Here is a 72089-nt window from a genome sequence, read left to right on the forward strand (position 1 = left end):
CCTGTACTTTCCTGGTAAATTGGGTAAAAAGGGTTTTATTAGGAGCATGTGAGTTATGCTCATATACATTACAAATGATGAAAATAGCATTGTCAGGTTGAAGTTACTATGACCCATCTCCCGTCTTGTGAAGATGTGGATTCTAGAACGTCACCTTTAAACTTGTGAATAAGTATCAAAACACCAGCAGAATGATTTGATCCATGACTGAAGAGGAGGATAGAGGGTAGAGGGCAATCTAATCACAAGACTGCTTGAAGTCCCCAGGCGTCAGCAGTGACGTCAATTGATGTGTCGATTTCTCGCGAGCTCTCCCGAAGATAGACTCGGGGGAAACAAGGATGGAGGAACTGGCTACCAAGCTACTCGCAGAAGGCATTCAGAAGAAAGTGGTCAGTCCAGGCAAAGGAGAGCTGTCAACGTTTCCTGATGGGACCAAGGTGAGTTATAAAATAGTGAATTTAATCCCACGTTCAAAGGGTAGTTTTGAATGTGTAGTGCTGGCTAAACGGATTAGCATTATTAGCTAGCTGCTAACGTTAGCATGGAGTGAAATTATCGAGGTTTGACATGTTCTGAGGTGATATATACGTTACCTTATTTTAGTTCAACTATAACTCGGTCTACCAGAATTGTTATTTACAGAAATGATCAGCCAACAAGTAATTATTGGAGTAAAAACTATAGGTTTTTTGTGATTATTGTAAGAGGGCGGTGCTTTTACAGGATGGGCAAGTCTTCATTGATTTTCATCTCTCTTATTGGTCGGTGGGGATGTCTGTCAGGTTGTAAACATTACTACTACGTTTTAATTGGAGAAGTCGGCATGATCGACAGTACGTTGGATAATCAGTGTGAATTTGTGCCTCTGCCTGTTGATAAAAATATCGAATTTCGTTTGTTATGGGGTCTTTTTAAAATGTGAAAGACATGCATTTTAAACCTTTTACAAGCTCACTCTATCAGCATTTATTGTCCAACTTTTGTATATAATAATGTTCAGCCTGCTGGGAAGTTATTATGTAGAAACTACACATTTTACTGTTACTAAACAGAAAAAAACTGTTTCATCAATACAATGTATACTGAACAAAAATATAAACGCAATGTGCAAAAATGTTAAAGATTTGACTGAGTTTCAGTTCATATAAGGAAATCCAGTCAATTTAAATAAATAAATTTGGTCCAAATGTATGAATCACAAATTATTGGGAATACAGATATCCATATGTTGGTCACAGATACCTTTAAAAAAAAAAAAAAGTAGGGTTGTCGATCAGAAAAGCATTCAGTATCTGGTGTGACCACCATTTGCCTCATGCAGTGCGACACGTCTCCTTCGCATAGAGTTGATCAGGCGGTTGATTGTGGCCTGTGGAATGTTGTCCCACTCCTCTTCAATGGCTGTGCGAAATTGCTGGATATTGGCGGGAACTGGAACACGCTGTCATACACGTCGACCCAGAGCATCCCAAACTTGCTCAATGAGTGAAATGTCTGAGTATGCAGGCCATGGAAGAACTGGGACATTTTCAGCTTCTAGGAATAGTGTTCCTTGCGACATGGGGCTGTGCATTATCATGCTGAAACGTGAGGTGCTGAAACGTGAGGTGATGGCGGTGGATGAATGGGCATCAGGATCTTGTCACGGTATCTCTGTGTTTTCAAATTGCCATCGATAAAATGCAATTGTATTTGATGTCCGTAGCTTATGCCTGCCCCATACCATAACCCCACCGCTACCATGGCCCACTCTGTTCACAACGTTGACATCAGCAAACCGCTCGCCCACACAACGTAAGACACGCTTTCTGCCATCTGCCCAGTTCTGTTGAAACCGGGATTCATCCGTGAAGAACACACTTCTCAAGTGTGCCAGTGGCCATCTAAGGTGAGCATTTTCCCACTGAAGTCTGTTACTAACTGCAGCCCGGTCAAGACCGTGGGGAGGACCACGAGCACGCAGATCAGCTTCCCTGATACGGTTTCTGATGTAGGTGCAAAAATTCTTCGGTTGTGCAAACCCACAGTTTCATCAGCTGTCCGAGTGGCTGGTCTCAGACGATCCCGCCGGTGAAGAAGCCAGATGTGGAGGTCCTTGGCTGGCATGTTTACATGTGGTCTGCAGTTGAGGCTGGTTGGACGTACTGCCTAATTCTCTAAAATTACATTGGAGGCGGCTTATGGTAGAGAAATTAACATTCAATTCTCTGGCAACAGCACCGGTGGACATTCCTGCAGTCAGCATGCCAATTTCATGCTGACTCAAAACTGGAAACATCTGTGGCATTGTGTTGTGTGACACAACTGCACATTTTAGTGGTCTTTTATTGTCCCCAGCACCAGGCACACCTATGTAATGATCATGCTGTTTAATCAGCTTCTTGATATGCCACACCTGTCAGGTGGATGGATTATCTTGGCAAAGGAGAAATGCTCACTGACAGGGATGTAAACAAATTTGTGCTAAACATTTGAGGAATACGTTTTTTTGTGCGTATGGAACATTTCTGGGATCATTTTATTTCAGCTCATGAAACATGGGACCAACACTTTACATGTTGCGTTTTATATTTTTGTTCAGTGTATTACATGAGTTATCCACTTGTGTAATACCAGTTCTCATTCTATCCCCCCAATTTTCAAACAGGTGATATTCCACTACCGCTCCAGCCTGTGTGATGGGACGGTGCTGGATGACTCCAGGACCATGGGGGGCCGGAACAAGCCCATGGAACTCATCTTGGGAAAGAAGTTCAAGCTGGCCGTGTGGGAGCGAGTCATTGCCACCATGAGGGAGGGAGAAGTGGCAGATTTCACATGTGATGTCAAGGTGGGTCCCCCAACTTAACATGGTTGACGTGGATGGATTAGAAACCGTTACATCTGTGCAGACACCCACAGACATACAATTGGTGGCAAAAACATTGATCGTTATGGAATTTGGCAGGGTTTGTCAATACGTTTTGTTAATTGTTTCCCTTCAGAGAACTGCCTTAATTGTACTTAAAATCCACCAGTCCCTCAATTTGTCCTAGTGAATAATGTAACCATCCTCTTTCCTTCTCCCTCTCTCCCTACAGCACACAGCCCTGTACCCGCTGGTGTCCCAGTCCTTGAGGAACATCAGTGCAGGGAAGGACCCCCTGGAGGGCCAGAGACACTGCTGTGGCATCGCTCAAATCCACTCACACCACTCCCTGGGCCACTTTGACCTGGACCAGCTCCAGGCCAACCCTCAGCCCCTGGTCTTCACCCTGGAGCTCATAGAGGTGAGGTGGGGGGGGCTTATTTATTCTCCATTAGGGGTCCAAGCACCCTGTGCGGAATCTGGCTCCTCAAGTTTTTCCATCCAGGAAATTTTCCTTGCCACTGTGCTACTGCTTCTTTCTTAGCGCCCCAAGCACTCATGGTGCTTTGCTCTAAATAAAATGGACATCTGTCTCGCCTAGATGGTTATATGAACTCTGGACTTCTACCACGACATCAAGAGGAGGATGGCACCCTTCCTTTCAAAGTGTATGTCCTCAAGAGTTTTTCCCTTTGCCACTGCTTGCTCTTTGGGGGTCTAGGCCTGGTTACAGTAAAAGCACTTTGTGACAACTGGTTCTGTTAAAAGCACTACATCAAAATGTTTTCTAACCCTTTTATCACCCAAGCAGCACTCATGCCTCTGTCATTTCACTGCGTAAATTAATTTTGATTGAATAATATGATTGACGCCTCTCCCAGGTTTTGACGCCCGGCTCGTTCAGACTGGACATCTGGGCGATGACGGACGAGGAGAAGCTGGAGGTGGTGCCTCAGATCCACGTGGAGGGTAACGCCCTGTACAAGAAGGGCGATGTGAAGGAGGCGGCCGAGAAGTACCACAATGCCATCGCCTGTCTAAAGAATCTGCAGATGAAGGTAAAGATTTCTGACTTCAAACCTAGTCCTGGGGACTTGCTTTTTTTTGGCATTTAATAGGGTAACATTTAGAGCACTGCAGACAAATACTTTTCATTTAGTTGAGATAACTAGCCATGCTGCATGTCAAATGAGATCAATGCATTGCCTGTCTAAACAATGTCTTAACCCCACTAAATAAGTGGCTAGTCTTCTAACTCCTCCCCATCCTTGGCCCCTCCTCCAATCAGGAGCGTCCGGGCGACGAGGGCTGGATCAAGCTGGACCTCATGATCACGCCCCTGATGCTGAACTACTGCCAGTGTCAGCTGGTCCAGGGTCAGTACTACGAGGTGCTGGACCACTGCTCTTCCATCATCTCCAAATACGAGGGTGAGTCAAACTTCTGAATACATTCAGGTGTAGCCCTGCCCTAGGATCAAGTGAATATGCTGAATTCACATAACAATAGGCTATGCTCTGAAGGTGAATGTGTAATTACTTAAGACAATCCCTTTAAAAAATAAACATTTGTTACTTTTGCTGTTCTGTTTTGTCTACAGCAGGCCTGTTGCTAGTGAATGACAAGTCCTTTTGAAGTTTTATTGCTTACTACCAGCTACTTAAGTGTGTAAACTTACCATTTGAACACACTAGCCTCTTTCCCATTGACACTCTTACCTCTCATCCCCACAGACAACATGAAGGCCTACTTCAAGCGGGCCAAGGCCCACGCGGCAGTGTGGAACGAGATAGAGGCGCGGGCGGATTTTGCCAAGGTGGTGGAGCTGGACCCGTCGCTGGGGCCCTCAGTGGCTAAGGAGCTGAGGGCCATGGAGGAGAGGATCCGCTCCAAGGAGAAGGAGGAGAAGGGCCGCTACAAGAGTCTGTTCAGCTACGACAGCAACGCCACCGCTACCACGGTGAGTAGCCAAGTACCTTCTAGAAGTTTCTTAGAATCAGGGCCCATATTAAAACATCTTAGAGTAGCAGTGCTTTTCTAGGATCAGGTTTCCCCCCCCCCCCCCATCTCTAAAATGCCAAATTAATCTATATCAACACTCGTACACAAATGCTATTTGAGTGTTTTTCCCAAATCTAGGATCAGATTACCTGGTGTGAAGAAAATGTCTACACTTTATTTTACTAGTGAAATGAATGATCCATGTGTCTTTACACTAATTGATGTATTTTTAAATTGGCAGTATTATCCCTTCGTGTTAAATTACTAATTAGGTAATGTTCTTTTTTTGAATGTCTAAAACTGTTATGCACTCTTTTAGGGCTGAATTAAGAAGACCATTATTCTTGTTATAAAGAAGAGGAGGACCAGTTGTGGACACATTGACACGTTTAGTTATATCCACACACCAAAGCCATATTCACTTTCCCCATGAAACATCACTTTTGCGGTGCACACACTTTTCCCTCACAAAACCCATACGCCACTTGCATGGCACATTCTCTTTCTAGATTCACTTTTATCTTTTATACAACGATATTACACACCCACACAAATCTACCCTCAACACCAACAGACTTTCAAAGTTCAGCTTTCCCCTACCGCAAACGCTACGCAAACAGCCAGTTACATCACACACACATGCTGCAAAACTACAGGAATACGCAGGAGATCCTCCACTTCTGGCAGTATGACTGGGACATCAACTTCGGAGACAATCATAAGATATATATTTATGGACACTAGAGTAGTCTCCACCATTTCCCTCTTGTTCAGCCCTTTCTTATTTACCCCTATTAATGTACTATATATATGACTATTCAAGTTATTTACTCTTATCTTCACTACTGTATTACATTTCATTTGCTAATTTGTCTTTGTAGTCCTGTATATTTTGCGCTAGGACATTTGTAATGGACTCTTTTGCCCTCAACTCAAACACCACCCCAACCCCACTTTCCTTTTGGTCAGTCGAACAGAGCTAATGATTTGCCAAGTCATTGGCTTCAGTGAGTGTAGTTTAGGATAGGGGCCATCATTTTGGCCCCTAGCTCCTTCCCGGTCTGTGTTCAACAAACTGAAAGGACTGGATAGGGGAAGGCAATATGGTGAAGGCTCCACTTAGTCTATTGGAGGCCTGGAGGGAGTAGTCACTGAAGGGCTAGAGATGGTAATGGAACTGGGGCGATGACTCACTGGCAAGCATAAAGTAAAAGGTCAAGTTAGCCTTTTTTTGTAGGGTGCATTTTCATAGGTTTGCACATCAAACGACTGACATCTCATCATACCAGCATTTAACTCATTTGTCCCTTGTATTTGTGAATGTTATCCAAAGGGTCACCATGACTTGACTCAAGTGTCAGTTTTATGAAATGGGTGTTATCTAGCCTGGGTAAAAAGCAGAGTAAACACTACACTCAACATTGTTTTCATTGGTAAGCAGTGTTCAACCTGGTTTAACTAGGCTACTTATCATGCTTTCTATGTCTGACGGGACAGCGAGTGCTTTTTGCAGCCATGTTATGACTGAAGCCAAATAAAGAGGTGCAACTCTTACTAGTGTGTTCGTAATGATACCCAATGCTTGCGAGCACACTCACCCACACTTACTTAGGCCTCATTGTGCAAAGCGTTCACCAAATCTCCGTAAGTGCTTACAGAAAATCCACACACCCTTTTAAAATGTTCACCTTTTGTTGCCTTACAGCCTGGAATGTAAATGTATTGGTCTTCGCATCCTACCCCACAACTTCCAAGTGAATATAATTTTATTTTTTTCTAAACTGAAATAGCTTGGTTGGATAGCAATCCTAAATTAGCTCCAGTGTAACCACACACCAAGTTAATTGGCCCCCACCTGTTAAATTAATGATTCAAATGATTTCAGGATACATTTAGCAGTTCCTGTAGGGTCCCTCTGCTGGGTAGTGAATTGCAAAGCAAACACAAACATGAGCTTTCATAAGAACCGCGGGACAGATCAGAGGATGAATATAAAAAGATTTCAAAGGCCTTGAATATCCCTTGGAGCACAGTCAAGACGAAGTGAAAGGTGTATAGCACCACCTAGACTGCCCTCCAATCTGGATGACTGAGCAAGTAGGAGACTGATAAGAGGCTACTTTGAAAGAACAGCAGACTTATGGCCCAGACTGGTCAGTGTGCATGTGACTTGCTCAAGCCTTCCACAAATATGTAATGTATGGTGGCAAGAAGGAAGCCATTACTCAAGGAAGCCCACCTTAAACTGATTCAAGTATGCAAAAAAAACACTCATTCTGTAGCTGTGTGGAAAAAGGTTTTGTGGTCTGATTAAACAACTTATTGGCCGAAATGCCAAGTGTTACATTTGGCGCAGCATCACGTTATGGGATATTTCTCATCGCCAGGGATTTATCAGGATAAAATACAAAATGAAGGGAAACTATGTACAGAAAAGTCCTTGAGGAAAACCAGCTAAAACTGGGACTGAAGTTAACCTTTCAGCATGACAACAACCTGAAGCCCATAGCCAAAGCTACTGTGGAGTGGCTAAGGAATAACAAGGTAAAGTCCTCAAGTGGCCCAGTCAGAGCCCCGACCTAAATCCAATCTAAATTTGTGGCATGACTTGAAGATTTCTGTCCATCACCTTGAGCTTGAACAGTTTTGTAAAGAATGGTCAAACATTGGTGTGCAAAGTTGGTAGACACCTATACTAACAGACTGACAGCTGTAACTGCTGCCAAATATCCTTCCACCAAGTATTAACTCAGGGGTGGAGACTAATCCAATGAAAGTATATTTTTCTTCACACAAAAATTTGCAGAGTATGTTGTGTAGATAAGTGGAAGAAAATCCTTATTTAAATAAAAAACAGGCACTGACAACCAAATGTAAAAAGTTCAAGGGCGTGTAGACTTTATAGGCACTACATCACAGAAGGCTGCTGAGGGGAGGACAACTCATAGCTGAGAGGAGGAAAGCTCATAAATGGCTGGAACAGAGCAAGCGAAATGGAATCAAAAACATGGAAATCATGTTTGATACCATCCCAGACATTACCTCCCCAATTAAGGTGCCACCAACCTCCTGTGCACTACATACAAATGAAAAACACTCGCTTTTTTTAATTGGAAAACTTTTCTAACTTTTAATTTCATTCACTTCAAGTACAGAACTGCAAAAATTGGGTTTATAAAATTGCCATACTAACAAAACTGATTTCAGTTGTGTAGGGAGGAGGTAATAGTTAATTGGATGGAGGATGAAGGGCAAGGAACGCTTGACTGTATGTGGCAAAGAGAGGGTGCCATGACAGAAAATGTGTGTAGGGTGGAAGCATGTGGAACAGAGAACGGGGTATTTTCAAGATACTGTAAAGCCTTGTTCACATCAAATACATTTTTTTTTTGCATTTCTGATTCAAAATGTTATTTTTCCTGCAGTCTGAACAGCCAAAAAACCCCACATGGAATAGGATATTTCAAGCCACCTTAGGTGGTTTGAGGTCAGATACAAATCTGATTCCTGGCCATGCGACTTGTGCCTGAATGGTCAAATCTGATTTGCCCTTATGTTTTAAATAAAAACTTATTTGGCATATCTTGTTGCGTCCTAGCTACTCTGACAGTTTGGCAAGAATGTGGTAACTAACTAGCTTGTTTACAAATTAATGAATGTGCTAGAAAGATAAAGGGCTACCTCGTTAGTTGACTGCTGTGGCTAGCCAAACAATACATGTTTTCAAAGTTGGATTGCCTTATCCTTTCGAGGCTTTAAACGTGTTCTTACACTATGATTTTGAACATTCAAAGCAACTGGAGAACATCCATTGCAGGCATTGTCACCATAGCTTGCTACATAACTTCTGAGTGATAGGAAGAAGGAACGCGCACAGTCGTCATTACTATGACAACTAGCACAGCCATGTCAGCACATGACTGCTGTCTGAACACACAAAAATCCAAATTTGGTCACTTAACTTGCCGTTTGGACAGTGAAGTATTCCAAAACGGATTTGAAAAACAAAGCTGATCTGAGCATTAAGGCCTGCAGTGCGAACAAGGCTTAAGCGTTTCTTACTGTAAAACAATGTGGAATTAAACCTTTGGATGTAGAGTGGTGTCAGTATAGCAGCTAAGAGAGAAAGTCAGAGTATCAACCTCATTTCATTGTGGCATAGTTTTCAAAAATATTTGACAGCACTATCACCTCGCCGCCACTGAACAGGACTACCAAAATGAGAAAATATTTACCAGCCCCTCGTGATGCCTATGAAACTGAAATAAGCTACAGAATGTTCTGAGAGCGAACTGTCCTACAACTGTAAAATGTGTTACACATTCTGAACACACCCCGTAGGCGGTGTGAGAGACTATATGGGGAAAAAAGGTTACAAGTTCAGTGGAGCAATACAGACAAAAAGTCAGGATAACAAAGACGGGACACAGATGAGGCCTATACAAAGACAAGGGAGGGGGATGGAGGGATTCTGCAAAGGGTTATGTGCGAGCGCTCCTCTCTGTCTCCGCCAGACACTCCCTGACCAGCGCCCTCGCGTGAATGATACCTAGAAGACAGATGAACATCATCACAAATTGGGATTTAGAACTTTTAATTCATGTGTGGAGAAAAATACTGTCTCCTCATTGAACCTTAATGTGAATTGAAATCCATGTATTTCCAAGTAAACTCATATGGAGTAAGTAGGCCTATGGGATGGGATCCTTGGGACTCGAACTCTGTCACCCCATTGAAGTTGAAATGTGTTAAGGTTAGGGGTTAGGGTAGGGACATCCCATGGATCCCAGATAACCATGTGAGTCGAGAGCCAAATGGCCGTGGTGTGAGAAGCATGGGTAAAATGTTTGTTTGGTTCATTGAAAAGTATTTACTGCAGTAATTATTCATGAGAGAAACATTTTCCTTGGGATTACTAGCCTTGGAATAGGGATTTCGGGACTGACCGTCTCACACACTGAAGAACTAGGACTACATTTAATCACCAAGTACTAGTTTTATGTGTCCTGCATTTGGGCAATTCCACAGTAATGTAATTATGACGAGACTCCGATTTTTCACTTTAAAAATGTATGCCAAACAAAAACCACTGATTTCAAAGTTTAACAAACCATACAAAAACAATGGTTTTTGTTTGGTATTCTTTTTAAAGTGACATCTGAGTCACAGCGTAATTCCGTTACCATCAAATTGCCCATTTTGTGCATAGCATAATATTATTTCAACTGAGCCTAATTTAGGCATCTTTGGATTTAAAAGGACAATGTCTGATTGGACTGGCTATTTTGCTAATTGAACTTGGTGGATTTAAACTTCTTGATTGATTGATTGACTGGATGACTGAGCTCGTTGATGGTTTTATTGAATGCCGAAAGCCTTAACATATACTGTTTGGCTTTTATTATGATTTACTATTGCTGCTGCTCTGCTGCTGCCATGCAATGTTGATCATTGCTTTCATCCCCTGCCTTATGTTCATTTCTTGTTTCTGTGTTTATGCATATAATATTCAAGTGCTTACTGTCTGCTTGCTGGGTGTGTGCAGCGTGGTTAGGGAAAAGGAAAGTAAGCTCTACGGAGTACTGATAAACACCCTATATCAATACAACCACAACCTTTGCTCCAAGCTTTGTGGATATTTGTGGCCTAGGCGTTTAGCCGGTCAGGCTGCAGTACCTCTCTTTAGCCTCTCCATGGCGCTCTTGCTCCCGGCGTAGGTGGGGCGGATCTCGCGACTCATCTCCTCGATAACTGACAGCAGCTCGCTGTAGGTTGAGCCCTGAGACACTTTCACTGGCTGTGTGTGTGTGTGAGAGAGAGAGAGAGAGGGGGGGATACGAGACAAAGGTCATATGCTGGAAGAGAGCAAAAACAATTAGAACTCCCAATTGATCCTGAGCAAGATATAGTCCCTTTATATCGTACAGAAGAGTAGAGAAACAGAGGGAAAATTGCCATGACGAAGTGACAGTTAGGCAAATAAACACTCGCCAACAAATCTATTTTAATTAAATTGACCAGTAATGATCTGCTTTGTATTTGTTGTTAGTGATACCTGGACCCTATTGATTATAGTCACAGCCGTGTATATCCCGCCCCCAAGCAGATACCTCGTCGGCCCTGAAAGAACTTCACTGGACTCTATGTAAACTGGAAACCATACATCCTGGGGCTGCATTTATTGTAGCCGGGATTTTAATAAAGCTAACCTGAGAACGAGACTTCCTAAATTCTATCAGCATATCGAATGCGCGACACGGGCTGCTAGCATTCTGGATCATTGCAACTAACTTTACGCGATGCATACAAAGCCCTGCCTTCGGCAAATCTGACCATGACTCCATTTTGTTGTTCCCAGCCTATAGACAGAAACTTAAACAGGAAACGCCTGTGCTCAGGTCAATACAATGCTGGTCTGACCAATTGGACTCCATGCTTCAGGATTGCTTCGATCACGTGGACTGGGATATGTTCCGGATAGCCTCAGACAACAACACTGATGTATACGCTGACTCGGTGAGCAAGTTTATTAGCAAGTGCATCGGAGACGTCGTACCCACTGTGACTATTAAAACATTTCCTAACCAGAAACCGCGGATTGATGGCAACATTCACGCAAAACTGAAAGCGTGAACCACCGCTTTTAATCATGGCAAGGCGACTGGAAACATGACCAAATACAAACAGTGCAGCTATTCCCTCCGCAAGACAAGCAAACAGAAAAAGTGTCAGTATAGAAACAAAGTAGCCATAATTCAACGGCTCAAACACGAGACGCATGTGGCAGGGTCTACAGTCAATCACGGATTACAAAAAGAAAACCATCCCCGTTGGGGACATCAACGTCTTGCTCCCAGACAAATTAAACAACTTCTTTGCTCGCTTTGCGGACAATACAGTGCCTCTGACACGGCCCGCTACCAAAGCCTGTGGGCTCTCCTTCTCCGTGGCCAACATGAGTAAAACATTTAAACGTGTTAACCCTCGCAAGGCTGCCGGCCCAGACGGTATCTCTAGCCGCATCCTCAGAGCATGCGCAGACCAGCTGGCTGGCTGGTGTTTACGGACATATTCAATCAATCCTTATCCCAGTCTGCTGTGCCCACATGCTTCAAGATGGCCACCATTGTTCCTGTTCCCAAGAAAGCTAAGGTAACTGAGCTAAACGACTAGCGCTCCATAGCACTCACTTCCGTCATCATGAAGTGCTTTGAGAGACTAGTCAAGGATCATATCACCTCCACCCTACCTGACACCCTAGACCCACTCCAATTTGCTTACCGCCCCAATAGGTCCACTGATGATGCAAATCGCCATCACACTGCACACTGCCCTATCCCATCTGGACAAGAGGAATACCTATGGAAGAATGCTGTTCATTGACTACAGCTCAGCATTTAATACCATAGAACACTCCAAACTCGTCATTAAGCTCGAGACCCTGGGTCTCGACCCCGCCCTGTGCAACTGGGTCCTGGACTTTCTGACGGGCCGCCCCCAGGTGGTGAAGGTAGGAAACAACATCCCCACCGCGCTGATCCTCCACACTGGGGCCGCACAAGGGTGCGTTCTCAGCCCTCTCCTGTACTCCCTGTTCACCCATGATTGCGTGTCCATGCACGCTTCCAACTCAATCATCAAGTTTGCGGACGACACTACAGTGGTAAGCTTGATTACCAACAACGACAAGATGGCCCACAGGGAGGAGGTGAGGGCCCTCGGAGTGTGGTGTCAGGAAAATAACCTCTCACTCAACGTCAACAAAACAAAGGAGATAATTGTGGACTTCAGGAAACAGCAGAGGGAGCACCCCCCCATCCACATTGACGCAACAGTAGTGGAGAAGGTGGAAAGTTCCTCGGTGTACACATCACGGACAAACTGAAATGGTCCACCCACACAGACAGCGTGGTAAAGAAGGCGCATCAGCGCCTCTTCAACCTCAGGAGGCTGAAGAAATTTGGCTTGTCACCTAAAAACACTCACAAACTTTTACAGATGCACAATCGAGAGCATCCTGTCGGGCTGTATTACCGCCTGGTACGGCAATTGCACCGCCCTCAACCGCAAGGCTCTCCAGAGGGTAGTGAGGTCTGCACAACGCATCACCGGGGGCATACTACCTGCTCTCCAGGACACCTACAGCACCCGATGTCACAGGAAGGCCAAAAAGATCATCAAGGACAACAACCACCTGAGCCACTGCCTGTTCACCCCACTATCATCCAGAAGGCAAGGTCAGTACAGGTGCATCAAAGCTGGGACCAAGAGACTGAAAAACAGCTTCTATCTCAAGGACATCAGACTGTTAAACAGCCATCACTAACATAGAAAGGCTGCTGACAACATAGACTCATCTCTGGCCACTTTAGTAAAATAACTCAATAAAAAGGTATCACTAGTCACCTTAAATAACACCACTTTAATGTTTACATATCCTACATTACTCATCTCATATACTGCTCCATACCATCTTCTGCATCTTGCCTATGCCGCACAGCCATCGCTCAGCCATATATTTATATGTACATATCCTTATTCATCCCTTACATTTGTGTGTATAAGGTTGTTGTGAATTTGTTAGATTACTTGTTCGATATTACTGCATTGTCGGAACTAGAAGCACAAGCATTTCGCTACACTCGCATTAACATCTGCTAACCATGTGTGTGTGACCAATCAAATTTGATACAATACCCTGAACAACATAACATATTTAACATGACTTTCTAAAGTATCACAGGCATTAGTTAAAGCAGTTAGAGATGAGTGTCAGGCTGTTCGGTCCTACCTGAACGAAGCCCATCGACGGCGGGCCGAAATCACTGAACGCTGGTCTGAAGCTGGAGGAGGAGGGGAGCGAGGGGGAGGGCACACTGGAGCCTAGGCAGAGGAAAGACAGAATTCAGACGCACTGAAGCGCCCTATGACTAGTTATCGTCTTGAAAATGGAAGGCAGGGGCAGAAACGCTGCGTGGCATCGGTGGCGCATTCATTCTCAGGTGAGAGGGATCGTCACATTATGGTCGGTAGTATATGACACCCAGGTTGGCTGCTGACGTGTAGTGTGTTCCCTGGGCTAGTCTCTGGGTAGGTTGTAGGGATAGGACCGCTAGTCTTATCTATTGAACGGAACCCACTGCACTGTGGTAGGGTAAAGTAGAGTTCAGTAAGATGGGTGAAGACCAAACCAACAATGGGTAGTGTAGAGGGTGCATCCATATTAATAGAGATTCCATTTCTATGGGTGCACCCTTGATTGGAATAATAGTGATACAAAAGAACCGATTGACAGTTGGCAGAAACCTGGCGGGGTGTGGTTGGAGCCGGACGGGGCAGGGGCGATGGGCTTGTAGCTCATCGTGATGTCACTGCGGACCTCCCCGTACGACGGCGCGCCGCTTCCGTCCGTCCCGTCGACCCTGTGCTTATACAGCTTTACTGGTGGGCTGGGCCCCTGAGAGCTAGGAAGAGAAAGTCATGGTCTTATGTTCAGCATGTATGACATTCATCAACTACACGGTCAGTCTAGCCTGGTCCAGAATAGATTGGGTGCTATGCAAGTCTTGTTGAATGTTCTGTATGGCCAATTGGGTTTGGCATGACAATGATTGAGGTATGTTGTTTAACGTCAATACAGATTTGGACCAGGCTGTCATTATGTCGTCAGTGGATCACTGACGTTTGCAAACATATGACTTAACGACCCAGACCTTGGATTACTAGCTAGTTAAGTAACCTAACAACCCCAGCTGGTTTCAAACATTTTGTCACAACAGTGCCTGTTCTCTACATCAGCTTAGCGGGCAACTTTGCACAATACGTCAATACCTCATCTGGTCGTAGCCTATCTTTAAATGACTGTACTAACTAACGTTGGCTAGGTAGCTAAGCTAACGTTAGCTAACTGTAGCTCGCTAACTAGTTACCGAACCAAAGGTCGACGAGATGACATCTCGCTTCAGACAAAGTCAAATTAACGGAAACAAAGCTAGTTAGCGGGTGACCTAACTTGTAATTGCAATGACTTCGTTGATCACTGCGCATTTCATAGCTAGTTAATCTCTACTTAGCAAGGACGCTAGCTGTGTGCTGACTGGTTTGCGTTCAGTGTGAAACAGGCTTGCTAGCTAACGTTATCTAGCTAGGTGCATGGCTATAACGTTCGATTGCAGCAAGTAGTTACATAATGCATTTGCGTTCCATAGGTTTAAGTATCTCCGTAGCCATTAAAAACATGTAATAGAAAACAAAAGTCAAGGGGAACGCTTTCGAAATGTACCTTTCTAGGGGAAGATTTTCAGCCAGGTCGAAAAAGCAGCTTCCTTTCTCCTGCTGAAAAGGGGAGTGGTTATTGATGCAAAGTGGACTGAATATTCATAAAGTGATGCGTTGTCATTGGCTGAAGAAAATCAATGGCAGGTGAGCGGAACTGTCTATTTATCAGAGCCTTCCCTTCTATTTATTTGAGGGTTCTGCACAGGTGTGTATTAATTTAATAACCTCTTTGGTATTCAGAGTTTGAATGTAATGAAAATAATCAGGTATAGGCATGATTTGATCCGGCACACCCCACTGATTTATTTTCCCTGTGGTGACATGATGTGTCAACATGTAGATCATCTAAGGTTACTGCCTGAACCGAAACGTCAATCACGCAATAAACCAAAGGTTTTTTCAAGGCCCTTCTTCCCCAGGTTTGCCAAATAAATGTAATCTAACTACGTGTTCGCGTGCGTGTGAGAGTGATCTGAGAGAGTGATACGAGGTCTGTCAGTTTAGTAAAAAAACAAAACAATGTATAGTGTTTTCAGGCTGTCACTGTCCAAGACCACATAAGCTGATTTGCTACATGGTAGACTTGCAAGTGGACACACTGCATCATTAACCTTGGTCAAGAGATAGAAGAGAACAATGAACAGTGGCAAAGTTGTATTTTTGGTTGGAACCAGTGGCGGATTCAGGTATGGGCGACATGGGCAGCCGCCCAGGGCGGCATCTTGACAGGGGCGGCACGGGGCGCCCGCACAACATTTTTTGGAATGGTGACATTTGCGCGATTGGTTTTCTATCGATCATTTGCACATTACATCACGTCACGGATATCATGTCACCGTGTGGGACTGTGGGTCAATTAACCTTGTTGGAGTGGGCGCCCTGATTCTATCTTGTGAGCTAGGCAGGCTACTGCCTGGGAAGGTCTCCCACTCATAAGTACGAGATGGAGAGGTGGGCGTGGGTAAGTTGACCATACACCCACTGGAAGCCCGAGGTAGGGGGAGCGGGTGAATCTATCAAATTGCAAACCTCTAACTTTGTACAGTACTAATGCAATTAGAAAAATCAGTCACACAAAGAAATGCTACCAAATAAAACACAATTCATTCATAATACTGTGAATATGTAGTTTCACAGACATATTGTTGCATTTTTTTCTGGTTTGTGTGAAATCATTAAGAATAAAATAAAACCAGTCTGCACACCACCAAGGTGAATTGGTTTAGTCTTGACTCTTGGTTGACAGTGTTGGGGGATGGGTAATGTAGTGATGCTCGAGTGCCAAATCAACACAAATGGATAAGAAAAGGTCTAAACCATCAGGTTCCCAGTTTAGGAAAAAGAGGGAAGAAGAAGAGGAGAAATGTGCAAAAGATAAAAGGTTTGCAGCTATGTCATCTCTTTATGAGTACAATAATATGCATGTAATGAAATAGGCTAGTATAACACTTATGTTTGTTAGCCTATGTTGCTTGCTATGCTATTACACACAGGGTGACAATATTCCGTTTTCTGTCCAACTAGCTTCCATAACATTGGATATAATTTCACACAGTTTTATCATGATAATGTGTGTAGCCTGCAGCAAAACGATTACAACCTAACTAGCACATTATTGATTTGGTTAACTTTCATTGAGGTGACATCATAAAGGATTTCTGTGATTGTATTGACTAGGTCCTGAGCTCAATAAGGGGAATTTCCAATGCTGTAGGCTAACTTAAAAGATGTCTACATTATGCCGATATTTTGTATCTTTTGTGATATATTGAGTCTTTTGAGGTGTCTTATGCCTAGAATAAGCCAATGAGGTTGTATGGTTCATTTGGTTCCTATTCTGAAAGTTTGATAAATTGTGCATAATGACGTGCATTTAATTGTGCAACAAATGTATTTAGGGTGTCAGACTGTATTTCACTGCAAATTCAGGGGCACTTCTGAAATATTTTGGAGCACCCTCTGGCACTGGCCAGGATGAGGAGCCATCCACCTCCTCGGCCACACAGGCCTCTTCAGAAATGATCTCGGAGCCTCAGGATGAGGAGCCATCCACCTCCTCTGCCACACAGGCCTCTTCAGAAATGATCTCGGAGCCTCAGGATGAGGAGCCATCCACCTCCTCAGCCACACTGGTGTCTTCACAAATGTTGTCTGAGCCTGAGGATGAGGATGAAGACCCATTTTCTTCCACTTCTCCCCAGCAGGATTCTTCACGTGTGTGTGTGTGCATCCCTGCATAACATAAACAAAATAAATAATTTCCCTTTTGCAAAGTTTAAGTTTCCATACTGTTGATAACAATGATGATTGTATTATTACTGGGAATGTATGTGGGATGTTCTACTGCTATAAATGCTGTGAATAACGTCAACTAATGCCCATGTGCTCTCCATTAGAAATACCTGTAGCAGCATCCCCACCAAATCCTGCTGCTGAGCATGAACCACTGTCTGCAGACCCTGCTGACTGGCCTTTAGTTCTGACTGATGTAATCTAACTACATGAACTCGGACACAACTCAGGACTGACAGACTGGAAACATGCAAGTTCTTTGCTGACTTCACACGACAGTAAACTGCATGAAATTATGGAAAGAACTGGCAATGAGGATCAAAAAATGGGAAACAATTGATAAGCATGAGATGGCACTTATAGAGGCTGAGAGGATAAGATGGAGAGAGGTGTTTACATGTCTGACTGCTATTGTACAGTCTCTGGCAATTAGAAATCTGTCACTAAGGGGACTCACAGAAACACTGTACTCTCTGTCAAATGGAAATGTTCTCAGAGGTTGAACTGATGGCTCGATTTGATCCAGTCATGAAAGAGCACTTTAACCGGGTCCAAAAAGGGACCTCGAGTCACACCACCAGCTACCTCGGCTACCAAATACAGAGTGAACTCATTGATTTGTTGAGCAGCGAGGTCATTGCGATTAGAATTGTGTCACTGAAGGAGGAGCCCCACATGAAGGAACATTTTATGGGGTTATTGGAGGCAGAGGAGTCCACGGGACAACATTTGGCATCCCTGATTCTCAAAAGATTAGAGGAGCTAAAAATTCCTTTTGAGGACTGCAGAGGACAGTCTTATGATAATGCGGCCAACAAGAGAGGCAAAAACAAAGGTGTCCAAGCCAGACTCCTGGAAATGAATCCAAGAGCTCTATTTATGCCATGTGGGGCTCACACATTGAACCTGGTTGTGGCTGATGCTGGTAAAAGTTATGTCGATGCCACAGGCTACTTTGGCATCGAACACAAACTGTACACCTTGTTCTTAGCCTCCACACAGCGATGGGCCATCCTGAAAAAACATGTGGACATCACTTTGAAGATGTGGATGGGGGGGGGTTCGCCCAGGGAGCCATACAAGCTAGAACCACCACTGGTTGGAGCATTACAGATTTGATGGCTTTCCAGGTCGTCTTTTTCATGGTCACACTACACGGATTATCAGATCTCACAAAGCATGGATACGTGTTTAAAATCTTCGGAATCACATCAATGTGATATAGCAATCTTCTGAGATGCGTAGTGTCGACCTGGAAAGTCACCTTTTGTCAACCAGTAACCCATGTAGCTGCAAGAAACCGGAAAGTGAAAGCACAATGAAATATATAGGGAGGGTTTGGCCAAGAAAAATTACTTTCGTACTTACTAACTATTCTATTTGCATTCTCACCTTACGGTAGAATTGAAATGCACGTGACGTATGTTAGAGGGTCATGAATCTATTCTATAGGATCATTGAAGGATCCCTAAAGTGAGGATACATTTGATGTTTACGACAGTTGGAAATTGAATGAGAGACACCATGCACTCAGGTACAAATGCATTTTCTATCACTTCTCCAGTAAAAGATTAGTTAAAATTGAAATTGAAGGTTACCAGTTACCTCTTAATTTAAAAAAAAGTAATGCTTCTTCTATTCCGGTTCTCGACCTAGGTAAAGACACAATCAGGTTAGATATTCGACGGATATTTGCCTGTAGTTTTCCTTACGTCCACCAACAGCATTTAGGGACCGTCAACATAGGGACAAATCAATTTTTTGAATTTCAATAGCTCTTTAACCATTACTCCTAAAACTTTCAAAACTGGTTCTAGCTAACCTGATGGCATAGACACACATTGCACACACTTTTATTTGTCGGTTTACGTCTCACACTATTTTAATTATTTATTTAAATTTTGGAAATTCAATAGCGCCTTGGTCATGTGACCCACACACCCCAAACAAGGTTCATAATGTATACACTCAGTGGGCCTACACATTGCACACCCTTTTGTTTGTCCATTTGCATCTCATGAGATTTTACGCTAATTTTTTAATGATTCAAATTTCATTAGCTCCTTAGTCTTATGACCTACAACCAACCCTCAAACTACTTTCAGAATATCCACTGAGTAGCCTTATATGTAGCACAAACTTTAGTTTGTCCATTTTCATCTCACACGTTTTTACATACATTTTCAATGTTTCTAATTTCAATAGCTCCTTGGTCATGTGACCTACAACCCTCAAACTACTTTCATAACATCCAGTCACTAGCCTTATATATTGCACACCCTATAGTACATCCATTTTCATCTCGGGTGATTTTAGATGAATTTTTCTCTGTTTTTAATTGTTTCAAATTTCAATAGCTCTCTGGTCATGTGATCTACAGCCCTCAAACTGCTGTCAGAATATCCACTGAGTAGTATTATATATTGCACACCCTTTTGTTTGCCCATTTACATCTCAAACGATTTTACATTAATTTTTCAAACATTCACATTTCAATAGCTCCTTGGTCATGTGACCAACAACCCTCAGACTGCTGTCAGAATATCCACTGAGTAGTCTTATATGTAGCACAACCTTTTGTTTGTCCATTTTAATCTCATGTGATTTTACTTACATTTTCAATGTGTTTCAATGATTCTAATTTCAATAGCTCCTTGGTCATGTGACCTACTGGAGTCAAACAAGGTTCAGAATGTCCACTGACTACCCTTCTATATTGCACACCCTTTAGTTTGTCCATTTTCATCATGCAGTTTTACATGATTTTTTTTAACGTTTTTTAATTTCAATAGTTCCCTGGTCATGTGATCTACAACCCTCAAACTACTTTCAGAATGTCCACTGACTAGCCTTATATATTGCACGCCCCTTTGTTTGTCCATTTACATCTCACACGGTCACCCTGTGCACGGCTAGACTTAGTCTCTGGAGGGAAAGTTGGGACAATTTTTCTGAAAAAAAAAGATTAAAAGTACCCACATTTGGGCTGGTACCCTCCCTGGTGATGGGCTTCAGTTACCCGTGGTCAAACCGGATCTAGCCCAGCCGGAAGCCCCTCCCCCCCACCACAAGTAATTTTCTTCATCACCTTCTAACACGATTATCCTATATTACATTTTATCCAAAAACGGTTTTGATTGCACGGAAATGCACGTCTTGGCATGCCAAAGTGCGCCAAAAAAATAAAATCCTGATTGGACTTTTAGTTTTCAAGTTGTTAACGTTTAAAGATGTACTGGGGGTTGGGGGATTTATAAAAGTAAAAGTTGTAACAAGGTTTCCATAGGTGAATCTGCGGAAGGATCATTAATGGGTTGCCAGCCACCGGCGCGGGGCTATGCTCCAAAAACAAAACTCTGCTGTGGGCTGGGCTCATACCCCTCGCCTCTCCCTTCCCTCGGCGCAGGGTTCTTGGCCGGGAGGGTGGTTTCGGCTGCCGCCGAGCTCGGGGTCCCCGCATCTCCATGTCACCTGGGTTGCGCTCGACCTGCTACACCCCCGTTAGGCACGGCCGCACGGCAACCTCCGAAGGAGATCGGGTCTTCCCGCCTCGGTATCCAACATCAAGCGCTTGGGTCTCACCCAGGACCCTTGCGCGGCTCCGGGTACCTAGTCCACCACTCTGCACTCTGGCGCAGGCGGGAGTTTAATGTCTCCCCTCCGGTCGCTACGGCGGCGGCGGAGCGCCCCCAACGCTTTCATTTCAACCTCAAACCTTTTTGCTCTGTGAACTGTGGCCTCTCGCTCTGGCGAGGGTGCAGGTGGGGGAAAGGACAAACTAAAGTGTGTGCAATGTGTCGGCCCACTAAGTGTACATTCTGAACCTTGTTTGAGTCCAGTAGGTCATATGACCAAGGAGCTATTGAAATTATAAAGTTTGAAAAATGTATGTAAAATCGAGTGAGATGAAAATGGACAAACTAAAGGGTGTGCAATGTGTAGGCCCACTGAGTGTACATTCTGAAACATTTTTGAGTCAAGTAGGTCACATGACCAAGGAGCTATTGAAATTTAACATTTCCAACATCATGGCACTTACTTGGAGTCTGTGGCTCAAGTGGTTTGAAAGCTCAAATATCCGTCAAATATCCAACCTGAAACTGGCTTTACTTCGGTCCCTTCTTGCAACTCTTTACTTGCTTTTGTCTATTGCATCTATCAAAAATTTTGTTAAATTTGTTGTTTTCCATTCCTAGTAATAGGACATTTGTTTGATTTATTCTCAATGTATTATTTCTAGTACATTTGTATTATGCCTATTACTGTATTCTCTATTCTTCCATTCAACTCTGTTGCAATGACAACTGTTCGTGTACTTTTCTAAAATGGCTGCTAGTGTGGCTATTTAGTCAATATACTGTAGCAGGAGTAAAAAGATAAATCCAATGTCTGAATGTCCAAAGTTCAGCCTCACAGGCTCCATCCGTTCATTCATCTTCATCTGCTTGCCAATTAACCCTAATAGCCACACTTCTGAGACAAAAGGCGAGATCTGATTTGAGTGTACAAAACACTTTCCATGACATAGACTATCCAGGTGAATGCTATGATCCCTGGTTTATGGCACTTGTTAATCCACTTGAATCAGTGTAGATGAAGCGGAGGAGATGGGTTAAATAAGGATTTTTGTACACCTTGACAATTGGATTGTGTATGTGTGCCATTCAGAGGGTGAATGGGAAAGACAAAAGATTTAAGTGCTTTTGAACGGGGTATGGTCGTAGGTGCCAGACGCACCGGTTTAAGTGTGTCAAGAACTGCAACGCTGCTGGGTTTTTCACACTCAACAGTATCCTGTGTGTATCGAGAGTGGTCCACCACCCAAAGGACATACAGCCAACTTGACATAACTGGGAAGCATTGGAGTCAATATGGGCATAATCATTATGCCAATTTTTGTAATTGTATGTACCGATAATGTTTCTCTCTCACATAGGCTACCTAACACCTAAATCGTGATAATTTCATTGTGATGTCCTTTATCTTCAATGCAGGGTTGAAAAGGCCAGTGTCTTTCTCACAGTGAATGGTAAGGGTTATCTCTCATATTGGTGGTGAAACTGTGTATTGTGGTGTCACCCCAAAGCACCTTATCCTAGATTAGCTCTCCTACTCTTAGACACTTTATGAATATAGGCCTAGGAGTCTTTGGTACCACAGAGAGAAAAAGGCAGTTAAATTTGCCTCCTCTCAGTTTACAATTGCATTAGGGGTTCAACCACGACAAACTACAGCTGACCTAATATAAACCCCCCCAAAAAAAAAATCTATGTAGCGATAGGGTATGTAATGTAAAAAAAGTAAAAAAATGGGCAAACCATATTTAAGTAACTTCAAACAAAAATAATTGAAAGTTGATTTGAGTTGTTTTGGCCATGATATTTAGAAAATGTCAAGGATGCCCGTATCACTCCTATTGAATGTTAGCTAGCATGTAACGGCTGTCTTCATAAATGGACCAAGGCGCAGCAGGTATGTGAATACTCATCTTTAATTAAAATTAAGGAGTAAAGCATCCACTTAATAACACAAAAAGGTGACACCAGTGACAGTTCTGCAGGCTATAAATGCAGTGCAAAAACAACCACCCACAAACCCCAGTGACAAACATACTCCTACATATATGACTCCCAATCAGGAACAACGATCCCCAGCTGTTCCTGATCAGGAGTCACAAGACGCACAGAACATTCAAACACACACACAAGACTGCCACGTCCTGACCCCCAAACTATTACAACAGCTCCATCTGCTGGTCAGGACGTGACATAGCAGTGGCTAAAGTTAGCTAAAGTTTGTTGTGGTCGTTTAAAAGAAAACCAAAAAAACAACTGGAATACAGATTCTCCTGGCCCATAGACTACTTTCAGAGTGAGTAACCATCTAACATTAAATTGTAAAATACGTACGCTACCGTTCGAAAGTTTGGGGTCAATTAGAAATGTCCTTGTTTTTGAAAGAAAAGCTCATTTTCTGTCCATTTAAATAACATCAAATTGATCAGAAATACAGTGTAGACATTGTTAATGTTGTAAATGACTATTGTAGCTGGAAACGGCATATCTACGTAGGCGTACAGAGGCCCATTATCAGCAACCATCACTCCTGTGTTCCAATTGCACGTTGTGTTAGCTAATCCAAGTTTATCATTTTAAAAGGCTAATTGATCATTAGAAAACCCTTTTGCAATTATGTTAGCACAGCTGAAAACTTCTAATTAAAGAAGCAATAAAACTGGCCTTCTTTAGACTAGTTGAGTATCTGGAGCGTCTGCATTTGTGGGTTCGATTACAGGCTCAAAATGGCCAGAAACAAAGAACTTTCTTCTGAAACTCATCAGTCTATTCTTGTTCTGAGAAATGAAGGCTATTCCATGCAAGAAATTGCCAAGAAACTGAAGATCTCGTACAACGCTGTGTACTACTCCCTTCACAGAACAGCGCAAACTGGCTATAACCAGAATAGAAAGAGGAGTGGGAGACCCCGTTGCACAACTGAGCAAGAGGACAAGTACATTAAAGTGTCTAATTTGAGAAAGAGATGCCTCACAAGTCCTCAACTGGCAGCTTCATTAAATAGTACACGCAAAACACCAAGAGGCAACTCTGTGATGCTGGCCTTCTAGGCAGATTTGCAATGAAAAAGCCATATCTCAGACTGGCCAATAAAAGATTAAGATGGGCAAAAGAACACAGACACTGGACAGAGGAACTCTGCCTAGAAGGCCAGCATCCCGGAGTTGCCTCTTCACTGTCGACGTTGAGACGTGTTTTGTGGGTACTATTTAATGAAGCTGCCATTTGAGGACTTGTGAGGCGTCTGTATGCCTATGTAGATATTCCCAAAAAATCTGCCGTTTCCAGCTAGTCATTTACAGCATTAACAATGTCTACGCCGTATTTCTGATCAATTTGATGTTATTTTAATGGACAAAAAATGTGCTTTTCTTTCAAAAACAAGGACTGCTTCTAAGTGACCCCAAACTTTTGAACGGTAGTGTATCTTGCATTCTTCCAATTTATCCTCTCATTCTATCTGTGTCCTAATAGTTGTGGCTTGTCCCCCCTTATCTACCAAATTAGTGACAGTTGGTGAACCAGGTCTCTCTGTAGAAGGAGGAGCTCAGGTGAACGTTATCTGTTCATCAGCGGGCTGGTCACCACAACCTAAACTCACCTGGAGAAACAAAGATGGGACAGAGATCAGAAATGGGCAAGAAGTACTCAACACCTCTGGTAATTACATTATGGTACTTCCTCAAACTGCCTTTGCTCTGCTGACCCAAATGTTCTGGACCTGGGTTGTGGTTTACTTTCAATTGCACTCCTTTGTGTAAGTCAATGTGAGTATTTGGACTTCCCATCAGCAGAGACCAACAACTCCATAGAAGGTAATGTTCACTATCATGATATACAGTATATTATAACTTTGATAATAACGTAGTAGCCTAGTTTTGTATCAGTAAAATATGTCTGATAATGCATTGCAAAATAATGACCAAAATGTGCTCTGTTAGGGGCAGAAAACACAGTGAAGACTCCTACCAAACACATAACATCTGGTATAGAAGTTCATCTGAAAAGTAAAGTTACGCAGGGGGAAAAAATGCATTACCCTCTAAATTGTATAATTTACAGTGTTTGCATTGTTCATAAAACTAAGTCTGCCGACATGTTGGAGTGCATTAAACCATTTATAATTTATACATTTACACAACTTTTGGAACAATTGAAATACAAGACACTCACAATTTACTTTTTTAAATGCAGATTGGCAACAGGTGCAAGGATTCAAAGGTAAAACAAAATCACAGTAGGAAAGGAAAATGTTATATTCTTTAGATTATTACGATATACAGGTAACTGCCAAAATAAAGGAAACCAACAAAGTGTCTTTATAGGGCATTGGGCCACCACGACCTGCCAGGACCGCTTCAATGTGCATTGGGATAGATTCTACAAGTGTCTGGAGCTCTTTCGTTGATGGTGGTGGAAAACGCTGTCTCAGGCGCTGCTCCAGAATCACCCATAAGTGTTCAGTTTAGATTTGGTGACAGAGAAGGCCATGGCATATGGTTTACATTGTTTTCATGCTCATCAAACCATTGTGACCACTCGTGCCCTATGGGGGCATTGTCATTCTGTAATAGACCACTGCCAACAGGATAGAAATGGGTCACCATAGGTTGAAGGTGATCACTCAGAATGGCTGTGTAGTTATTGGTGTTTACCTTGCCCTCTAAGGGGTAGAGTAGACCTAAACCATGCCAGGAAAAGCACTCCACACTATAAGAGTCCCCAGATCCCTAATTTACTCAAGTGTTTCCTTGATTTTTTTGCCAGTTACCTGTAGGTCCACATTATCTGAAATCCTTACCAAGCCATCTCAACATATTGTGTGAATGAAGGAAATCTTGTCTTACCAGTTCCCTCAGAGAACATCATTGCGGATAAAAAGACTGTGCACCCTGCTATTAGAGTCAATCACAGAAAGCGTGAATTAAATGAAATTACATTAAATAAAAAGATACAGAAAAACCCTCTATGAGAATTTATCTCCGTGTATATTGAAAAGAGTTTCAATTCAGGACAACACTATTGGGAAGTGAAGGTAAAGGACCGAACATCAGAGAAACTGTCATGGTATGTTGGTGTGGCCAGAGAAAATGTTGAGAGAAGACCTATTAACTACATAGAATGGATTTTGGATTATTTCTTATAAAGAAAAAGGTTTCCATGTCAATACTGACCCTCAAACACCAATAACTGTGACAGAGATCACTAGAGTGGGAGTGTTTGTAGACTGTGACAGACACTCTGTATTTTTACAATGTTGATACAGTTACTTCTCAACACTCTTACTGATGTGAAGACATCAAACTACTTTTCTGTGTTCAGCCCGGGACAACCTGACAAGTACACAATAAGAATAATTTGAATGCATACCAAAACCCTTTTCACACCACTGAGCCAAGTCGAGCTGTACTGTGCTGGCTTGGTTAAACTTCCACTGTAGTTGCTGGAAAGGACAATGTGAAAAGAAAATATTAGAGTCAGCACGGTATAGGTTGGGTCAGCACGATAGTGTGAAAAGGGTCTGAGATGCAGGTGAAATTCAAGTCAAATGAGACATGAAGTATAAACATTTGGTGTTATTCAGTGTTGTAAATGTGTTTTATCTTTTTCACAAAGTTTTCAGACGCCACAAGAAAATGAGACCAATAGTAATGGTGTCTTTTTGTAGGCAGTAACTCCTCCATGGTTCGTTGAACAAACCCTATGGGAAAATGAATGGAGTTTTGGTAGGGTTTTTGGATAAACGTTGAAAAGAAGTTCTGTGGTAAACGCAGGTTTAGGAGATAATCTTGATCAGCTAATGTCACTTGTTTAAATAATTTTTTAAAAGCATTTATGTAATCAGAAAAGCACATGGTGTCACGACTTCCGCTGAAGTCGGTACCTCTCCTTGTTCGGGCGGCGCTCGGCGGTCGACGTCGCCGGTCTTCTAGCCATCGCCGATCCACTTTTCATTTTCCATTTGTTTTGTCTTGTTCCCTGCACACCTGGTTTTCATTTCCCAATTACTGGTCATGTATTTAACCCTCTGTTTCCCCCATGTCTTTGTGTGTGATTGTTTATTGTTCAGGTCGGTACGTTTCCGGGTGCTGTTTTTTTCCGGGTGCTGTTTTTTTCCGGGTGGATAGAAAACACTCTGACGTTTCTAAAACTGTTTGAATGGTGTCTGTGAGTATAACAGAACTCATATGGCAGTCAAAACCCTGAGACAAATCCTAACAGGAAGTGGAAATCTGATGTGTGGAATCACTTTCAAGTCTTTGCCATTGAAACACACAGGGACTTATTAATCATTTAGCACTTCCTAAGGCTTCCACTAGATGTCAACAGTCTTTACAAAGTGGTTTGAGTCTTCTCCGGTAAAAACTGACCGAACGAGAGGCCTGGAAAGTTTGTCATAGAGGGAGGGCCATTACTACTATGATGCACGTGCCCGTGGGTACTCTCTCGTTCCGAAACGTTTAGTAAGACAATGCAATCGTCCGCCTTGAATATTATTGAAGTTCTGATTGAAAAAGGCCCTAAAGATTTATGTTATACAACGTTTGACATGTTTGAACGAACGTAAATTAAAAAAAATTGCACATTCGTGACGACAAGTCCCGAGCGCCTCGTACATTATGAGTAGCCTTTGGAACGCGCTAAAAAGAAGGAGCTATTGGGACATAAATTATAAACTTTTTCGAACAAAACTACATTTGTTGTGGACCTGGGATTCCTGGAAGTGCCTTCTGATGAAGATAATCAAAGGTAAGTGAATATTTACAATAGTATATTTGATTTTAGATGAGTCCAAGTTGGCGCTAACCTGTATCGCCTAGCCTATTTTTCTGAGCATAGCACCTCGTTTATTGCAAAGTGTGATTTCCCAGTAAAGTTATTTTTAAATCTGGCTGTTGACTAGGGTGGGACGCAAACGTCCCACGTTTTCCAGACAGGTTTCTTAAGTAAAGTGTGTAGTTCACTCATCTCTGCTCTCCTGCGCCTGACTTCATGCACCAGCTACACCCACCGCCTGACACACAGGCTTAATTCATAACGTTCCTATTAACTGAAGGATATTATTTCAGATCAAAATGTATAACATCTCCTAAGCCTGTGTTAACCTCAGACGTTATTTTCTACCTTTATCCCAAAACCCTATTATTTCCCCATAAGAATGGCTGTTAACGAACCAGAACTAACTACAAGTTGGCAAGTTCTACAAAACCAACAGAAAATCTTTCACTTTTTTTCTACCTGTAGCTAGATTATGAATGATTACTGTGAAGCTACTGTAGTACAAGTTAGCAATATCCTTTGCATTCTTGAAATCTGTGAAAATGTCCCAATTAACAAATGACTGTAATCTGATTAAGTTTTACTGTTGTGTTGTTGCATGTTTCACTGTACTGAACAAAAATAGAATTGTTGCCATGGCAATGGGGGGGGGCACAGTTATTGACAGCTCAGATACTTAAAAGTCCTATTGGTACATTTGAATGACCTCTGATCAATCGCACACAGGAACCTCTTGTTCCTCTGGACCTGTTACCTCTTGTCCCATTACACAATGGATTACACCATTTTGTACACAATATAGTGTACATTTGATGTCCAGGATTGGAATTGCAATGAATCTGGCAACCGTGTCAGCGTGCACTGCTCCCAGCCCGCCACAGGAGTCGCTAGTGCACAATGGGACAAGGACATCCCTGCCGGCCAAACCCTCCCCTAACCCGGATGACTTTGGGCCAATTGTGCACCGCCCCATGAGTCTCGCGGTCGCGGCTGGCTGCGACAGAGCCTGGACTCGAACCCAGAATCTCTAGTGGGACAGCGCCACTCGGTAGGCGGTGGACCATTATTGACACACATAAGAAACTGTTGAGTGTGAAAAACTCAGCAGTGTTGTAATTCTTGACACAAACCGGTGTGCCTGGCACCTACTAGTACCATACACCGTTCAAAGGCACTGACAGTATATCTTTTGTCTTGCCCGTTCACCCTCTGAATGGCACACATACACAATCCATGTCTCAATTGTCTCAAGGCTTAAAATTCCTTTGTTAACCAGTCTTCTCCCTTCACCTACACTAATTGAAGTGGATTTAACAATAAGGGACCATAGCTTTCTGGATTCACCTGATCAGTCTATGCCATGGAATTTGCAGGTGTTCCTAATGTTTTGTACCGTGTGGATTAGCCAAATTGTTTTACCTGGGCATAACCCAAAAACAAAGGAATAATTATAAATGAAACTCGTTTTTAATAGTATGAAGCACAAAACCACGGGGGAGTTTAGAAGAGAGGAACTCAGACTTGTATTCCAGGCTGGGTTTCGTACTATGCAGCTGTTGCAAAACCGCATTTTTCACTGGCTGGCCACTCCGATTCTGTTGCAAAATGTTTCTTAAACGGAAACAAACTGAACGAAACGGGGACCTACCTGAATTTGTCCAATAGAAACTTTCGTTTTCTTCTGTTTGGTTCTTAAATGGTAAACGGAGTCCATTATAAACGCACCCCTGGTCGCAAGAAAACAATGATTGATAGGCAATTGAAACTTCTTCAATTCAACCATTATTGAGTTAAAATACACATGTACATTTGTGAACAGCCATCCACAACAACCACAATCGTAAGGCAAAAATAAATTAGAGCAGCAGTGTGATTCAGGCCTACCAATAATAAGTGATATAAGTGTCGCCTCCAGGCTACGTAGCCTACCACTGCTGTGATCCTTACCTCCAAGCATTTATTCAAATTGGTTAATCTTTGGAATGCCGACAGCAGTCGCACCATTGGAAAACATAGGTTGGACTGTAGCCTACATAAGCCTATTCCTATTCCTGCTCGATTGATCTAACGCATTTGGGTTGTCATCATATTGGTCTCTGATTTGTGTTCAGATTCACTCAGGCAGAACTAACTTAAGTCCAGTAAATAAGGTACATGATCTCACGCTGGAATTGCAGTACAGCCGAAGTCATAAACAGAGGAGAGGAATATTTTTGTCTCGATTATCAATAGATTATGAACGCGGAAAATAAATAATATTCTCTCTCTGAGAAGTTGAGGAATTGTAGTTTTGTAGTTATTTTGTCCGGTTTTGAAATATCTGTGCATTCTTAAGGACTGATCCAGAATCACTTTTAAACAGAAACTGAAAATTGGGTGAAACCAAAATTGGAATGCATTGCAGCCTAGCAGGCATTTTACACCTTTAAAGGAAGCACACTTGATCGCCACCACAGGACTGAAATCAGGTAATTTCTTGTAATTTAAATGATTTTAGATTTGCAGAATCTTCTCCTCCCTCTCATGAAAGTGTACTTTGATTAAGAAGGGGCCTTTTCAGTGAATAATGGAACACATAGCTTCAGGAAGGTGTTTAGGAGTGGGGGTCTGCTTTTTTTGTTGTTGTGGGGGGCAACATTTGTTTTTGTTGCCCGCACTACAGATAGCTTTATTAGTCCGCTAATACAGGACTAGTAAAGGCCCAGGGCCCTTTTTTTTATTATGATTTTTCAAGGAGGGCTGCAGCACCCACACCCCCGTGGCTATGATGGGACAAGTTAATTGGTGGTCTCGCTCTCTCCGTGGCAGTAGATCTCCGTGGCAGCAGCACAACAAAAGTCCCCCAAATCACTATGTTTGTAAATCTTTGTCGCCACATTTCCATTGACATCTTTCAGTGCTGTACATTAAATTACCTGTGCTCAATCATGTATAACTGACCTTGGACCTCTTGTTCACTGGACACAATTACTCCCACTCACATGAATAGTAGCAGAGTGGGAGTTTAGAAAAATAGACTGACACACACAGAGACTTAATGGAGGAAGTGCAGAAAACCATATCATTATCTATGAATCACACCAGCCCATCCTTGTCACATGGCTTTTGAAAAGAGAAATAGTTCAAACCATCAATGGGTTGGATAATGAACATTTTGACCAATTACTCGGTTAACAATCAGCCAGTCGTAAGCCAATACCAACCCACACATACAAGCATGTGCACACACTTGCACACACACATACACAAGCACACACACTCTCTGGCTAGTGCAGGGCTGACCATATGAAGTTAAAAACATGACAAAAACATGTACACTATGAGGCAATGGATTTTAAAGAGAGAGAGAGAGATCCCACATCAAATTAACATCACAAAACTGTAATATTACAGACGGTCATGCCTGATGTTACCATCAACTCACAGTAAACCAAAGCGTCAACATTTAAAACATTCATCAGGTATAAACCCCCATTATTATCATCTTTACAAATGTGGCCATCATGTTACAGGTGCTCACATTCTTCATCCAATCTGCTCAACAATCAAATCAATAAAGAACTCAACATTAACACCAACATGTAAAAATCAGTTGTTAAAATTACACTCTTAGATTAAAGGGTTCCAAAAGAGTCCTTCGGCAGTAGGAGAACCCTTTTTGGTTCCATGCAGTTAAAACTCTTTTTGGTTCCAGGTAGAACCATTTTGGGTTGCACGTAGAACCCTCTGAGGAAAGGGTTCTACATGGAACACAAAACGGTTCTACTTGGAACCAAAAGGGTTCTACCTGGAACCAAGAGTTATTCAAATGGTTCACCTATGGGGACAGCTGAAGAATCATTTTAGGTTCTAGATAGCACATTTTTTCTAAGAGTGTACCATCAGATCTGGGTCAAAGCAGTACTTGTTTTTTTTTCAAATAGTATAGGTGCACTTGATTTCAATTTCCTGACTTAATAGAACCAATGGAACCGCCCCAAATTTACAAACCCCTCCCACCTGGCACGCCGCGTCAGCTAAATCAAACGGATAAAGTATTTTAAAGAAAACAAATACAATTATATCCAGGTCTGGTTAACAGTACCATCAACAGTATCACAGAACCCTTTGACTCTTGAGTGCCTCATCTCGACCACCAGCCGGCTCTCTCTGTAATTTAGTCTGCGGACGAGGTTACTGAGTGTCTAATTTCCAACAAGCTAATGAATAATGTAGCATGTAACCAGTAGCCTCCTCATAGAAAGTTCCCTAAACAGCTCCCTATTCCCCTTTAGTGGACTATTTTTGACCAGGTCTATAGGGTACCTTCCATCCAGTATAGTTTACCACTTTCTTTTTTCCCATGGACCTGAACTCAATCAGTTCTTAAAGGTCCGGTCTGTTACTTTTGTTTACGTTCAATGGTTAAAAATGCTGCCCCTGCACTCAAATGCCATCTTTCACAATAACAAATGCCCAAATGGACAAAGCAAAGTAACAAATCAGGGGGTAAGAAGAAGTGGTTTGAACCTTGACCAGTCAGATACACCACAGCACAGTACAGCAACCAAATGAATGTTTGAGATTGAATTTGGAGAAGCAGATGAACATGTGCGTGTGTGATCTCTACAAATTTAAGATCTCTACAAATTTAATGTAGACACTGCATGGTGTTAATATGCCGGGATCATGATATTCTTCTACTAGACAACATTAAGTCCAACCTGAGGTACATAAACCTCACACTTGAATTGCAATTAAACTGCAGAATAAATAGAGGTGAGAAGTCTGTCAAGAAAAAAAAATCTATACATTGATGTAAGGGAGAAAAAAAATTATATTCTCTGGCTGAGAAGTTTAGGAAAGGCCGAAAAGGTGCTGTAATTCTTTTGACCTGTTTTGAAATACAGTTGCTTGCAAAAGTCTATACACCACTTTCACAGTCTTCACAAAAAGGGATTGAATTAGAATTGTTTTCCAAGCGATCTACATAACCTACTCCACATTTTGAAAGTGATGTCATTTTTTGGGAACATTTTCCAATTTACAAAAAAATACAAAATGAAGATGCATTGATTGAGAATGTCTTCACACCCCAGAGTTAATACTTGCTGAAAGCACCTTTGGCTGCGATTGCAGCTGTCAATCATTTTGAATATGATACTACCAACCGTACACAAATTTTAGAGCAACATATATCCATAGTTTTTGTCAAAATTGCTCAAGCTCAGTAAATTTGGTTGGGAATCATTGATGTACACTACAGCAATATTCACATCTTTTAAATTTTTGCATATTATGTCAGGATGGAGACTAGACCATTCAGGAACACTCAACACCTCCTGGAAAGCCATTCTGGTGTGTCTTTGGAATTAACGTTTATGTAATTGTCCCACAGAAAAAATATTATATCCCAGGGTAAGATTTTCAGAAGACTGATGCGGGTTTTCCTCTAAAGTTTAACCAGGCTCTGCTGTCCATCAATGATTCCCAAGCAAATTTACTGAGCTTGAACAATTTCGTCCAAAAAAAATGGACATATGTTGCCCTAAGAATTGTGCAATGTTGGTAGAATATTATTCAAAATGATTCAAAGCTGCAATGGCAACCAAATGTGCTTCCACACTCTGGGGTGTGAAGACATGCAATCAACACATCTTAGTTATTTCTTTCACTTTAAATATGTGGAGTAGGTTGTGTAAAAAAAAAAAAAACAATGTAATCCCTTTTAGATTTTATTTTATTTTAAGGCAACAAAATGTGAACACTGTGCAAGGTGTGTGTAGACTTTCACTACCCAGCTAGTACATTTGGTTCCTTGGACGTTGTGGGAACGTATGTTTTTGGTTTCCCATGCATTACCTGACCGTTAAAACTGAATGTTTTCTAAACGTTCTGAGAACGATAGTGAAAATTTCACATGTTCTGGTAATGTACATTTTTAGGTTGCATGGAAGTTCTGAGAATGTTTCTCTATGGTTCCCTGAAAGTTTTCCTGGGAGGTTTTATTAACGTTCTGAGAACGGAAATTCTAGGTTATTTTAAGGTAATTAAATAACATTCAATAATACTTTTAGCTTAGTTTGGGTACACTGTTTTGAACTCCAAGCACACATAGGACACATGTACATTAATCATGAAAAAACATGTATTTTTATTGTGGCATGTTGTCAGTGAGATTCAAACCAATGACCGTGTGGTCTCTATCCATTGAATTAGTCCACTGCGCCACCAGGATGGAGCTACCATCCAATTTTTTTTGTAACTCATACAAGCTGTTAATTTTAGTCTATTCAAACTGACCCTATCTAAAAGGAAACAAGCACTCATTAAGATCACATCACTTGTTTTCAATTGGCCTACCTGGTTAAATAAAGGTGAAATATTATTATAATATTTTTTATTAAATAAATGTGGGCAGTTAGTGGGCATGGCCATCACACCTCAACACACTTAACAAGATAGAGGCCAGAGAGAGTTTTGTTTATTCTAAGAACGGAATATACATGTTTTTAAATAATATTCTTAGAATGTTCTTTGAACGTTACTAATGTTTTCTTGTGGTTTTAATGGAAAGTTTTCTTAACGTTATGAGAACATGACTTTAAATAGAACCATGAGGAAACTGGAAAAAACATTATGCTGAAGTACCAAAATTCCCCCAGAAGAACATTGTTTCTTAACGTTCTCTGAACAATTTGAGAACAATACTTTTTTAAAAAACATAAGGAAACCTGTACGAAAGGTTATGGGAAGGTTGTATCCAAAATAACCATAGGACAACCACGCTCTTACCAAGCTCTAAGAAACATATAGTGCTCAGAACGTTATGCGTTCACTGGGTTGGCACTGTTTTTTTTTTGTTTTTTTATCCAGGCAAGTCAGCTAAGAACAAATTCTTATTTACAATGACGGCCTACTCCGGTCAAACCCTAAGAGACAATTGTGCGCCACCCTTTGGGACTCCCAATCACAGCCATATGTGATACAGCCTGGAATCTAACCAGGGTCTGTAGTGATGCCTTGAGCCCTGAGATGCAGTGCCTTAAACCGCTGCTCCACTCAGGAGCACTGTAACTGCATTTTTATGAGGACTTGTTCAGAATACAAGTCAAACAGAAACTGAAATTGACTCCCACAACCACGTGTGAATCCAAAATTGGAATAGATTGTGTATAGCAGCCCAGCAGGCATTGTAAATGTCAACACACTTGTTCGTCACGGCAGGACTGAAATTGAATTTTTCGTAAATATCTCTGTATCTTGAAAGTGTACTTTGATTACAAAGGGGCAGAGAAGGTTAATCAACATTCATTTGGGACTTGCTTGAGGTCATCAGACAGATGTCACCCAATTTGTGCTTCTTTGACGCCACATTTCCATCTTTCAGGCGTTTCATGTGCCGTACATGAAATGCCTTGCACTCATTTATGTAACTGACCTTGGACCTCATGTTCCCTCGACACAATGACTCCCACTCTCATGAATAGTAGCAGAGTGGGAGATCAGAAAGATTGACTACACACACACACACACACACACACACACACACTCCTAAAGGAAGAAGAAAGGGAGATCAGAAATGATAGTGCACAAAACCATACCGTTATCTATGAATCACACCAACCCATCGTTGTCACATGGCATACTTTAATGGCTTTTGTAAAGAGAAAATGTTCAAACCAACAAGTGGGTTGGATAATGAACATAATGACCAATTGCTCCGCCAGTCATAATCCACTACTAAAGAGCTAAAGCAGAACAGAAACTTTATTCAAATCCTTTGGCAATACCGACCCACACATGCAAGCATCTGCACACACACACTCACGCACGCAGACGCATGCACACACACAATCTGGCTGGTGCAGGGCTGTAAAGTAAAAATATACATTTTACACTTTGAGTCACTTATATGTAGTACTACAAACACAGACGAATCTATAACACAATCATTGGTGGATAATCATAATTCATTAACAAATTGATAAATATCTGAAAAGGAAAGTGTAGTGTTATGAGAAAGGCATGTACTCAACAAAAATAAACTCAGCAATAAAAGAAACATCTCTTTTTCAGGACCCTGTCTTTCAAAGATAATTCGTAAAAATCCCAAAACTTCACAGATCTTAATTGTAAAGGGTTTAAACACATGCTTTCCCATTGAACCATAAACAATTAATGAACATGCACCTGTGGAACGGTCGTTAATAGTTTACCGTCTGTAAGCTGTTAGTGTCTTAAGGTCACATTTATGAAAACTTAGGACACTAAAGAGGCCTTTCTACTGACTCTGAAAAACACCAAAAGAAAGTTGCCCAGGGTCCCTGCTCATCTGTGTGAACATGCCTTAGGCATGCTGCAAGGAGGCATGAGGACTACAGATGTGGACAGGGCAATAAATTGCAATGTCCGTGCAGTGAGACGCTTAAGACAGCGCTACAGGGAGACAGGATGGACAGCTGATCGTCCTCGTGGCAGACCACGTGTAACAACACCTGCACAGGATCGGTACATCCGAACATCACACCTGCAGGACAGGTACAGGATGGTAACAACAATTGGCCGAGTTACACCAGGAACGCACAATCCCTCCATCAGTGCTGACTGTCCAGCAAAAAGGCTGAGAGAAGCTGGACTGAGGGCTTGTAGGTCTGTTGTAAGGAAGGTCCTCACCAGACATCAACGTCGCCTATGGGCACAAATCCACCGTCGCTGGACCAGACAGGTGTCATTGTCGTGTGTGAGGTGGCAGGGAAGTCAGGCGCAGGAGAAACCAACTTGGTGTAACTGGAGTAGTTTAATTAGATAAAACAAATCCCAAAAACCAACGTACATAAAAATAACATGGGTAAACTAACCCGTAGCACATCAATACAAAATACACAAACACATAACCACAAACAATCTCCGACAAGGACATGAGGGGAAACAGAGGGTTAAATACACAGCATGTAATGAATGGGATTGGAACCAGGTCTGTAGGAAGACAAGACAAAAGCAATGGAAAATGAAAAATGGATCAATGATGGCCAGAAGACCGGTGACGTCGACCGCCGAGCACCACCCGAACAAGGAGGGACATCGACTTCGGCAGAAGTCGTGACAGTACCCCCTCCCCCCCCGATGCGCGGCTCCAGCTGCGAGTCGACACCGGCCTCGGGGATGACCCGGAGGACAAGGTGCAGGGCGATCCGGATGGAGACGATGGAACTCACGCAGCAGGGAAGGATCCAACACATCCTCCACCGGAACCCAGCATCTCTCCTCCGGACCGTACCCCTCCCAGTCCACGATGTACTGAAGGCCCCTCGCCTGACGTCTCGAATCCAGGATGGATCGAACGGAGTATGCCGGGGCCCCCTCAATGGAACCTCCCGCTCCTCTGCCTCCTGAAGCGGGCCAGCCACCACCGGCCTGAGGAGAGACACATGGAACGAGGGGTTAATGCGGTAATGGGGGGGAGCTTTAACCTATAACATACCTCGTTCACCCTCCTCAGGACTTTAAACGGCCCCACAAACCATGGACCCAGCTTCCGGCAGGGCAGGCAGAGGGGCAGGTTTCGGGTTGAGAGCAGACCCTGTCCCCTGGTGTGAACACTGGGGCCTCACTGCGGTGACGGTCTGCGCCAACTTTCTGGCGCCATACGGCGCGCTAAAGGTGGACGTGAGTGGTGTCCCAGGTTTCCTCTGCATGCCGGAACCAGCCGTCCACTACAGGAGCCTCGGTCTCACTCTGATGCCAAGGGACCAGATCCGGCTGATACCCCAACACACACTGAAAAGGAGAGAGGTTAGTGGAGGAGTGAGTTCTGTGCCATCTCTGCCCAGGGCACAAACGCCGACCACTCCCCCGGCCGGTCCTGGCAATAAGACCTCAGCAACTTACCCACATTCTGGTTAACTCTCTCCACCTGCCCGTTATTCTCAGGGTGAAAACCCGAGGTAAGGCTGACCGAGACCCCAGACGTTCCATGAACGCCTTCCAGACCCTTGACGTAAACTGGGGGCCCCGATCAGACACTATATCCTCAGGCACACCGTAGTGCCGGAAGACGTGTGTAAACAGAGCCTCCGCCGGCTGTAGGGCCATAGGGAGACTGGGCAAAGGGAGGAGACGACAGGACTTAGAAAAACGATCCACAACGACCAGGATTGTGGTGTTACCTTGTGAAGGTGGAAGTTCGGTTAGGAAATCCACCGACAAGTGCGACCACGGCCGTTGTAGCTTACCTCTGGGTAGGTGTCTAGGAGCCTTAATCTGGGCGCACACTGAGCAGGAGGAAACATAAACCCTCACGTCACTTAGCTAAAGTGGCCCACCAGTACTTTCCACTAAGACAGCGCATCGTCTGACCGATCCCAGGATTTTTTACATTTTAGTCATTTAGCAGACGCTCTTACCCAGAGTGACTTACAGTAGTGAATGCATACATTTCAATTCATTTCATACATTTTTTTACCCCGTACTGGCCCCCGTGGGAATCGAACCCACAACCCTGGCGTTGCAAACACCATTCTCTACCAACTGAGCCAACTGAGCCACAGAGAGGACAATAACGATGACCAGAGGAGGGTGACGTGTGAGCCCAGTAGATCAATCGGTCCCAGACAGCAGATGGAATGTACAGACGCCCAGCTGGACACTGAGGGGGAACGGGCTCTGCACGTGACGCCCGCTCAATGTCCGCGTCCAGCTGCCACACTACCGGTGCCACCAAACAAGGGGGATACATGTGACTCTTGGGAAGTGCAGCATCTACCATGAGATTTATCGCACAATCCCCCTGTTGATGGGGTGGTAATTGAGTCGCCTTCTTTTTACAGAAGGCGAGAGCCAAATCAGCAAATTCGGGGGGAATGCGCACGGTGGAGACCTGGTCTGGACTTTCCACCGTAGTAGCACCAACGGAAACCCCTACACACCTACCTGAGCACTCTCACGACCACCCCATGAGAGCCCTCTGTGGCCAAGAAAAAGTGGGGTTATGACAAGTTAACCAAGGTAGACCCAGCACCACGGGATACGCAGGAGTGTCAATAAGGAAAATACACATTTTTTCCTTGTGACCCCCCCTGCGTCACCATACTCAAAGGAGCTGTGGCCTCCCTGATAAACCCTGACCCTAATGGTCGACTGTCTATGATGTGAACGGGGAAAGGCACATCCACGGGTACAATGGGGATCCCTAAACTATGAGCAAACTCTTGATCAATAAAATTCCCAGCCGCGCCTGAATCTACGAACGCCTTATGCTGGGAACGCGGGGAAAAAAATCAGGAAAAGTGACAGACACAAATATATGGGCAACAGAGGGCTCTGGATAAGAATGGTGCCTACTCACCTGGGGTGGCGCCAGAGCGCCCTGCCTGCTACCTCGATTCCCAGAAGAACCTACCCGGCACCGACCAGCAGTGTGACCTCTGCGGTCACAGATGGTGCACAAGCGGGAACCCCCTCCGGTCTCCCTGTGTACCCTCTCTCCCAGCTCCATGGGTATAGGAGAGGGGGTGCGGGAGGATGGAACCACCAGACCCCGATCTGGACGTCCACGAGCAGCCAGCAAGTTGTCCAGCCGGATGGACAGATCCACCAGCCGGTCAAAGGTGAGGGTGGTGTCTCTGCAGGCCAACTGCCAATGGACGTCCTCACACAGACTGCAGCGGTAATGGTCATTCAGGGCCCCGTGATTCCATCTCGCACCGGCTGCCAGGGCCCTGAACTCCAGGGCAAAATCCTGGACGCTCCTCGTCTCCTGCCTCAGATGGTAGAGGCGCTCACCCGCCGCTCTGCCCTCGGGTGGGTGGTCGAAGACTGCCCGGAAACGGCAGGTGAACTCCTCATAACGGTCCAACGCCGCATCTCCTCCTCCACACACAGCGCTGACCCATTCCAGGGCTCTCCCGGTGAGGCACGAGACGAGGGCAAAACTTTTCTCACGGTCTGATGGAACTGGGTGAACCGTGGCCAGATAAAGGTCTAATTGGAGGAGGAAACCCTGGCAGCCGGCAGTATTTCCGTCTTACTCCTGAGGCATGGATAGACGGATTCCACCGGGTTCAGGTTGAGAAGGGGCGCTCAGTATAGACCCCGGTTGGGCTGGTGGAGGTGCTGGAAGAACTCCCTGTCTCTCCCAGCGGTCCATATTCTGGACAACGAGATCCATGGCGGCGCACAGATGGTGAAGCTTCTTCGCATGCTCCTGGACGCGCTCCTCCACCTCCATGTCCGGGGTATCCTCTCCTGCTGACTTCGTAATTTTGGTCGGAGATTCTGTCATTGTTGTGTGTGTAGGTGGCAGGGAAGTCAGGTGCAGGAGAAACCAACTTGGTGTAACTGGAGTAGTTTAATTAGATAAAACTAACTCCAAAAACCAACGTACATAAAAATAACATGGGTAAACTAACCCGTAGCGCACCAATACAAAATACACAAACACATAACCACAAACAATCTCCGACAAGGACATGAGGGGAAACAGAGGGTTAAATACACAGCATGTAATGAATGGGATTGGAACCAGGTGTGTAGGAAGACAAGACAAAACCAATGGAAAATAAAAAAATGTATCAATGATGGCTCGAAGACCGGTGACGTTGACCGCCGAGCACCACCCGAACAAGGAGGGGCATCGACTTTGGCAGAAGTCGTGACAACAGGACTGGCAAAAAGTGCTCTTCACTGACGAGTCGCAGTTTTGTCTCACCAGGGGTGATGGTCGGATTCACGTTTATCGTCGAAGGAATGAGTGTAACACCGAGGCCTGTACTCTGGAGCGGGATTGATTTGGAGGTGGATGGTCCATCATGATCTTGGGCAGTGTGTCACAGCATCATCGGACTAACCTTGTTGTCATTGCAGGCAATCTCAATGCTGTGCGTTACAGGGAAGACATCCTCCTCCCTCATGTGGTACCCTTCCTGCAGGCTCTTCCTGACATCACCCTCCAGCATGACAATGCCACCAGCTCGTTCTGTGCGTGATTTCCTGCAAGACAGGAATGCCAGTGTTCTACCATGGCCAGCGAAGAGCCCGGATCTCAATCCCATTGAGCACGTCTGGGACCTGTTGGATCAGAGGGTGAGGGCTAGGGCCATTCCCCCCAGAAATGTCTGGGAACTTGCAGGTGCCTTGGTGGAAGAGTGGGGTAACAACTCACAGCAAGAATTTGCAAATGTGGTGCAGTCTATGAGCAGGAGATGCACTGCAGTACTTAATGCAGCTGCTGGCCTCACCAAATACTGACCCCCCCTTTGTTCAACACATTATTCCATTTCTGTTAGTCACATGTCTGTGGAACTTGTTCAGTTTATGTCTCAGTTGTTGAATCTTATGTTCATACAAATATTTACACGTTAAATTTGCTGAATATAAATGCAGTTGACAGTGAGAGGACGTTTCTTTTTTTGCTGAGTTTATGTGCACTATGAGTTAAGGCAATGGATCTCAGAAAGCACAGACAGAGAGAGGGAGAATTCACAATTAAGATCCCACATCACATTTACATCACAAAACCATAATAATACAGATGCTCATGCCTGTTGTTACCACCAACTAACATTATACCCAGGCATCAACATTCAAAACATTCAAAACAAGAACAACTTTAATGAAGCCAAACATAAACACAAGCATGGTGAAAGAGGAACTTGTTTTATTTCCCATACTTTAAGTGCGCATGATTTAGCTTGCCCTACAATAGAATAGTCACCAAAGTGCAAACCCCACCCACCTGGTGCTCTTGATCAGCTAAATCAAACGGATAAAGTATTTTAAAGAAAACAAATACAATTATATCCAGTTCTGGTTAACAGTACCATCAACAGTATCACAGAACCCTTTGACAGAACCCTTTGAGTGCCTCATCTCGACCACCGGCCGACTCTCTCTGTAATTTAGTCTGCGGACGAGGTTACTGAGTGCCTAATTTCCAACAAGCTAATGCATAATGTAGCATTCAAGCAGTAGCATTCTCATTATAGGAAGTGTCCCAAATGGCACCCTATTCCCCTTTAGTGCACTATTTTTGACCAGGCCTATAGGGTTCCTTCCGTCAAGTATAGTTTACCACTTTCTTATTTCGCACAGTGCTGAACTCAATCAGTTCTTAAAAGGTTTGGTCTGTTACTTTCATTCATTTATCCAACTGAAAGCATATTTATGCTCTGGTACTTTGGCAACTAGTATTTTTTAAGTCTTTTTTTAACCTCCCGCTTTGGGCTGCATGTGTCAATATGTATACATACAGTACATAAACAATCTATGAGCAGAATTACTATTTTATGTCAATTAGCCACAAAATCCCTAGGTTGAAAGGGACTGTTTTCAGGAAGCTGTGCAGCGGCATTTTCCTTAGTTTTCCACAGTTCTATGCACTGTGTCGCCAGTGCGCCTGCACAGCCCAGTTCGTCCTGTGCCAGCGCTCCGCCCTTGCCGGGCTAAAGTAAGCATCCAGCCAGGACGGGTTGTGTCAGCCCTAAGCTCCAGACCTCCAGTGCGATGATACATTTCCTGTTCTAGAGCCCCAACTGTCTTTAGCCAATAACGTAGTCCTTCAACAGGACTCACCACCAAATGCAGCAACTTTACATGTCTTTAATTGTCAAATAAACTCAATCATTCACTCAATCCCAACCCAAGTGCATTCTGGTAGTTGTAGTTAACTGACAGCTACTATAGGCTCCACTGATAGGATGTCTGTTTTATTGGCATGTCTAGCAGAGAAAAGGACATGCCTGACTTTAGGAGGCTGGTGAGAGGACAAGGAGTGGCTTGGCCGAGAAGAGGCGTGGCTTGGGTTTGAAGAGGCGTGACTCGGTCGAGAACAGGTGCGGCTCTCCGGCCAGGCGGCTCTGTGGCAGAGTGCATAGGAGGGTGGAGCCACCAGCACCGGCCCCACCCCTCCACTCCCCCTCCTCCGGCACATACCCAATAATAGCCTTAGCTCCTGGCGGAAGGCGGGGTTCAGACAACAGTAGATGAAGGGATTGTAACACGTCGAGCTCATCGCCAGCCAATGAAAACAGAAGTACAAGGCATTGGATGACTGAATGGCCTGGCTGGAGAGAAGCACCACGTAGCAGTTCAGAGGGAACCAGCATACCGCGAACACCCCAACAACCGCCAACAACATAGCCAGGGTGCGGCGCCGCTTCCGCCGCTGCACAGCGAACTGCTCAGTGGTGGTGTCCCCGATAGCGTTACGGCGCCAAAGGCGGTGTGCCACAGTTGAGTAGGCGGCGGTGATGATGAGGAGGGGTAGGACGTAGAGTAGGATGAAGGTGAGGAGGTCAATGCACTGCCAGTAGATGTCAGAGGGCTCGGGGAAGTCGGGGACACAAAGGCTGCGCACCTTCTCCTTGCTGAGAGAGAAAATGGAGGGGGAGTGAGAAGGAGGACGATAGAGAGAGCACATAACCAGCTATGAGTATAGCACAGAGAAGAATACACTCATGAAAAGTCAACCAGAGAAACAGCAACAACATTGGAAACCCCTAAACAAAACATCTAATGAGAAATGTAGGGAGAGGGAGAGTGAGAGAGGCTGGAGGGAAGAGAGAACTGTGAGAAAAGAATCCCTGGTGGTTAATGTGTACACAAAGGTGAAGTGTTTGTTCTATCAATTTAGTGTGTGGGTGGGTGTGGGGGTACCTGTACAAGAAGGTATGTGTGTGTGTGTCTCTCTGTGTGTGTGTGGGTACCTGTAGACGAAGGGTGTGTGTGTGTGTGTGTGTGTGTGTGTGTGTGTGTGTGTGTGTGTGTACCTGTACACGAAGGTTAGGAGCTTCTGGTAGATGGCATGAGGCAAGGAGAAGCAGCTGGCCATGACCCAGATAAGAATCACACACACAACACCGCGAGCCGGGGACATGCGGGGCCTCAGAGGGTGGAGAATGACCTGCACACACACACACACACACACACACACACAGTGTTTTTATCAGGCCGCACACATTCTCCATGACACACACTCCGTTTCACACACCTGCTGCTGCTCTCAGTTCCACACTCCTCCCTTACAAACCACACTTTTAGTTTGAGATAAAAATTGTACTCAAACTCAGCTTGAGCTCTGTAGCTCATAAAGACATAGTAGACTTATATCCACTCAGATCCAAGACAACTCTATGAAAAAGAACTGAATGTGAATACCGTCAAATATTATTTTTATTAAAAGGATAGACTACAGCAGATGCCAGAAAATAACATACTTGTCCCTATAGCTTGGAAGCTGCCTTGTCCCTCAAACTATGGCAATAAACCAATAATTTACTGTCACGCTCCATTGAAATAGACCTATACCCCAAAATATATTTCTAAGAGGACAAAACAACAGAATAGTTGGCTTTTGTTGCCTGTATCAAACTGTCAGCCTGGTGATTGGTGATTCACTGGTTACAAGCTGGCAATTAGCGAGTCTATTTGAGAAACACTTTCAGCACTGCAGCGTGGACAGCTCTCCCGTCGCGCTTTCGAGTGCTGATGCTTTCTTTACAGCTTTAATTTTACTCGGCTAAGCAAACTGCAACCCTTAAATTAGACGAAGCACACACACGACATTCACCGATTGTATGCATGACCCTTAGCCTACCTGGCGTCTGTCCAGCGCGATTGCCGTGAGCGTGAGCGTGGATACGTGCAGGGAGCAATACTGGACGAACCGGCTGATGTGGCACATTCCCTTCCCGAACCACCAGCTGCTATTTACAAAACGGACCTGAGGGAGACCACACAGGCATGTTGACAAGACTGTTTTTTATTGGCATGATTGAGTGTTGAACAGCTGGAGCCTTCCAATCCATACGTCACTGCAGGCACTCTCATCATCCAAACCACCTGTGGAAAATTGGTTAAAATGGATTTAAAAACACACGCGTTCTTCCACTTTCCGGAGATAATCACTGATCTACCACGATGAAAAAGGTAAAAATAATAGATATCATTTTTATACCGCAAGAATTTCATAGACGCTCGTGTGTGTGTGTGTGTGTGTGTGTGTGTGTGTGTGTGTGTGTGTGTGTGTGTGTGTGTGTGTGTGTGTGTGTGGTCATTTGTGTAGACTGATGTTTGTTGTGCCCATAGACAGTAGCGAGGTTGTCATGTCCCAGGTCCGTATCGCACCAAAGTAAAGGGCATGTTGAGCAGCGTGATAAGAATGTCTGCCACTGCGAGGTTAATGATGAACAGACTCGTGGCGGAGTGCATCCGCTTGTTCTTGGTCACCACATGGCACACCAGCGTGTTTCCGAACAGCGAGATGACAATGATGAACGAGTAAGCCAGGACCAGTAGGGATTTCACGGTCCGGTTATGGGACTCTCCACCGTAGCAATTTTTAACTGCCATGGAGCGCCAGTCCGCGAGCGTGCCCTCGTCCAGGTCAAGCGAGAAGACATTTGTCCGGTTGGGCTTGTACGGGTCTGACAGGTTCAGCAGCCCTTCTGCATCCACAAATAGACCCCCGCCGAAAATGGTTGAGTTGTTGTATTCCCGTGCCCCCAACCCGTCGAGGCTGGTGGCCAAATAGGTGAGGGACAGCCACAGACACGCAACTCGCATGTCTGCTGGGGAGGGTTATAGCGATAAGCACCGGACGTCCAATCATCAGTCTCCCTCTCGCGTAGCAGTGGCGGCGTGAGGAGAGGGGGACATTGCTTTCTCCGCGCAGAAACTTGAGAAGATGTGATGCGCACGATGTGTTGGCAGCACTTTTAAACCCATGCGTGCATGCGCGCGCAGTGTGTGTGTGTGTGTGTGCGCGCGCGTCTGTCAGATATTGGCAGCTCAATGCTTATTTGTTCACGCTGAGAGAGAAGAGGAGCGAAGCACAGAGATAGAGAGAGGTGGAGGGAAGTGGGACAGAAGGGAGAGAGAGAGAAATCAAAGTATGAATGCTCAAATGTTTACTTTGACACTGATCAATGAGGTACAGCAAGCAGTGTTATGTGAAACTCTTTGTTGTATATAGCTGTTGATTTGAGGGTTACTGTATCTTATTTGTAGCCTAACGTAAATAACAATAATCGTATTTGTATTGTATGCACGGTCATTTATGGCGTTACCCCTTGGTGCAGGGACCCTTTGCATCTTTCGTTAATTAAACCTCAATGGGACACATGAAAAGGATGACGAGAGTAAGACAGACAGACATGTAGACAGACAGGAAACTGGTATCTAATATAACTAACAGAGAGAAAGACGGATAACAAACTGGTATCTGATATAAAGAACTGTGGTATCTGAAATAACTGGTGTCTGAAATAACTAACACATCAAACTGATATCTTACATAACAAATTGAGGTATCTGATATAACTGGTATATGATTTAACTGAGGTATCTGATATAACTAACTGAAAAATCTCATACCAGTTATATCAGATACTAGTTTGAGGTATCTTGATTTAACTGACATCTGATATTACTAAATTAAGTATTTGTAAGTCGCTCTGGATAAGAGCGTCTGCTAAATGACGTAAATGTATATATACCAAACTGGTATCTGATATAACTAACTGAAGTATGTGATATAACTTGAACTGAGGTAGCGAACTGATCTGGTACAATAAGGGAAGTGTCTGACACAACTATCTGCTCATGAAAAGCCCAGCCATTTGACTCAAACCTTAGTCTGTCACTGGGCCATTAACACATACATCCACACCAACACATGGGTGCACACGCTGAAGCAGCTTGAGAAGTGCGTGAACTTGTACCACATGAGTCGCATACACATTGGATGGCCCAGGTGTACTGTCTCGCTCTAAATCTCTCTCTCCCACACAACTGGAATAGGTGTTGTGCGGAAAAGCTCCCCCCTGCCAGAATCCCCCTCTCATGTTGACCAGTAGAGTGTGCCACAGAAACCAACATTAGAGTATAAAGAAACAAACTTTTATTTTAGAAACATTTTGTAATGTTTAAGAAAATGATAATACACAAACATTTATCACACAATAACACAAAAACATCACAGAAAGTTCAGTTTGTTAACAAACATTAAATAAGAAACACACATTTCGATCTTTGCATAATAAGATATAAAATGCCAATAAACCAAATATAAAAGGCGATATATAACATAAACAAATATTGGAAAGATGCAACAGCTCGACTCAACATTTAGTCCACTTTTTATGGAGAGTTTTCTAGGTGATACTGTCGCCTGGAACTCAAGCCTAACCTAGTCCTGACAGGCAGCGCAGACATAATCCTCCAATAATGGGATGGGTTTCATACAGGACTGGTGGAACCATCGTGGGCAGCGGTCACAACCAATCTGAAATGCATGATGAAAAATGTTAATATATTTAAAACATTAAATACATTTTCTTGAATTACAATTATTTCATTATCAGACAAAGCGGATGATACTACCTCTAGAAATATTACTGCTTATACAAATTTGTACTCATAAAAATGTGCCTTTAGAAGTGAACAAGCATTTACCCAATTAGTGTCTTCCTCATTATTGTCCACCTCCCCACAGAAGTGGCACAGTTGGCTCAGGTCATCTAGCAAAACATAATTTCAAGTAGTCTATACATCTTTACATGTATTTTTCTGCGCAAACAGGGAACAAGGGAATAGTATAGGTTTCTTGTAGCATAATTATTTAAATACATGTGTTTTAGTGGCCATCTAGTCAGAAGTTGGATCAAAGATAACCTTGAAAGATCCATATAGATGTTGTTTTTTTAATCTACAATTTATGAAATTGAACATACCAGTGTTTTGGAGGAGAGTGACTGCTATTTCATCTCTCGCGATGTTAACATCTTTGTCCGTATTTGAAAAGAGAATCGACTCCTCCTTCAGAACACATTCAGCAAACTGGGGAAAAAATATGATGGGTATTTCAGTTTTCCCCAACAAAATTGTTACACTTAAGATTCTAATTCGCAAGTATACAACATCACAGCTATAATATAATGGTACAGTTCTGTTTTGCCTTTTAGTCAGTATACTTTCAGTAGGTTAATTGTACATTACTTATACTCTCATACTTACTTTCAAGGCAAAGACCCCACAAGAAGAAACATCTTGTTGGCATGGAGGAGGAAGGGTACCACATGCCCATCTGGAGATATTACACCCCTTCTCGCTCAGGAATGGTCTGAACATATATGTTAATAAAAGTACAGCATTTAAAAAAAAAACTTTATTGATTACAATGTAGAGATTAATAACAGAGGGGAATCTGAGAACGCAGGGATTCCAGCATGTAGTCAAATGTGGAGCTGACAAAGGCTGGAATGTAAATGGCGTGTGATCATCTCGTGTTATCTAACATCTGAGAATGGGCTGGCATTCCCTCGGATGAAGAGCATCTCCATCCTGCTGATTATGTGCCGTCATCCAGGTGGAAACGTCACCTGCATATCTGATGTAGGATAAGAGATAAGAGATACGAGTGTCCTGTGAACATGTATGTATATATGTATATATATATATTATATTACTATACTTTCTTTCTATTATTTTAACAGTTTACTGTGATTATGGATATGCACTCATGTTGACCTATATAGTTGAACTTTCTTTTTCGCCCAGAATACACATTTTTGTTTTATTACTGTTATTATTATTTTATTATTACCACTGTACCTACATTCTTAAAAACAGAAAAAGTGTAAAAATAAAAAATGTAGGAAAAGCCATAAGAGGGAAAAGCACGATGGGATGGGGGATTGAGGGATGGGTAGAGAGAACAGTAGAGGGCTCTGAAAACTATTATTGTCACGTCCTGACCAGTAAAAGGGGTCGTTTGTCATTGTCGTATGGTCAGGGCGTGGCAGGGGGTGTTGTTTTTGTGTGTTTTGGGGTTGGTTTGTTTCATGGAGATTTGTTCTAGTTTTCATTTTCTATGTTCATTTTCTATGTGTGGCTGAGTATGGTTTCCAATCAGAGGCAGGTGTCTTTCGTTGTCTCTGATTGGAAGCCATACTTAGGCAGCCTGTTTTTTCCTTTGGGTTTGTGGGTGGTTGTTTTCCGTATAGTCTATGTTACCTTACGGAACTGTCGTGTGTCGTTTTGTTATTTTGGTTTAAGTGTTCACATTACTCTAATTAAAGAAGATGAGCACTCTACACGCTGCGGCTTGGTCCGCTCCTTCCGACAGATGTGACAATTATTGCTGAAATAACCACTTCCTTTTGTGACTAGAGTCTAATACTTCCTGTGGCACACATCAGAGGCCATGATAGGTAACGAAAAATCATTCTGAAGTGTGTCAGGCCTCGCAGTCCCAAGATAGAAGGGGGGGAGAATTTCGGCAGGCAAGTAAATAGTCTATACACATAGGTGTTTTGTAACAGATGTCTCTTTCCATTCATCAAATTGAGGGTTCACAGTGCAAAAATTATTTTTTGTCAGTGGACGAATGTGCGCGGGTAGCCACAGGAGCGCCTTGGTTATTATGTAATTGACAATCAGATAAAAATATTGTGACTGGTTGTGTTTATGCCACATTAAAAGGCATAGAGGCAGTGTCCATAAGGCTAGGGGTAGAATTTCAGGAAAGTCATTTGAATTAAATTGCCAAAATGATATAGACTACTTTCATCTCTAGGAGACAGAACGCTTCTCCTTCCTGAGCAGTATGATGGCTGCGTGGTCCCATGGTGTTTATACTTGCTACTATTGTTTGTACAGATGAACGTGGTACCTTCAGGCGTTTGGAAATTGCTCCCAAGGATGAACCAGACTTGTGGAGGTCTACAATTTGTTTTCTGAGGTCTTGGCTGATTTCTTTTGATTTTCCCATGATGTCAAGCAAAGAGGCATTGAGTTTGAAGGTAGGCCTTGAAGTACATCCACAGGTACACCTCCAATTGACTCAAATTATGTCAATTAGCCTATCAGAAGCTTCTAAAGCCATGACGTCATTTTCTGGAATTTTCCAAGCTGTTTAAAAGCACAGTCAACTTAGTGTATGTGTCATGTCCTGACCAGTGAAAAGGGTCATTTGCCATAGTAGAATGGGCGTGGCAGGGGGGTTGTTTTGTGTGTCTTGGGATTTTTTGGTTCTAGGGGATTTTGTTCTAGTTTTATATTTCTATGTTTCGTTTTTATGTTCGGCCGAGTATGGTTTCCAATCAGAGGCAGGTGTCTTTCGTTGTCTCTGATTGGAAGCCATACTTAGGCAGCCTGTTTTCCTTTGGGTTTTGTGGGTGGTTATTTTCCGTTTAGTTATTGTACCTGACCGGAACTGTTGGTCATTTTTTTGTTCTTTTGTAAGTGTTACTCATTAAAGTATTCAGAATGAGCTGTGCCTTGGTCTATTCAACACGACGCCTGTGACATTATGTAAACTTCTGACTCACTGGAATTGTGATACAGTGAATTATAAGTGAAATAATCTGTCTGTAAATAATTGTTTGAAAGATTACTTGTTTCATGCACAAAGTAGATGTCCTAACCGACTTGCCAAAGCTAAAGTTTGTTAACAAGATATTTGTGGAGCGGTTGAAAAACGAGTTTTAATGACTCCAACCTAAGTGTATGTAAACATCCGACTTCAACTGTATATACAGGTTAGGACATCTACTGTGTGCATGACACAAGTCATTTTTCCAACAATTGTTTACAGACAGATTATTTCACTTATAATACATCTGCCAGGGTATGGAGTCCCTTCATAAGACATTGCAGTAACTCCTCATGTCTTCAAATGGTGGCTCCTTGCAGGGAGACAGCATTGTGGAGCTGGTCTGAGTCAGCTGGGTCAGTCATGGCCAGTTCGTACTCTCAAAATTCAGGATAAGACTCAGATGCAGACAGCTAGAGTCACAGATGTTTATTGACCAAAACAGGGGGAAGGCAAAAGACAGGTCAAAGGCAGGCAGAGGTCCGCAATCCAGGGCAGAGTCAATAAGGTACAGAACAGCAGGCAGGCTCGGGGTCAGGACAGGCAGAGGTTCGTAAATGGGTCAGAGTCAGGTAGGCACAGAATGGCAGGCAGGCTTGGGGTCAGGCCAGGCAGAATGGTCAGAACCGGGGAAACTAGGGAACAGAACTTGAGAAAGCAGAGAGATGGGAAAACATGCTGGTAAGACCTGACAAGATGAACTGGCAATAGACAAACAGAGAACACGGGTATAAATACACTTGGGATAATGAGGAAGATGGGCGACACCTGGAGGGGGGTGGAGACAAGCACAAAGACAGGTGAAACAGATCAGACCAACAATGCAGTTCAGGAAATAAGAGTTATTAAAATATTTACTAAATAAACTAAAGTAAAAAAAATCTAATCAATCACAAGGTAACACAAGAAATGTACATAAAAATAATGACGCTATATACATGTGGTACCGGTACCAAGTCAATGTGCGGGGGTACAGGTTAATCGAGGTAATTTGTCAAGTGGCTATGCATAAATAATAAACAGTGAGTAGCAGCAATGTAAAAACAAAAAGTCCAGAAAAACGGAGAAGCCAGCCAGCTCTATATAATCCGTGTCGTCGTTGGTAGGATATTCTTAATCGTAAATCGTCCAATTTGTTTTCCAATGATTGCACGTTGGCCAATAAAACAGAGGGTAGTGGTGGTTTACTCACTCGCCGACAAATTCTCACAAGGCTCCCAGACCTCTGCCCCATGTATTTCCGTCTTTTCTTCACGCGAATGACGGGGATGAAGGCCTGGTCTCCAGGAAGCAGTATATCCTTCGCCTCGGACTCATTAAAGTAAAAATATTCCTCCAGTTCGAGGTGAGTAATCACTGTCCTGATGTCCAGAAGTTATTTTTGGTCATAAGAGACGGTAGCAGCAACATTGTGTACAAAATTAGTAAAAAAAATGTGCAAAAACAAACAAAATAGCAAAGTTGGGTAGGAGCCAGTAAAACGGCAGCCATTCCCTCCGGTGCCATTATTAATATGTCATGACATGGTTATGAACATGTCATAACGTGTTATGACGCTGGGTGTCAAGTAAAGTGTTACCGGAAACAGGATAGGGCCTATATGTAATTTGGGAGCCTATACTGAATGGTCCGAGCTATAACATGAATGGTCTGAGCTATAATGATGATGGCGGTTTAAAATGATGTCAGCCTATCTAGAGTGTCATGCTTCATTGCCCCGGGTACACTCTTCCCTAGCATTATCCTGCCATGACTCAAGCCCACTGTCACTTTACTTCCTGTCTTGTGATAAGTAGATAAGTAGACTGATATGCTCTCTATCTCTCTTTTCTTTCTCTTTTTTATGTTCTTCTTCGCAGTTGTACGCCTCCTTGGACTTTGGGCGAAAATTGCAGTTGGTTCACAATCATTTGAACAGGTTTAACTGGTGAGTCATACACTTGTCTTCGTTCATCATCCTTCGCTTCCTCTCGTCCTCTGTTGTCCTTATCTTTTCCTTTCCTTCACTCGGACTCTCATCAAAAACTGTTTTGGAGCATCACAAGCAGTGTGTGAAACAACGTGTTGTTTGCTTCCTGCAACACAAGAGTGTGTGAAGGATATTAATAATATGCTTCAACAAGCTATCTGAAAGACTAGTGATGCTGGTGGGAAATTCTATGTACCATTCTGCTCATTTCCACTGTTGACATGATTGAACTGAGATAAATCTACATCGTGCACCCCATACTGAATTGTCAAAAGCCACACACCCTCATTTTCCGGTTGAGCACACACACAGCATTGCTACCTCATTAATAATATATCTACTCACATGTCCAGGGCTTCTGGTTTTCTTTTATATTCCAGTATTGAGTGACTATCCCGGTCAGGAAAGTTAAAATCCCAAATTGTATCTACTCCAATGTCCAGGGCTTCTGTTTTTTTAATATATTCCAGTACATAGTGACTGTCCCGGTCAGGAAAGTTAAAATCCCAAATTGTATCGATCACCTTTGTTGGTGGCGTATGTAATTAGCACAACAAGTTTTGGCATGCCAAATGTGTGCTCAATGTGTCTGCTTTGGTTCCATCATTACATCAATGTGGGAAGAAAATGTTTTGCCAAAATGACTTCCACCAATCCCTGTGTCCTAGATAATTATACTATCTATGGAGCTCAAAGTTGCCAAGTGTGGGTGCATTAGGACTGTACAACCACGTCAATACTAGGTTTTATTCCTGTCATTGTCCACCCATGCAATCTAAATAAGCAATAGGGCTATAAGAGCCCCAGACGCTGAACATCAAATAAAATAAAGATTTGATTAGTCACATGCACCGGGTACAACAGGTGTAGACCTTACAGTGAAATGCTTACTCACAAGCCCCTAACCAAAAATGCAGTTAAAAAAAATCTGAATAAGAATAAGAAATAAAAGGAACAAGTAATGAAAGAGCAGCAGTAAAATAAGAATAGCGAGACAATATAAAGACTATATACAGGGGTACCGGTACAGAGTCAATGTGCGGGGGCACCGGTTAGTCGAGGTAATTGAGGTAATATGTACATGTAGGTAGAGTTATTAAAGTGACTATGTATAGATAATAACAGAGAGTAGCAGTGGCTTAAAAGAGTGGGAGGGGGGGGCAATGCAGATGGTCTGGGTAGCCATTTGATTAGATGTTCAGGAGTCTTATGGCTTGGGGGTAGAAGCTGTTCAGAGGCCTTTCGGACCTAGACTTGGCGCTCCGGAGAACAGTATGACTAGGGTGGCTGGAGTCTTTGACAATTTTTAGGGCCTTCCTCTGACACCACCTGGTATAGAGGTCCTGGATGGCAGGAAGCTTGGCCCCAGTGATGTACTGTGGTTGCCATACCAGGCAGTGATGCAACCCGTCAGGATGCTCTCGATGGTGCAGCTGTAGAGCCTTTTGAGGATCTGAGGACCCATGCCAAATCTTTTAAGTCTCCTGAGGGGGAATAGGTTTGTAATGCCCTCTTCATGACTGCCTTGGTGTGCTTGGACCATGTTAGCATGTTGGTGATGTGGACACCAAGAAAATTGAAGCACTCAACCTGCTCCACTACAGCCCCGTTGATGAGAATGGAGATGTGCCTGGTCCTCCTTTTCCTGTAGTCCACAATCATCTCCTTTGTCTTGATCCCGTTGAGGGAGAGGTTGCTGTCCTGGCACCACATGGCCAGGTCTCTGACCTCCTCCCTACTCCCTATGCCTGTCTTGTCATTGTCGGTGATCAGGCATACCACTGTTGTGTCATCAGCAAACTTAATGATGGTGTTGGAGTTGTGCTTGGCCACGCAGTCTTGGTTGAACATGGAGTACAGGAGGGGACTAAGCACGCACCCCTGAGGGGCCCCTGTGTTGAGGATCAGTGTGGCGGATGTGTTGTTACCTACCCTTATCCCCTGGGGGGCGGCCCGTCAGGACGTCCAGGATCCAGTTGCAGGGGGAGGTGTTTAGTCCCAGGGTCCTTAGCTTAGTGATGAGCTTTGAGGACACTATGGTGTTGAACGCTGAGCTGTAGTCAATTAATAGCATTCTCACATAGGTGTTCCTTTTGTCCAGGTGTGAAAGGGCAGTGTGGAGTGCAATAGAGATTGCATCATCTGTGGATCTGTTAGGGCGGCATGCAAATTGAAGTGGGTCTAGGGTTTCTTGGATAATGGTTTTGATGTGAGCCATGACCGGCCTTTCAAAGCACTTCATGGCTACAGGTGGCTACATGGCTTCAGTAGTACAGAGTGCTACAGGTCGGTAGTCATTTAGGCAGGTTACCTTAGTGTTCTTGGGCACGGGGACTATGGTGGTCTGCTTAAAACATGTTGGTATTACAGACTCGGACAGGAAGAGGTTGAAAATGTCAGTGAAGACACTTGCAGGTTGGTCAGCGCATGCTCGCAGTACACGTCCTGGTAATCCGTCTGGCCATGCGGCCTTGTGAATGTTGACCTGTTTAAAGGTTTAACTCGCATCGGCTGCGGAGAGCGTGATCACACAGTCATCCGGAACAGCTGGTGCTCTCATGCATGTTTCAGTGTCATTTGCCTCGAAGCTAGCATAGAAGTAGTTTAGCGCGTCTGGTAGGCTCGTGTCACTGGGCAGCTCTCGGCTGTGCTTCCCTTTGTCCTCAAGCTGTCCTCTGATGCCTGCAAATTGAAGGCAGTTCCGGAATGCCTTGGCTGTGAACAGCATTGCTGAGGACGTGGAGTGATATGGAAGAGCACTGAAGAAGTTTTACTTAAAAATGAAATGAAAATGATACTTCTCAGGATTTTATCAATTGTAGCTAAATGTCATTTGTGTCCTCTTATGATTATGAAAATGTAAATATGTTTAAAATGTATTCTAAAAGCTGTTATTTATTCAAAATTGTCTATGTAAGTGTCATAAAAAAAAATATTGAAATAATTTAATTTGCATCTCATGGTCATTTTTTATAATTAGTATTACCCTACGTCATACTTCAAGATATGTAATCATTTAATGTCCTTCAAACAATAGCAGTGCTGCTTTTCACATTTATTCTTATAACAAGACATGGGCTTCTTGTAAAACACAGTATGTAATGTGACTGACCAGAACCTACATCTCCATGTAAATGCAACTGGTATCTTAGTGGAAGACACAAAAGGATGCAGTTTCAACTCTGTTACACTGTCAGTAATTACACTGCTCTTCTATTAGTAGCATAAATGAGAAGTATAATAAACTACCAAATGATAATGGCAGACTCTGCTCTTTCTTTGGTATTACCCTGCAATTTGTAACATATCATGCCAAGAAAGAAGGCAGTAACAGCCGTTTAAGGGTCAAATGTTATGTCAGAGATAGGGTCAACATGAATAAAAAATTAACTCATGGTAAGACAACAGATCACTACATCTCCAGTGATTTTCCTTGAATTCATTTGGCTGGAAAATTAAAAAACTTTCTAGACATTTTTCGCAGTTCCACGCTATGAGTAGTTTCTGCCTTTTTGCTTGGTAGGTCAGAATAGTTCAGAGGCTAACAGGCGATTTTGTGAGAAGACCAATTTTTGGGATGTCTCATGGTCTGACAAAACAAGCTCAAGCTCTGTCACCTTTCACCACAGTTGCGGAAGTGTGGTGGACTGAAAGGCAATCAATGCAAAAAAGGGGAAAATAAATAAACATAAGTATGGGTTGTATTTACAACGGTGTTTGTTCTTCAATGGTTGGCCTTTTCTTGAGGCAACAGGTCACAAATATTGCTGCTGCGATAGCACACTGTGGTATTTCACCCAATATATATGGGAGTTTATCAACATTTGAATTGTTTTCAATTCTTTGTAGGTCTGTGTAATCTGAGGGAAATGTGTCTCTAATATGGTCATACATTTGGTAGGAGGTTGAAAGTCCAGCACAGTTTCCACCTCTCTCTCTCTCTCGTTAGAAAGATTCTGAATTATTCGAATGCAATTTCATAAAAATTCAAAGATAGTCTCCTCCCCTTGGCAGAGGATTTGATTGCTAATCACAATTAAATCTGCAAGATTAATTGGCCACCCTTTTATTATGATTGAGACAGCCCACCCACACACACACATAGTGTTAAATACAGTCTGTCAGAGAAATGGATTCTATTGTGTGAAATACCACAGTGTGCCATTGCAGATAAACAATCCTTATTTAACCTGTCTCCTACCCTTCATCTACGCTGATTTGAAGTGGATTCAACAAGTGACTTCAATAAGGTATCATAGCTTTCACCTGGATTCACCCAGTCAGTCTGATTTGCTGGTGTTTTTAGTCTTTTATGTCCAAAAAAAGGTTCATCATAACTTATTTATCTGCCCGTTAAACTCTGCATGCTTTTTCAAGTCTTGGTGGTAGAAAAACTTAAAATATTATCGGGTGACTTCAGGTTTAGCCTACTTCGACATGTTAATTATTATATCAATATTTGCGCATAAATGCATTTCCACTTCAATTGTTGCATAATCTGTTTCACCAACCTGGTTTCCATCCAACCTTTTAGGCAAGTTAACTTGTTATGGATAGGGGGCAGTATTTTCACGGCCGGATAAAAAATGTACCCGATTTAATCTGATTATTACTCCTGCCCAGAAACTAGAATATGCATATAATTATTAGCTTTGGATAGAAAACACTCCAAAGGTTCTAAAACTGTTTGAATGGTGTCTGTGAGTATAACAGAACTAATTTGGCAGGCCAAAACCTGAGAAGATTCCAAACAGGAAGCGCCCTCTCTGACTATTTCTTGGCCTTCTTGATCATCTCTATCCAAAACAGGGGATCTCTGCTGTAACGTGACATTTTCTAACGCTCCCATAGGCTCTCAGAAGGCGCCAGAATGTTGAATGATGACTTTGCAGGCCATGGCTGAAAAACAGTAGCGCATTTGGATAGTGGTCGATCTGAGAACAATGAGACTGGGGGCGCGTGCACGAGACGACTCCATGTTTTTATTTTTTCGTCTTTGAACGAAAACAGGGTTTCCCGGTCGGAATATTATCGCTTTTTTACGAGAAAAATCGCATAAAAATTGATTTTAAACAGCGTTTGACATGCTTCGAAGTACGGTAATGGAATATTTAGAATTTTTTGTCACGAAACGCGCCGGGCGCGTCACCCTTCTTTACCCTTCGGATAGTGTCTTGAACGCACGAACAAAACGCCGCTATTTGGATATAACTATGGATTATTTGGAACCAAACCAACATTTGTTGTTGAAGTAGAAGTCCTGGGAGTGCATTCTGACGAAGAACAGCAAAGGTAATCCAATTTTTCTTATAGTAAATCTGAGTTTGGTGAGTACCAAACTTGGTGGGTGTCAAAATAGCTAGCCATGATGGCCAGGCTATCTACTCAGAATATTGCAAAATGTGCTTTCACCGAAAAGCTATTTTAAAATCGGACATAGCGATTACATAAAGGAGTTCTGTATCTATAATTCTTAAAATAATTGTTATGTTTTTTGTGAACGTTTATCGTGAGTAATTTAGTAAATTCACTGGAAGTGTTCGGTGGGAATGCTAGTTCTGAACGTCACATGCTAATGTAAAAAGCTGGTTTTTGATATAAATATGAACTTGATTGAACAAAACATGCATGTATTGTATAACATAATGTCCTAGGAGTGTCATCTGATGAAGATCATCAAAGGTTAGTGCTGCATTTAGCTGTGGTTTTGTTTTTTGTGACATTATATGCTCGCTTGAAAAATTGGTTGTCTGTTTATTTCTGGCTGGGTACTCTGCTGACATAATCTAATGTTTTGCTTTCGCTGTAAAGCCTTTTTGAAATCGGACAGTGTGGTTAGATAAAGGAGAGTCTTGTCTTGAAAATGGTGTAACATAGTCATATGTTTGAAAAATTTAAGTTTTGGGATTTTTGAGGAATTTGTAATTCACGCCACGCCGATCATTGGATATTGGAGCAGGTGTTCCGCTAGCGGAACGTCTAGATGTAAAAGGTTTTAAGTACATGTTGGATATAAAATGTAACGACAGGGCCTGATGGAAACAGAATATTTGTCGGTAAACTTTTCAAATGTCAACAAAACGAAATATGCTAGACAAGGTGGGATCTTTTTGTGTTGTGAAATGTCATTGGAAACACTTTTATTTGCAAACATTGATATAATAACCATCATATCGAAGTACATTTGGAGTCACGTGATGACATGTTGTGTGGTCCTCCCACTACGACGCGTCAGGAAAGCATGCCGTTTATTAGGCTACAGATGAAATAAAGGATGATGAACTTCACAGGGTGGTGAAAGTGCAAGGTGATGAGCTTGATATTTCCAATAAATATCTAGAGTCTTATTCTGGTGACATGATGATTGATGCTTGACTGCCATTTGACAAATAAAAATGACCTCGCTCTTTAGTCCATAATAATCTCATCATGTAGACCAGGGGTAGGACTACTCAACTCTTACACTGCTGTTTTTCTGTTCTACCTGATAATTAATTGCACACGCCTGGTGACCCTGGTCTAAATCAGTCCCTAATTTGAAGGGAACAATGAAAAATGCAGTGGCATTTATGCGCGCTAGCCAATAGCACTCTATCTGCACGCTGTTGGCTAGAGCACAAGTGCCAATACCGGAGTGGGCACACTTACTATATAACACAACATTTTAATGAGAAAAGCATTAGTAGAGTTGCAAATACGATGAAAACCCAATTAACTACTTTTTTAAATTCAGTGCATGGGAATTTACACCCAACATTTATTTATATGTGCACAGTCTTTTATCTGTGCACATAAAAAAATGATGGTGGGAAAATACAAATATTGTTTTTATGTGGATTTTAGAATATTCGCATGAAAATCTGTCGCCAATTGGATGGAAACCTAGCTACCAATACACCCCCCCCCACACACACTAGCACACTTGCAGATACCCTGCAGGTATAGCCTACATCAGGGATGGGCAACTGGTGGCTCCCCTTTTGAAGTGCCATTTGTGACGCACACATTGACATTAATCACCTAAAGGGTAAACACCGTGGAAATGTCACATAACGTGGGAAAAAGCAGAGGATTTATTAAAACGCCTTCCAAGTGCTGAAAACATGGAAAAAGTAGGCTATGCAAAGGTGTGACACACGACTGCACGGTATCCAAATCACGCTCAGAAAAGCAAAGGGTCAATTAGACCTATAATAAATGTTAACCTAATTATGTAAATTATACGACCGACAGCAGAAGTCATAATAAGTGTGTGTGTGTGTTCGTGCGTATGTGTGTGCGCTAAGAGAGTATGTGCGCGTGTGTGTAAAAGTGTGTGTTTATCGAGTAGACTGAGGTGAACTGCTTCACTTGCAATTTTCTCCTGCTCTGAGGAATGTAATTTCAGCCAGAGATAGTTAATTAGAGGATCAGAGATAAACATAGTAACCGCAGCAGGACAGGGCCGCCCAGGGACGGACTCAGACAAAAATTCAGCCCTGGAATTTCAGCCACACCAGCATTTTACCAGGCACTGCAGGAATGTGTACCAGACACAAGGGAGGCTGTGCACTTCAGTTGTAGGTCGAATATTATTTGTTTTCTTTCAATACATTTGTTGTGCTTGTTTTGGCTAGCCCGACGTGCTGGGTGGGTGGGCTTTGCTATTTTTTTGGGACTACTCAGTTTGTTGCATTACACCAGGCGGTCTAAGATAAGGTCGACAAATGTATTTAGAAGAAAGCAAAAACTACTTTCACCCAGGTCTGAGGCACATACGGACATGATATGGGCCCAAAATCAACCAGTGATTCCTGTACTTCCTATGTTATTTTTTTTATTTGTGCTATTGCAGTCTTTTGGCCTCTTGGCCAGGTTAAGAATGGTAAGGGAGAGTTATGCCATTTTTTACATTCAGCATCACTCCATCAAGGGAAATATAGTATTCTTTCAAAGAATATATATCTACATATATTTCGGGATGTTGTGTATCCCTGTAAATAATCAGAATTCATGTAAACATTGCATTTTTGAAAACATAGCTTGTCCTAAAAAAGTGGTCTCTCGGGGTAAGTTGAGCACTAGCAGTACAGTGTAAGATAATCCGGGCGGACTGGGACAAAAATTCAGCCCTGGCATTTCAATCACACCAGCCTTTTGTCTACCAATGGCATGCCCTAACAATGGCATGCCCATCTTTTTGTGAGAAAGTACACTGGTGACTCAAAACACAAGTGGGACTAATGGTTAATAATTTATAAATGTCTTATAAAATGTTTTTTAAGGACCCTTAAAATAAAGTGTTACTCATCCTAGTTGTGAATGAATGAACATATATATATATTAAACAAATAAGAAAATCACTGAATAAATGCCTATAAGGTATTATATAAGCCAATGGTCATCTATAACAGCCTAACTACATATTTCAAATTAGTTAATGTCAAGTGTTCCCCCCTGTCCACTTAGCTAAGTGTTTAAATATTAGGCTATATATAATTCAATAGAAGAAAACAGTGAGAGAGAAGTAGAGAGAGCGACTGCCAGTTCCTTAATGTTTGGGTTACATTAAGGAACTGGCACTCTCTCTCACTCTCTCACTCTCTTGCTCTCTGTTTTCTTCTATTGAATTCAATATACAACCTTCTGTGTTTGCCAAAGAACGGTGCCAGGACTAGTTTATGTAGATCCGGATAGATTTCCAGCGCTGTGCTTCATTTGACAATGACGCTCATTTCAGCAAATGAAATAAGAGTGAGATAGGCGGGACTTTCCAGCCTTCAGTGCTGTAGCTATGTAATGTGATCCGAGTCACGTGTTACTAAAGCTCATAAACCCACTCCCTGGGCTAAAGAGACTGATATTCAGAAGCGAATAAACATTGATAAAACAATTAAATACACAGACAGTCCCCGAATTTACCTGTATTATAATACTCGACTCATCTGTCGTCACAAACGATAGACCTGTATCCTTTCTCTCTTTTCTCTCCAAAACACTTGAGTGCGTTGTCTCTGATCAACTCTCCTGTTATCGCTCTCAGAATGATCTTCTTCACCCTAACCAATCAGGCCTCAAGATGAGTCACTCAACCGAGACTACTCATCTCTGTGTCACAGAGGCTCTCCTCACTGCCAAAGATGACTCTCTCTCCTCTGTTCTCCTCTTCCTAGATCTATCCACTGCCTTTGACACCGTGAACCATCAGATCCTCCTCTCCACCCTCTCAGGGCTGGGTGTCTCAGGCTCTCCACACTCCTGGATTGCATCCTACCTGCCAGGCCGCTCCTACCAGGTGACATGCAGAGGATCTGTGTCTGCACCACGTACTCTCACTACTTGGTTCTAGGCCCTCTCCTCTTCTCGCTATACACCAAGTCACTCAGCTCTATCATATCCTCACATGGTCTCTCCTATCATTGCTATGCGGATGACACTCAACAACTTTTCTCCTTCTCCCCTTCTGATACCCTGTTGGCGACATGCATCAATGCGTGTCTGGCAGATATCTCAGCTTGGATGTCGGCCCACCACCTCAAGTTCAACCTTGACAAGACGGAGCTGCACTTCCTCCCGGGGAAGGCCTGCCCGCTCAAAGACCTCTCCATCACAGTTGACAACTCCACAGTGTCGCCCTCCCAGAGAGAAAAGTACCTTGTCATGAGTCATGACCCTGGACAACACTCTGTCATTCTCTGCAAACATCAACACAGTGACTAGCTCCTGCAGGTTCATGCTCTACAACATCCGTAGAGTACGACCCTACCTCACACAGGAAGTGGCACAGGTCCTAATCCAGGCACTTGCCACCTCCCATCTGATCTACTGCAACCCCTGCAATTTACCCAGAAGGCTGCAGCCCACCTGGATTCAACCATCCCAAGTTCTCCCATGTCACCTCGCTCCTCCGCACACTCCCGCACACTCCATTGGTTTCCAGTCGAAGCTCGCATCCACTACAGAGTCCCTGCCCATCTTCTGAAAGCACCTGAAACCCTTCCTCTTCAAAGAGTATCTTAAATAATCCCCCTCCTCATCCCAAAAATGTGTATTAAAACTTTCCTGACCAACACTTGCACTTAACCTCTAACGGGATCGGTGTCCCTCACCGAGACGGTTGTTGCTCAAAATGCGATAATGTCACTAGAAAACGTTGTATACAACAGCCAACTTTCCTTGACATAGACATGTCTTATATGGGCAGAAATCATAAATTATTGTTAATCTCACGGCAGTCTCCAATTTACAAAACACTTTTATCAGAGCAACTGGTTTGATACATTCACCTCTGAAGATAAATAATGCACTTACATTCAGCAATCTTGCTCTGATTTGTCATCCTGAGGGTCCCAGAGATAAAATGTAGCATAGTTTTGTTTGATCAAATCAATTTTTATATTCAAATGTAGGAACTGGGGTCTACAGTTTGACCCCACTGCTGACTCTGGCTCCACACCTACCCCGCCCGGCCATCTAGATGTGTGAAAGTTTGTGTATTTTCTGTATGGAAGCTAATGAGTCATCATGTATGACATTCCTGGGAGTGTGTAAACTAAACAAAAGTATTACCATAGCATTTTTGTATGTTCTCTCTAGTTATGTAATTGAAAATGTATAAATTGTCCAATTTGGCACATTTGGGCAAACTCCTGGCAGACTTGATACAAAATATTGTGATTATTCACTGGATCACTCTGAAACTTTGCACACACGCCTGCCGTCTTGTGGACAGAATCTAAGTTACACCTAGGATCCTAACTCAATATTAATGCCTTTCTGAGATTAAGAGAAAAAACCCAGTTTTTGTTTGTATTATCATTTACCAGATCTAATGTGTTATATTCGCCTACATTAATTTCACATTTCCACAAACTTCAAAGTGTTTCCTTTCAAATGGTATCAAGAATATGCATATCCTTGCTTCAGGTCCTGAGTGACAGGAAGTTAGATTTGTGGCTGTCATTTCATACAATATACAGCCAAAATATTAGGCCTAACTGGCTACATGAGCTGCGTCAGTATGCGTGAGTGTGTCTTTCTCTGTTTTCTTCCTACCTTGACTGCACAGCAGCTGATTTGTCATTTCTCACAGACATGCATACAGCACTCGGACCAGCAGAACCAGAACTTTTAGCAAGTAAGTCTTTAAAAAAACTTTTTCGGCACCACCTTTCCATGACTGACAGAGTCAGAACTGGTCCATCTTGGGAGAGGGGCCGGCCATTGCCCACTGGTATGGTAAATGCTAAATATAGATGATTATGACAAAGAGAAATAGCACAAAAGTAATTTAAAAAACAGGCCCAAGGGCCGCCGGCAGTGTCCATTATTTATATATATAGATATAGAGAATATATATAGATATATAGATACCAATATATATATATTCTTTACCAGCCCACCCAAGAATTGCCAGGTGGCCAATCTGCCCATGTAGCCGCATACACATTTCTGTAATGAATGAGATGTTACCACTACCCTTTTAAAGCCATGTCTATCTTTATTTCCCAAACACAATTCAACACAATCACAATTGCTTTTTTGTCTTTTAATCATTTTACGCATCTTTTTATACACAGGCTTAAAGCCCCCTAGAAAAATCTGTCAATTTAAGCTCAATACACCGCATCCGCCATTGTCGCACTTCCACATCTGCAGAGAAAGGTGACAGAGCTAGAGCGGTGTTTGTTCTCCGATTTGCTCTAGGAACCCCACACGCATCTTGGGACTCTTATAGAGAAGCTTATAGAGACCCCAACAGATGTATAGAACAATATTAAAATGATCTACTTAGGTTTAGATACAATCATCATGAAACCTCGGACACAATCAATTCATTTGACTTGGTGAAAATCTGTTTTTTGGACCTAACTTGCTTACCACTTTGTCCACGTGGTTTCTTCCTTCAAAGACTCCATGAAATGATGACCTCTTCCTAACTATTTGGTCAAATTATTAATTTTGTGTATGGTTTCCTAGAAACAAGGGTGGCTCAACTTACCCCACTCTCCCCTATAAGAGAAGAAAACAAGACAAACTATACATATGAACTATGGTGGCAGCTCCTCGTGCCTAGGTGAAGTAGAGGGGTCTGGTCCATTAATTGAAAACTAGCTGGGCGTGATTATAGGTGGGAACGGTTGCATAAGGGGGCGAGGTTGAGCCAGGACAGCCCTAGTCTTGTAATAAGTGCCTAAGAATTGCTGATGGCTAATGACAGCATCAGGCTACATCTGAAGAATGCCAGCCTGACCTTCTAGCATCACCATTCTTGCACTCTGTTATTTGAACTATTTGGTTCAATTCCTCTTTTTGTTTTTATTGTATTGCTGTGTTTTGACCAAGGCTAGCCCCGTATGAAACCACGGTCACCTAGAATCTCTTCCAGCTTGTACAATTGACACATCTGCCCCCTCTATAATGGTTTTAAAGATGAGACAAAGTGCAGTACACATAGGTGTAACCTCTGGGGCAGGCCCCAAATGATCAGCGGTGTAAGGAAAAGGGGGTGATCCTTTTCTCCAGTGTGTAATTGGATACCAGGATCTCTTTTGATACTGTAACATACAGTATTTGTTCATAGCCACTGACAGTCGGGTTAGCCCTGCATCCAAATTATCTTCCCTTCATCTTCCCTTCAAGGACTTAAAAGGAAAGGACTGGTATAAGAAATAAGGTGGAAACGTGTCTAGCACGTGCTTAGACCACTCCGATGGTTTTAAATACATTGGCACTCTGGGGACAGACTTGAGATTCAGGGATTGCTTCATCTGAGGTATAGGAGGTGTGAAAGGGAGCCCTGTTGCCTTAACCGTGGACAAAATAATTTGTCCAAAATTGATTTATTGACGATATCAACCACAGCCGACTAGTATGGAAATGTTATGAAAAACAGCTAATTTGAGTGAGGAAGAGAACCTCTGCGCAAAATCCATATTAGGTTTAAAAAATGTTGTGGCTAAACTTTGGGTCAGATTGACCTGCTCTGATTTAGTCAGAGCAACTGATTTTAATTGATTTCTTAATATGGTATAATGGGCCTAGATCTTGTACAAGGGTATTACGTTTGGATTTCATTTAACATTGAATTTATCTGCCTTAAAGGCACACTCTGGGATCTGGGAATGTGTTCAATGGTCATTTCTTTGTTTACCCATATATTTTTCAAGATTAGAACTTGGAAATACCTTGTGAACTTAGCACAACTGTCTTTCTCTATCATAACGGCAAAAAATATGGTTTCATTATTTCATTGTTTTAAAACAGGATTCAAATCATAGCCTACATTGACTCTTTGGGGTTCCCAAAGTCTATCGGGGATGCCATGTTTACAAGAATGTAGACAAAACAATGTATGTCTTCAAAATTGTCTCATTGTGTAGGCTACCTTCAAATTATAACACCTGTCCAACTTCACTTGTAATCTTAGGTTGTCATGGCTACTGTGCTTTACCCTAGGGGGTAGTCTTTTTTTTGCCTAACATTATTATTTGGAAACGTACATTGATTATATTTTTGTTTTATGAAGGGGTGATGCAAAACAGCTCCAGACATTCCATGCTTTTCTTAACTCTTGTTCTGAGCACCTGAGATTTACTATGCAATCATGAGGATAACGTTCTATACACTGACCTTTACAGGAAACCTACTGATCCTAACAGTTTGTTGAGGGCTGACAGCTGTCACCCGCTTCCCTTGAAAAACAGTTTGTCATACAGCCAATTCTGTCGAATTAAAATAGTTACCTGATTGTTTTTTTGCTTTCGACAGAAATATGTTTGAGATGTAAAGAAAATTCAAGGTGAGGGGGTACAAAAATGGTCAGATTAATACAGCCATTAAGAAAATCCGAAACAAATCAAGACGATCTCTTTCAATACCAGTCTCGCAAAATGAAACATTATTGTTCAAATTAAGGGAATCGTTCACAAAAATTGGCACATTCTAGAATCCGATGACAGGACAGTATCGGTAATGTGTTTTTTCGGACCCTCCCTTGGTTGTATTCTCGCTGTGCAGAAATCTCAGAGATCAATTGGTAAACTGATTTACCACCCTAAAACACCCCCGCACAACGTCTATCTGCGCCTCTACCGAATGGAAACTACAAGTGCAATGGCTGTGCTCAATGCAATGGCGCTTACAAATGTAGATCCTTCAAACACCCTCAAACAGGGAAACAGATCCCAATCAAAGGTGTTACCACGTGCTCCATTTATCTTATAACTTGTCCTTGTGGGAAAAAATGATGTGGGTAAAACTAAGCGCGAATTAAAATTAAAATCTTGGAGCATCGTAGCACCATCAGGTGCAAAAACTCGAGGTACCCAGTTGCGGCCCACTTTTTGGAAGCGAACCACTCTATTTCGTCCCTTCGCTATAACGGCATCGAACACATCACCCTCCCTAGGAGAATGGGAGACCTTGACAATTTATTGTTAAAAGGATAGGCTGCCTGGATCTTTAATTTAAATACTCTTTCTCCCTTTGGTCTCAACGTGGACTTCGATCTGAAGCCATTCTTATTATTATTGTGATTTTGCTATTCATTATAAATGTTTGTAGGCCTATCTATCCAAATTGTACTTATGATCTTATGTTATCCATTCATGCTTTTTATATGTTCCATTTATATCTCAAAAACAACCAGTGACATCAAGCCAAACCCAGCCATAATTACAGCCACCTGCGTGTCCTTCCAAATTATATAAATTAGTTACCTGCAGTGTTTGTCAATATACCCTGATGAAAGACAGCTTGTCTGTCGAAACGTTGGTTATTAAATTGTTGCATCTGAGCTCCTAGAGTGCGAGGCTCTCCTTTTCTTTTTCGGGTAGTCATGGTTACCACGAATCTGAAGATGTTCAAGTATTTAAAACGTTTGTTTGTCTGTCTGACTATGTGCCGCCTATGCGTGCCCTCGTCTGGGGAAAGGGAGTTCAGTGCAACCTTGTAATTCTATGGGTCGGATCGGGAGGATGTGAAGTTAGGCTGCAAAACGTTCAGATGGAAATGTGTAGAACAGGCACGATTGTCTGTCATATAGAATAGGAAAAACGACATTTCTTTCTGTAATATTCTGAAGATTTCTCCTCACTGAATACACCCTTTGACTAATAGGTATATCCAGACACGCAATGCAAACCCATTGACCCAGCTTTAGCAGATAGACACAAAAGCCCACCCACGCACTCACATGCAAGCTACTTAGTATTGTTACATGTAATTACTACTTATTATATGAAATATTGCAAAGTATTTTATTTCCATTAAACTGTGAAAATGAATAATGATGTAAGCATACAACTTACTCAAAATGAGTCTAACATTTCTGATATGCTGATACACTTCTGCATTTGGTTGCAGTTGTTTGTTTTTATGTAGTGTTTTTTTTCCCATTAATCTCTCGTACATTTAAAAATATTATAATCTATGAATGTCATATTATTGGCGCTTCTCTGAGGCTTTGATAACTTCCGCAGCGCAAATACTGGATAGACGACATGGAACATAACCGCAGTCGTGTTTCTACTTCCTAGCACATGTGCTACGAAGTGGTTATGGGAAACGGGAAATGTAGTTTTATATGTTAAAAATCGTTCTGCACTGCAACGCTAAATGCAACAAATACGGACGACATATCCCAGAGAATCCCGGAAAGCGCTGTTCTAGGAGGGTTTTGTTTGAAGCTATTTAAAAAAAAAAAAATCCTTTATTTAACTAGGCAAGTCAATGAAGAACACATTTTTATTTACAATGACGGCCTACCAAAAGGCCTTTTGTGGGCTGGGATTAAAAATGTATTAAATAAAAATATAGGACAACACACACATCACGACAAGAGAGACAACACAACACTACATAAAGAGAGACCTAAGACGACAACATGGCATGGCAGCAACACATGACAACACAGCATGGTAACAACATGACAACAACATGGTAGCAACACAACATGGCAGCAACACAGCACGGTAGAAACACATGACGACAACATGATAGCATCCACAACATGGCAGTGGCACAACATGGTAGCAGAACAAAAAAGGGTACAAACATTGTTGGGCACAGACAACAGCACAAAGGGCAAGAAGGTAGAGACAGCAATACATCACGCAAAACAGCCACAACTGTCAGAGTGTCCATGATTGAGTCTTTGAATGAAGAGATTGAGATAAAACTGTCCAATTTGAGTGTTTGTTGCAGCTCGTTCCAGTCGCTAGCTGCAGCAAACTGAAAAGAGGAGCGACTCAGGGATGTGTGTGCTTTGGGGACCTTTAACAGAATGTGACTGGCAGAACGGGTGTTGTATGTGGAGGATGAGGGCTGCAGTAGACATCTCAGATAGGGGGGAGTGAGGCCTAAGAGGGTTTTATAAATAACCAACAACCAGTGGGTCTTGCGACAGGTATACAGAGATGACCAGTTTACAGAAAAGTATAGAGTGCAGTGATGTATGTGTCCCATAAGGAGCATTGGTGGCAAATCTGATGGCCGAATGGTAAAGAACATCTAGCTGCTCAAGAGCACCCTTACCTGCTGATCTATAAATTATGTCTCCGTAATCTAGTATGGGTAGGATGGTCATCTGAATCAGGGATAATTTGGCAGCTGGGGTGAAAGAGAAGCGATTACGATAGAGGAAACCAAGTCTAGATTTAACTTCAGCCTGCAGCTTTGATATGTGCTGCGAGAAGGACAGTGTACCGTCTAGCCATACTCCCAAGTACTTGCATGAGGTGACTACCTCAAACTCTAAACCCTCAGAGGTAGTAATCACACCGGTGAGAAGAGGGGCATTCTTCTTACCAAACTACATAACCTTTGTTTTTACTATTAGCGCAGTAAGTCAAGTCGTATTTGTAGGGTATTAAAGCCATATTGTTTTTGCTTTAGAAACCTTCTAATATCAGAGTAGTCATCTACAAGATGGCACTGTCCATAAGGAGGCTCTAAATGTTGTAGCTCTATGTTTCATTGTCATGCCTTCTTCTCGACTGCTAACATTAACGTTAGTGGTCTCTATCTATCTGCCAATCATTCTATTAGAGACCAATTTAAACTAACAGGGAATGATACTTACTGCTATTATTACGCACATGCATTGAATTAAAATTATAATCATTGGGTGTGTTTGTAAATTAACTCTGAAGTGCCAGAGTGCGCTCTGGCTGTTTTGTAAATTTAGAGCTTTGTCAGATTGTCCTTTGGAGCGGGCCCACTGGACGCTCTGGCTGAGGAGTAGAGTTGATCCGAGCATTCTGACCTCACAACCTCAGTCAAGCACCCAAGCTAACTGGCTAATGTTGGCTAGCTTTCTAGCTACAGTACTTCCAGACACAAATAAGAGAACACTTCACTCTGACCATTTTACTTGACCAAGCAGAGCTGGTTAGACTGTGTTCATGTTATCTAGAGCGTTGGTGGCTGTAACTGTGCTGCTGGCAACAACTGAGTTACGTTTTTTTGCCGTGTTCGTAAATTCATTAGTTATTTTACACTCTGGCACACTCAGATGCACTGTTGCCAGGTGTAACTGAAATCTGTAGCGCAATGGCTACTCAAAACCCGCCCAAAAGGCAAAATGGCGCTAACAAACATGGCAGCTCTGCTTCTAGCTCCTAAGCAACTTTGCAGTATTTAGTTTTTTTGGGGTGTTATTTTTTACATTATTAACCCAGAATGTTTTTTGTGTTATTACATACACCCGGAAAAAACTTTGGGATATCAGAGCTGCGGTAACTCACCAGCCTTATGACCAGGAATACAACTTTCCCAAATTGGATCCTTTGTTCGCGCACCCCCCAGTGCAATTGAACTTATCCCAGAGGCTTCTCCAAGACGCCGCCGGCAGAGAAGAGGTATTCGGAGTGGACTTGTAGTCCGACTCAGGAGGCATGCACACCATCCACTGCTTCTGAGTATATTACTTGCTAATGTTCAGTCTCTGGATAATAAAGTAGATGAGGTCAGGGCGAGGATCTCCTTCCAGAGAGACATCAGGGACTATAACATACTCTCTCGGGATATACTGTCTCCATCCATACAGCCAGCTGGGTTCTCAGTTCATCGCACAGACAGAAATAAAGAACTCTACGGGAAGAAGGGTGTGATGTATGTTTCATGATTAACTACTCATGGTGTGATTGTGATAACATACAGAAACTCAAGTCCTTTTGTTCACACGACCTAGAATGCCTCACAATCAAATGCAGACCGTATTACCTCCCAAGAGAATTCTCTTCGGTTATAGTCACAGCCGTGTATATTCCCCCTCAAGCCAATACCAAGACTGCCCTCAAGGAACTACTCGAATTTATGCAAACTGGAAAACGCATATCCTGAGGCTGCATTCATTGTAGCTGGGGATTTAAAAAAAGCAAATTTGAGGAAAACACTACCAAAGTATCATCACATTGACTGTAGTACTCGCTCTGGTGAAACACTCAATCACCGCAGACACCAACGTCTTGCTCCCGGACAAGCTAAACACCTTCTTCGCCCGCTTTGAAAATAACACAGTGCCACCGATGCAGCCCACTCCCAAGGACTGTGGGCTCTCGTTCTCAGTGGCCGACATGAGTAAGCCATTTAAGCATGTTAACCCTCCCAAGGCTGTTGGCCATGACGGCATCCCTAGCTGAGTCCTCAGAGCATGCACAGACCAGCTGGCTGGAGTGTTTACGGATATATTCAATCTCTCTCTATCCCAGTCTGCTGTCCCCACTTTCTTCAAGATGTCCATCAAAAGTAATTGAACTAAATGACTATCGCCCCTTAGCAATCACATCTGTCATCATGAAGTGCTTTGAGAGGTTAGTTAAGGATCACATCACTTCTACCTTACCTGACACCCTAGACCCACTTCAGTTTGCTTACCGCTCCAATAGATCCACAGATGATACCATCGCACTGCACACTGTTCTATCACGCACGCCTCCAAATCTATCATCAAGTTTGTAGACAACACAACACTAGTAGTCCTGATTACCAACAATGACAAGACAGTGTACAAGGAGGAGGTGAGGGCTCTGGCGGAGTGGTGCTAGGAAAATAACCTCTCCCTCAACGTCAACAAAACGAAGGAGCTGATCGTGTACTTCAGGAAACATCAGAGGGAGCACACCCCTATTCACATCGACAGGACCGCAGTGGAGAAGGTGGAAAGCTTCATGTTCCTCAGGGGGAAAACACATCACTGACAATCTGAAATGGTCCACCCACACAGACAGTGTGGTGAAGAAGGCACAACAGCGCCTGTTCAACTTCAGGAGGCTGAAGAAATTCGACTTGGCCCCTAAGACCCTCACAAACTTTTACAGATGCACAATTGAGAGCATCCTGTATCACTTCCTGGTATGGCAAATGCACCGCCCGCAACTGCAGGGCTCTCCAGGGGGTGGTGCGGTCTACCGAACGCATCACCAGGGGCACACTGCCTGCCCTCCAGGACACCTACAGCACCCGATGTCACAGGAAGGCCAAAAAGATCATCAAGGACATCAACCATCCGAGCCACGGCCTGTTCACCTTGTTATCATCCAGAAGGCGAGGTCAGTACAGGTGCATCAAAGCTAGGACCGAGAGACTGAAAAACAGCTTCTATCTCAAAGGCCATCAGACTGTTAAACAGCCATCACTAGCCAGCTACCACCTGGTTACTCAACCCTGCACCTTAGAGGCTGCTGCCCCATATACATAGACATGGAATCACTGGCCACTTTAATAATGGAACACTAGTCACTTTAATAATGTTTACATACTGCTTTACTCATCTCATATGTATATACTCTATTCTATTCTACTGTATTTTAGTCAATACCACTCTGACATTGCTCGTCCTAACATTTATATATTTCTTAATTCCATTATTTTACTTTTAGATGTGTGTTGTGAATTGTTAGATACTAAGTATTTCTCTACACCCGCAATAACATCTGCTAGAGATGTGTATGTGACCAATACATTTGATTTGATAGGAATGCTACTGCTCCCAAGGTCTTTATCCAGTGC

At 42.9% G+C, this 72089-nt stretch overlaps 3 protein-coding genes across 3 annotated transcripts; 1 reads left to right on the forward strand and 2 right to left on the reverse strand.

Annotated features, from left to right (window-relative positions):
- Window positions 1-283: 283 nt before the first annotated feature.
- LOC106609959 (AH receptor-interacting protein) lies at window positions 284-6406 on the forward strand. Its single transcript, XM_014209028.2, has 7 exons — window positions 284-440; window positions 2651-2833; window positions 3084-3272; window positions 3733-3909; window positions 4140-4281; window positions 4585-4811; window positions 5172-6406. The coding sequence occupies exons 1-7, from the start codon at window positions 342-344 to the stop codon at window positions 5175-5177; spliced, it is 1023 nt and encodes a 340-aa protein (XP_014064503.1). The 5' UTR covers window positions 284-341; the 3' UTR covers window positions 5178-6406.
- A 1320-nt stretch (window positions 6407-7726) lies between these two features.
- Window positions 7727-15349, reverse strand: LOC106609960 (cyclin-dependent kinase 2-associated protein 2). The gene is made up of 5 exons (XM_014209029.2): window positions 15135-15349; window positions 14159-14316; window positions 13644-13735; window positions 10529-10649; window positions 7727-9401 (listed from the first exon to the last, which is right to left on the reverse strand). Exons 2-5 carry the CDS (start codon window positions 14211-14213, stop codon window positions 9334-9336), a joined length of 336 nt encoding a protein of 111 aa, XP_014064504.1. The 5' UTR covers window positions 14214-14316; window positions 15135-15349; the 3' UTR covers window positions 7727-9333.
- A 25526-nt stretch (window positions 15350-40875) lies between these two features.
- Window positions 40876-45428, reverse strand: LOC106609958 (probable G-protein coupled receptor 83). The gene is made up of 4 exons (XM_014209027.2): window positions 44881-45428; window positions 44351-44476; window positions 43524-43657; window positions 40876-43121 (listed from the first exon to the last, which is right to left on the reverse strand). The coding sequence occupies exons 1-4, from the start codon at window positions 45316-45318 to the stop codon at window positions 42419-42421; spliced, it is 1401 nt and encodes a 466-aa protein (XP_014064502.1). The 5' UTR covers window positions 45319-45428; the 3' UTR covers window positions 40876-42418.
- Window positions 45429-72089: the final 26661 nt, after the last annotated feature.

This window comes from Salmo salar, chromosome ssa08 (assembly GCF_905237065.1).
Source record: "Salmo salar chromosome ssa08, Ssal_v3.1, whole genome shotgun sequence".
NCBI lineage: Eukaryota > Metazoa > Chordata > Actinopteri > Salmoniformes > Salmonidae > Salmo > Salmo salar.

Coding starts and splice junctions, on each gene's coding strand:
- LOC106609960 (XM_014209029.2), bottom strand. CDS start 14,213: ATGAGCTACAAGCCCATCGCCCCTGCCCCGTCCGGCTCCAACCACACC. Junction 13,736..14,158: donor CTCCAACCACACCCCGCCAG/GTTTCTGCCAAC, acceptor TCCTCTGCCTAG/GCTCCAGTGTGCCCTCCCCC. Junction 9,402..10,528: donor CATGGAGAGGCTAAAGAGAG/GTACTGCAGCCT, acceptor TCTGTCTTCTAG/GTATCATTCACGCGAGGGCG.
- LOC106609959 (XM_014209028.2), top strand. CDS start 342: ATGGAGGAACTGGCTACCAAGCTACTCGCAGAAGGCATTCAGAAGAAA. Junction 441..2,650: donor CGTTTCCTGATGGGACCAAG/GTGAGTTATAAA, acceptor ATTTTCAAACAG/GTGATATTCCACTACCGCTC. Junction 3,273..3,732: donor TCACCCTGGAGCTCATAGAG/GTGAGGTGGGGG, acceptor CGCCTCTCCCAG/GTTTTGACGCCCGGCTCGTT.
- LOC106609958 (XM_014209027.2), bottom strand. CDS start 45,318: ATGCGAGTTGCGTGTCTGTGGCTGTCCCTCACCTATTTGGCCACCAGC. Junction 44,477..44,880: donor TCAACATGCCCTTTACTTTG/GTGCGATACGGA, acceptor GGTCTCCCTCAG/GTCCGTTTTGTAAATAGCAG. Junction 43,658..44,350: donor TCGCGCTGGACAGACGCCAG/GTAGGCTAAGGG, acceptor GTGTGTGTGCAG/GTCATTCTCCACCCTCTGAG.